The following is a 72,089-nucleotide window of genomic DNA, read 5'->3' on the forward strand; positions in this document are numbered from 1 at the left end:
TATTTGAGTAGAATGTATTTCTCTGCCAAACTATGTGTGTTTTTTGTATTATATAGGTTTTCTAACCTTCCTCTGACCATTTCATATAGAAAGGAATTTCATAAGACATATGTTCTTTTTATCCCTTCTTGTTTGTGTAGTTTGTATTTATACATTATATAAATGTATTCACACATCATGTATGTAAGATATTAAATTCCTCACCTTTTCCTTCCCTTCACTCTGTCTTTTCATTTTTTAATATTATCAAAATGTACTATGTCTACTTCCAGGTTTTCTGTTCCACTATAAGATTCTGAGGAAACGTATATCTTTTCTTCCATCAAAATAAAAACACGTAATTCTTATACAATTCTATCTGATGATCCACTCCTATATACCTTTTTTTTCAGATTTCTCCATTGTACTCCAAGCTCTCTTTGTCTTTGTGGTGATAGCTATTAAGTCTTATAAGATTCTAAATGTGACTTCTCAGTACTTGAACCTTGTCCAGTACACCATTTCTGGATTACCTGAGCTGAATTTGTCAGTACTCATTATTCTGGAAAATGGTCATAGATCAACACCACATTTAGCTGCAAGTCTCTTCCTTAGTCCACAATTGGGTCCTCAATTCATTTTTGGATCAGAGCAATACAGTCTTTTTAATGGTTCCTGTTCCTGCTCTTTTTATAGTACATAGACTATACTCAGTCCTTACTGGATCTGCAACCACCCTGAAGGCTAGCCCTGCAACTGCAAAGTCTCCTTTCTAGTAGAGTAACAGCCCAACACTGGAATCAGAAGTACACTTGTTGCTTGGCTCCCTCTGTGCACTGCTCTCTGACCTGGAAAAATGATTCTGTGTTTACTTCTTTATTTTCTCACTCAAAATTCAGTTTTGTGTTCCTCAGATATTTATTGAATAGTTTTGGGGGAAATATGAACTGTGCTGCTTCCTCCTATTTATCATCTTGCCTAATCTTCTCTAAGGGTGGAAGTTAAGTATTCTTCAGTTTAAATTTGCCCCTTTCAACAAAAAAAAAAAAAGAACAACATTAGTGAGTAAACAGAGCTCTCTAAACAAAACATCAAGCAGAATTTGGAGACTTTTTTATGATTAAAATATACCATAAGAATAATTGATTTCTTTTCCTGGAAGTGAGATAGCAGAATCCTACAGGTTAGGAAATGGAGATTGACTCCAGAAATCTACTCTCAGTAGTCTCTAATATTGCAAGCCTTGTGGGGTTATATAATTTGATGGGGTGAGTATATATACATACATACATATATATATATATATATATATATATATATATATGTATTTAAGTCTCTGAAAGCTCTCTCTAGCTTGCCATTCAAAAGTATCTGAGTTCCACTCCAGATATATTTTCCATGTGTCCCCCATATCTATTCCTATAGTAATTTTGGATACAAACTCAATAAGTACCTTACATAAATATGTAAGGTATTCGCATTGTATTCCTTTCAGCCAATCATAGGTTGCATATTCCTGTTTATAAGCAATGCTCAGTATGGGTCTCTCCCAGACAAAAACTGTCCCAAGCAGAAGCAGAATTATATGAAAAACAACTGGTTGAAATGAATAAATGCTGAGGTGAAGGTTCTAAATCTAAGATTTATCTATGGACAAATTTCAGAGGTATCCATGAATATAATTACATCTTTATTTTAATATAGTTTATAATGTTATATAATATTCTTTTTTAAATTTATTTTTATTAAAGATATTATTTGAGTTTTACAATTTTCCCCCAAATCTTGCTTCCCTCCCCCCACCCCCCACCCCCCACGGAAAGCACTCTGTCAGTCTTTATTTTGTTTCCATGTTGTACATTGATTCAAATTGGGTGTGATGAGTGTTATGTAATATTCTAAGGAGGGCTCTACACAGTCATTATCAGATTGCCAAAAAGACCTCTTCTGGTTCTATATCTCCAGAAGTCCTAAAGGGTTTACATAATTAACCCAAAGTTTCATAATTGATAATAGCAGAGTAGGACCCAAGGGTCCTCTGAATCTACCTTGAGTCCTCATTAATTTAATTCCCCCATTAGGTTTTTGGCCACTTTTTAAAAAATTCTGTAGATACTAAGAGTAGCAGTCAGATCATCAATCTTTAATGTGAAGGACTTTGAATAAAATGAGCTATTTTGGGGAGAGAGGTTAGAAAGAGAAGGTATGACTGAGAGAAGAAGGATATTTGTTAGAAAATGTATAATTAGGTTATAGGCTAACTCACAAGTGCTATTAGGGAAATATAATTTGACAAGGAATCAGAAAGTCAAGTTTCCCATGATGGCCTACATTTTATATTTTTTTGGGCAAGTCATAACTCCTCTAATTTTGTTTTATTACTAGTAAAGCTGGCATAATAATACAATTCGATTTACCTCACTACACTGTTGTGAGACTCCAAAGAAATAAAGAATATAAAAACATATGGCAAAGGGCCATATTTCAGTTATTGAGGTAGTAGGAAAGCTAATAAAATTTTTGCATAAGTGGATTTTCTAAAACTATTGGCCAAAGTTTTATAGGGTAGCAGAGAACATATTAATATCTCCCCTGAACCTAATAAAGTTGACCAGGCTTCTTCCAAAGTGGCAGCTCCAAAGTTGTGGTTCATTGTTAATAACTATCAGTCAGGTCATATTTGTACAAAGTTAGGGAGGAGTCATTTGCTCTAGAAGTGGTGTAACACAACATTATACCATGTCACTGTTTCATTAGACCTCAATAACCTGTTTTGTCAGAAAGCTCATTTTTGTAGAGACCCAAAATGCTTAGCTAAATTGTCATATACACAGGTAGTCCAGTTTGTTTTTTAAAATCTGATAACCATAAAAAATCTTTATAGCAGGTATCTCTGATAAAGATATTCACTCTAAAGACATGCAAAAATTGTTTTAAATTTCTAAATATAAGAGAAAGGTCCTAATGATAAATGATCAAATGATTTCTTTGAGAGAAAAAAATGAATAGTTATTTTTTCAAGGCAAGAAATTCAAGAGATTTGTAGTCATATGAAAAGAAATGTTACAAATGATTATTTAAAGGTAATTGTATTGAAAAGTAAATTCAAGCATTTCATGAGTTTCAATTTATTTACATCTGATTGGCATGAAATTGTCAAAATAGAAAATGACAAATGTTAGAAATACTATAGAAAAACAGGTGCACTTTTGCATTGTTGGTGGAGTTTTGAACTAATACACTTCTTTTAGAAAGCAATTTGGAGGTCACTAAACTGTATATACTTTTTATCTCAGAGATAATAATACTTATCCTATATCCCAAAGAAATCAAAGAAAAATGGAAAAAGTCCTCCATATGGTGGTAAAAAACTGGAAAATAAGGGGATATTCTTCATCTGGAAATGGGCAGTTATATATCACAGAGGAGGATAGAGCACTGTGCTTGGAATCAGGAATATACATTTTCATGATTTCAAACCAGAATCAGATATTTACAAGTTACTTGTGTGATGCTGGTCGAGTCACTTAGTCCTGTTTGTCTCAGTTCATCATCTGTGAAATAAACTGGAAGAAGAAAAGGCAAGTATTTGCTAATTCTAGTATTTTTGTCAAAAATCTCTAAATGAAGTCTTGAAGAGTTGCATATGACTAAAATGACTAAAGCACAGCAACAAATCAGTTGGAAGAATGCTGAAGAAATAAGGGTATATGAATGTAGGAGAATTATATTTTGCTTTAAAAATTATTGTATGAATGATATCAGAGAATCCTGGGAAGATTTAAATGAACTGATGAGTCCAGCAATCTGTGCTATAGTAACAATATTTTGAAAGGCTTGAGAACTTTAACCAAAATGCAGTGATTAACTATGTTTACAAAAGAATGTTGACAAAGACTGCTTTCCACCTCTTGAAAGAAAGGTGATATGCAGAATAAAATACCCATTTTTGGACATGACTAAAATAAAGTTGTGCTTGGTTGTATTTATGATAAAGTTTTTTTTATCTCTTTCCAGTTTGGGGTAGAAGAAGAGAAAATAAAGGCTTGTGACTGCAAAATGCTAATGAAGAAAACCATTTCAGTGCCCGTTCCTGAACAAACTATTCTTTTGTAAAAATGTTACATATAATAGTCTAAGAAAGTATCAATATCATAAACTATATGATCTACAATATAATATTTATTGATTAATGTATGTGGAATAGTATTCTAATTGTTGGGGGAGATAGAAAGTTTAGAAAAAAAGAGCCTTAACCTCAAAGAATTTACAGTCTACATTGAAGCCTTACCTTCATGTAGTTAGGACCTAAGAAGACTACACTTCTCTTTATCATTATTTTCTACTGTCTGGCAAGTATTTGAAAACATCAATTTGATAAATTAATTGAAAACAATCATCCAAGCACATTGGAAAAGAAATCATGAGATCTGGACATTGGGGAAAACTTTCTGGCCCTTGCAGAAGGTGATTACTTACTAGATTAAGGAAGACTTGAAATTAAAGACTGCTTCTTTCCTACCATTCCAATATATGATGGTATACAAATTTGGTAAGTAATTCTAAGCTCCATGGATTTGACATAAACTGTGCATTTATTTATTCTATTTTTTTTTATTATAGCTATTTCCATCCTGAATCTTTTCTTGTAATTAATGTAGGCTCTCCTGGTACCCCTTCCATGGGTGGATGTGATGGTTCCCTCAGGAGAGAGGGTTGATAATTATGGGGGATCCAAGGGGTAAGAGATAATATCTTGTGGCTAATAGAGGTATTAGGGAACACTAATGGGTGATGGGTGGAGAAAGAACGACTCTGCATAGCCATAGTCATCAATTCTGTCTCTTTAAAGGAAGCTTGCAGAAAGGGTTCTGAAAAGGAAACTTTTAAGGAGAAATAGCAGAAAAAAAGGCAGTGTATAACACCATTCATATGCATGTTTTTCAACATCTCTGTTTAGAGGGAGGAAAGATATCTCATTTCTTATTCTCTATAACCAAGATTGGTGATTGCCAAGTTTGGCTGCCTTTAAGAGTTGGTTTCTTTCACATTATCATAGCCATTTTTTACATTATTCTGCTTTCTTTGCTCTGTATTTATTTATACAAGTTTTCCTACATTTTTCTAATTCATTGTTTTTTTACAATGCAATAGTATTCCTTATATTAATATAATACATTCTGTCTAACCATTCTCTAGGAGATGAATAACTCCTTTGTTTCAAGCTTTTATCATCACAATAATTACTGCTATGAATATCCATATGCAAACACAAAAGCAACATATGTGAATTTACTTTCCTTGACTTCTTTGGGCTTATTTTTCATAAGAGAATTTTAATTGCCTAAATGGAAATATTTTACATGATTACACATGTATAACATATATCAAATTGTTTATCTCAGAAAAGGGAAAAGGTAGATAAATATAGAATTTGAAAGTCAAAACTTAAAATACAACGAATATTGGAAATTGTTTTTACATGTAATTTGGGGGAAAATTAAATATTATTTGAGAAAAATGAGGGGATTTTAATACTTATATCTATACATTAATCCAAAGATTATTATTGGCAAGTAAATTAAAACAAAAAGGAAAAAATATCAGAATAGTTGTTGGGATTGCATAACTCAATTATCCAATTTAGTTGAAATAAGCTATCATTTGACAACTGACTATTGTAATAAGCAGACAAAGAAAAAAAGGGAATTTCCTTGGATGGTAATGTGAAAAAAAAATAGAAACAACTGGGGAGAGAGAACATGATCCCTTGTTCTAATCTAGATATCCATCACTGGTTTTATAACAAGTATTAACTTGACATTTGGTATTTCTACTCATGGGTTTCCAGAATGCCTTCCAACAACAACAAAGCATTGACTAACAAATTCCACCACCTTCAATGAACAGACTGAGAAACTGAAATACAGATAAGTGATTTGACTTAGTTGATATTTCCATTAGCTGTTATTTGGGTATTCATTTTGTATTATATTTTATATGCCGAAAAATGGCATGAATTTATTTTTGTTAGCTTTGTCAAAGAGAGCCCGTTGTTCTTTAGCAAATACATGACTCTATTCCCTTTCTAGTTCCAGTCAGTTATCATAATCACATAGGCATAATAAATTTGCTATTTTGAGAAAAAATGTTAGATATTAGATAGGAAACTATATGGTCTTGGATAAATGATGCAAATCAGTCTGTAAATTAAATGAATTTTTCATTAAAGGCATCTTCCAAAACTTCCAAAGACACATGCATTTGATAAACTTTTTACCATGGTTAGAAATTAGGAATGAATTGCTCTTATAAACTTTTAAAAGCTTAGCTCTTTCTATTTAGATTTAAGGTAACTAGTCTATTTTATGGAAAACAGTAGTGTAATCCTCTAAGGGTTTGAGGATTAGAGTACAAGTGCCATAGCTCCAACTGACTTTGGAAATAGTTTCAGGAAACCCTTAACCCTATTCATTATGTATGTAGTAGTTCATTATTACTTAGTAACAATTCACATTTAAATAGCACTATAAAGTGCTGTGAAGTAGGTGGAGCAAATATTACTCAATTTTAAAGAAGTGGAAACTGAGGTTTCAAAGGATTCCCATTATCATGTTCCCATGATCACACAGAGAAAGTCTGAGGGAGGATATGAACTCACATTTACTGTGATGCATATTAGAATTCCCAAATTACTATATCACAGTTAATTCTTTTAAAAAATTCTCTTAAAGTTAGTCCTTCACTTGATATCTCTGGGAATACTGCTACATATGATTATTACTTTCATTTTTATCACCAAACAAAAAAAATGAGGAAATTGTTTACTGTTGTCATCTTTACTTAATGTTAGAGAGAAGTTAGAGATACCAGTATTATATCTTAAATTGTCACAATGTAAGTACTTCACATAGTGTTTTCTCTTTGATCATCTCATTCAGTTCTGAGAACCATATATAAATATAGGGAAGGTTTGGATTATTAATCTTATTTTATAGATGATGCCTTTGTTAAGTGTTTATGCAAGATCATTTAATCAGAGAGAGAGAGAGATACTTTGAATGAGTGCTTCTGGCTCACAAGCTGTTTTATTCATTAACCATATAATTTATAGTTCTGATAATTCCCTTTAGCAAACTATATTGAACCAGTAAGAACTTGTATGTCTTTTCAAGAAATTATATTGCAAAGAAAAAAAGAACAATTTCTAGAGCTATTGAATTTGTTTGATTATTGAGGGTACAGATTGAAACTTTACCTAATAGCAAAGGGAGAAAACTGACAAAATGATATATTACTTACTTATTTTGTAACTTATGTTCTTACTGCCTGCATTTCATAGGCCCACATGATGGAATAATGACATTTTAGGTTCTTATTTAGGGTTCCTTCACTCATCTAGTAAAGCTTAAATACTATTGTTGCTGGGTTATAAGACCAAGTTTCAACTCTCAGTCTTGCAATTTACTCTTTTTTTTTTAGTTTTTATTTTTTTGCAAGGCAAAGAGGGTTAAGTGGCTTGCTCAAGGCCACACAGCTAGGTAATTATTAAGTGTCTGAGACCGGATTTGAATGCAGGTACTCCTGACTCCAGGGCCGATGCTTTATCCACTACGCCACCTAGCCGCCCCTTTTGCAATTTACTCTTGATGGGAACTTGGTCAAATCATTTGCTTTCTCTGCATGTCAATTTCCTTTAAGGGCAAAATAAGGAATTTTATATTATCTCCAAGGGTTCCTTCCTTCTCTAACATTTATGATTTTGCCTCCCATCTCAAAACAAGAATGGTTAGTGACATTAGTGACATTACCAAAAAGATGTTCTCAAAATTAAAAAAAAAGTACCTCCTGAAAAAACTCAGAGGAGAGTTTGTCTTATGGTTAAATTTACTTTTTAAAAAAGACATTAAAATTCAAACCAAGTCAGCAAACATTTGAGTGGAATCCACCCCCTGAATGTTGCATGCCTAGATATTCAATTATTTAAAACCTAAAGTACCTTATAAATCATGTTTACTATTGCCAAACATGAAGGAATTAAGATTTAAAGAGAAGTTATTGAGCAATATTTTTTAGCTAATAAGTAGCAGAGATATGATCTAAACTTGGATTCTTGGATTCAGAGCCAGTGAACAATTGACATGGCTTCTGAGGAACTGAGTTATGACCTAGTAAGGTTATGAACTTTCCTGGACTTATAAGAACAGTCTATGATAGAGGGCCAGGTTCAATTATTCTCACAAACATTAATGAAGAGATAAAATAAAAATAAATGAACATTTTAAGGCATTCAGATAATGGAAACTGAGGAGCATTTTAAAAATAAATTATAGCTCTGGTTAGGAAATAAATTATATGGGTGAAAATTTTAACAAAGAAGACAGGGAAGGGATAGAATTCAAAGAGCTGATCTTGATATATCAAGAGCAAGAAAATTATGAAGCAAGTGGTCCTCTGGTCCTCTGACTCTAGTCAAGGATCTTTCCATATTAAAAAGAAAAAGTCATAGAATGATATAGTGGTTTTGAAACTGAGACTACAAGAATGTTAAAGAGGAAAAGATTACTGTTCAAACATGCCCCTAGGAAAGAGAGCAGAGAGGTAGTTGTTGAATTTGGATAAGAGGATGTCCTTTGATGATTCAGTGAAAAATATTTTGGTCAAATAATGATGAAGGTAATTAATTAATGAATTAAAGTAATTTATGAAGTTCATAAAAGAATCTAGTGGCAAGGAAATAGAGTAGGCATGGGTAAGACTGGATATAGATTAGGTGTTCAAAAACTTTAGCCTTCAAAAAGGAAAGGAGAAAGAATTGAAATGTAAGTTTCAGAACCAATGAACTTTTGTCTTTGTATTTCTAGTATTAGTATAATGCTTTATGCATAGAGTCTAATAAATGCATGTTGCATGGAATTGAATTGAGATAGTAGAAATCAGAAAGGACAGTGAAAGAAGATTGTGCTTTCTTCAGAACTGGTAATACTTGGTTTCACTAGTCAAGAAACTTGGATTCATTGCTACTATCTTGAAAAGTAATATGAGTTTATATTAATATAATGCTTTGCATAAATTATCCTATATGAGTAACATAACCCTATATTATTGGTATTGTTATCTTTATTTTGTAGAAGTATTAGAAATTCTGAGAGATGAATTGCCTTAGCTGTGACCTATGCTAGAGAAAGAATTTAAGATGAGGTTCCTTTGATTTCATATCTAGTCACTCTCTCCACTAAACCAGGATTGTCTAACCTTACTTTTAAAAGTTTTTATTGAAACAATAGATGCTATATTTTGATTTCTCATTTTAGTGAGAACTCTGCAGTTTACTAAAGCATTTAGTAAACCCACAGACAGGCTGCACAAAATTGCCCTGTGGGGCATTTTGAATAGCCCTGCACCAAACCATATGGCCTCTCTATTCATGCATCAGTTTAGTTCCCTTAGGTGTAAAATACGGATAAAAGGTCTCTAATCCAATTCTTCATGTTACAATTATTAGTTAAATATTACTCTTAAAGTGTCAAGAATTCCGCATGTAGTAAGAAGCGCTATGTTATTTTAAAATAAATCTTCCTGAATCATCAACATTTCTAATGAAATCCAGTAAGATGAATTGGTAGAATACTCTAATAAATTATAAATGCTACACTATATTTGGTACGTGTCTACCAAGATATATCAAGAGGTTAAGTATAAAACATAGTTAAAACTACATAGTTTTTAACTATTACCTGCAGTTTTAGCTATATAAAGCACAATATAAATTAAAACATACTAAATAATTGGAGAAACATGAATTATTCATGCATATATTGAAGAAATAGAATAAATATGACAATGCTGCATAAATCAGTTATTTTCTGTTGTATCAAAATTCCTCAAAGTATATTTTTATGTAACTAGAAAAAAAGGGTTCTAAAAATTAATTTGGAAGACAAAAAGTTCAAGATATTCAAGAGTAATGATGAAAAAATATGGCAAGGATGGGAGTTTATCAATACTGTTTATCAAATTATATTGCAAAACAGGAATCATTCCAGGGACAGAGTCAGGATGGAAATATTCCCAATATTCCCCCTCCAAAAACTTTAAAATAATACCCTGAAATGAATTCTAAAATGGAAGAGCCAACAAAAACTTGAGGTGAAATATTTACTAGACAAGATGACTAAGAGTATCAGAAGTCTATGACACTACAATTAGGACTGTTCCAGAGCATAAGTGATGGTCATAGTAGTTATGGGTCTTGGAGTTGAAAGCAGTAACAGCAGGAACAGGAACTTCAGTATCTCTCAAGCCTGAGCTGGCAAGGAGATCTGTCAGCTTAGTCAGTAAGAGATAACAGGGAGTCCCTGCACAGAGGGAATTGTTTGGCAACTCCATTGTCACTTCTAGTTTCCAGTTCCAAGGCAGAGAGGAACATTTCAGTCACTAGAAAGCAGGGCCCCAGAAGATCAGTGACCCCAGATCAAACCATCTTAAAAGCATGCAAATTCCAAACCCCCCAGAACTGGCTTTGAAAACAATAGTACAAAAACACCTAAAATTTAGGACAGTCCCTCCATTCTCCCAACTCCAATCTTGACCCTGGGAATAGAGTTCAAATTTAACAAAGTTTAAAGTCAAGAAATAAGTTGGAAAAATGAGCAAATAACTAAGAAAGAACCTGAGTATAGTGACAGGTAAAACAAAAACTATTTCACTTCAACTTTTACATGTAAAGCTGCATAGATCCTCTGCCTCCAAGTCCTGTCCTCTTTCTACTTCTCAAGCACAAAACCATACCAAAATAGAGACCATTTAGTATAGTAGGTAGGAAAGATGAATTTGGAGCCATGATAAACGAATTCTGCCTTATTTAGAGATGTGTGGCAGAATTCAAAGGCAATTTATAGCATAAATTATATTTAGAAGAATTACTATAATACTGATTGAGGAGGAGGATTTATGTGACACCAAGGATTCAGAAATAGTTGAGACTTCCTCTGGCTCTTATCTAAGGATTGTTTAAAGCTCTAAATAAAATTTTACATCCCAGGGGTAGGTTTTGATCAGGTGAAGTTAATAATTAAGTTAATAATTAATTTTTGAGCTAATATTAACCATAAAATAAGATATAATCTCTAAAATGAAGAAATTGGATTAAATCATTTATAAAATCCTTTCTAGTTATTTGCTATATTTGACATAATTTGAAGTTATTTCTTTGGGGTTCCCTAAAGCTTACTAAGTGTTTAACTACTATGAATACATATAAGTGCACTTTGGTAGTGTCCTGAAGGGGGTCACGTATTGAGGCATCTAATTTGCTTTTAAGTAGTGACTTTTGCTCTGAAGAGGTCCAAAAGTCAAGTTGATTATTGTTGTTACATTACATTCTGGTCAGAGGCAGAAATTCTCCAATGAATACCTTTGTAACCTGGAAAGTTAATGTTACATTTTCAGACATTTTGTTTTTCTTGACTGTACTTATTTGTTACAAAGAGAGAGTTTTTTTTTTTTTTTGGTGGTGGTGGTGGTGGTGGGGTGTGGATGACCATTGGAAAGTAACAGTAATGAAATAAAAGGTCAGTATTTAAATATTTAAAATGAAAAAAGTTAATTTTTGTATGGGTAAAAGCATCCTCTAGGGGCAAATCAGTAAAATTTGAGATGGAGATTCATTCAGTAATTAATGAAAGAGAAAAATTTTAATATAAGTAAACTTTTCTTTATTAAAAAGTTGTTACTTTCATGAGCATTATATGAATTTAATTGGCAGAACAGTGTCCAGAGCTTACAAGTGGAGTTATTAAAACATCTGACTTAAATTGTGGAGAAATGATGTAAATAGAGGATCCCAGAATTTGTGTTAATGAGAATGACAGAAAACAAAGTACACTTTATCTTTTTTTCTGAAAAGAATAGTATATTATTAAGTTGTTAGAAGAAGTAGTAACTATTAATTAAGATTTCTCCTTGGTTTGACCAAATATTGTCCAAGTACATTTTAGAATTTAAAATTTTTACATACCCACATTTGGAGTAGACAAAACTATTTGTTTTTCACTATGCAGTGTTCAGACTATGTTGAAGGCCTTGATAGAAGGGAAGAACTAAGATTTGGTTATTTTATATTTGTGTTTATATCCTAGTATAAAATGGTTGTACCAATTCTGCATATTGTATATTACAAACTATTCAAAATATCAGTACTTTATAGTTTAATAAAATTTTTAATTTTGTTATTTTTGTACTTGTTTAATAATGTCATATCCTCTAGATGCTTCATATAGTGAGATATATAGAAATACAGGAAAGAAAAATAAGAGAATATAATGTGGCCAGAAATGCCATTTACAAAGTCCACTCAATTTTCCTATAATAAATTTATGTAAGTTTTAATTTGTTGCTTTAAAAATGGCTTTGAAAAAAAAGGTGAGTTAACTTTTCCATAGTATATACTTATAATTTACTATTTATGGGTAAAAAAGATTATATCTATTTCTTCATCTGATCCTGCCAACATCTCACTGGAAAGAAATTATATCTGGAAAACGAAGGCCCCTCAGAATCAGAAGTTCAGATTCTAGTTCTGCTACAAGAGCAACTAGGTACTGAGTAGAGCATTGGCCCTGAAGTCAGGAGGACCTGAGTTCAAATTTGATTTTTAGATACTTACTAGCAGTGTAACCTTAGACAAGTCACTTTAACCCTGATTGCCTTGCATCTAGGGTCATCTGCCAGTCATCCTGATCCCTCTCTCAGCACAGGACCCAGATGACTTAGAGAGAAGGTAAGGCTGTGACAACAGCACCCCTCACTCAAATCCAATTCACATGCATGTATGTCATGGTATCCCCTCCCTGATATCATGATCTTCTTCGAGAATAAAGGAAAACTATTATGATCAACTCTGCTAAATACTATCTGAAAAGTCCTTGGATGCATTTCAAGAGTTCCATGAACTTGCTTTTATTTTGCAACTTTATTCCAATATAATTGGATTTCTTTGTAATTCTATATATTTTATTTTATGCATTTTAAAACATTCTGAAAAGGGATCTATAGACTTCACCAGATTGTCAAAGATACAGAAAAGGTTAAGACCTCTTTACTTCCTTCCCTCAATCCCTGCCCTAATGATTTGATATTCCTCAAAAGTGAATTTTACACTTGAGGTTGTTAGAGAATCAAATTCTTATTTTGTGGTGAGCATTTTATGTTCCTTGATCCTATATAGAACTCTATCAGTAAGAACTTGGGGCTTTTTATGCTTGGAGAAAGTCAACTCTTTGTTACATCCACCCAATCTGTTTATCTCATGACAATAGAAAAACTTTATCTAGGTTTGTTATCTCATTTTATCTCTCACCTTTGCTGCTTCTCTTTCCAGTGGACTGAGTCTAGAAATGCTCACATTCTTCCAGTAAGCTGATTACAGGAGTTCTGGCTACTCCTCCAGAAGGTGGGATCTAAGGTATATCCAAAATTCCCTTTTCCTGGGCCATAGGATTCCCTCTCCTGGAATTCATTACATAATTCAGAGGTATCAAAATCATTATCAATGGGCTGCAAGTGGCTCCAATCATTCTCAATGCAACCCTAAACAGATTAAAATGAAGTTGATGGAATTTTTAAAAATTTATTTAAGTGACAATGCGATAAGTGACTTGCCCAAGGTCACACAGTTAGGTAGTTATTAAGTCTGAGACCAGATTTGAACTCAAGTCCTCCTGACTCCAGGGTCAGTGCTCTATCCACTGCACCCTCTAGCTGCAGTAAAATTGATAGAATTTTTTAACAAAAAAGTAAAAATATAATACAATATAGATTTTGTTAATTTGTGGTTTTCTAAGATGGCTTTCAATGTGGACTAAGGCAATAGCCCTCAAGTGAGTCTGTCTGCTTCAAATCTCTCCCCATTCCAATCCTTTACTCCATTCAGCAACCAAAGTGATTTTCCTAAAGCACTGGTTCCTATGCTACTCCTCTATTCAATAAACTCCAGTGGCTCCCTTTTGCCTTCAGGATCAAATGTAAAATATGTGGTCCTTTATAAAGTAGGGAAACCTATCAAAGAGCTATGGATATCTAGGAATCAGGTGATAAAGGGCCTGTTCCAGGGTGATGGTAGTATTGAAGAAGAAAAGATAACAATATACTAGAAATGTAACAAAGGTAATATTGATAGGAATTGATATTGATAGCAATAGATGTGACATGGGAGAGAGAGAGAGAGAGAGAGAGAGAGAGTGAAGAGGTAGTGTATGATACCTAGATTGTGAATTTAGAAGATTGGGAGGTTGGTGGTACCCTTATAAGGAAGTTTAGAAGAGGGGATGAAAGGATGAGATAATAAGTTCCATTTTGGTCATGTGTTTAAGATATTTATAGGATTACTATTCTGGGATGTCCAGTGGGCAATTGTAGATTTGAGATTGGAGGTCAGGGTAGAGATTAGGGCTTAAATATAAATCTGGAAATCATCTGTATAGAAATGATGATTGAATAAATGGGAGCTGATGAGATCATCAAGTAAAATAGTATCTATTAAAAAATGGGTGCAGGAGAGAGCCCTGGGGATTTTGCTTAACACACACAATATGAATGAAGATTAGCAAAGGAGATTGAAGGGAAGTCAGTCAAGAGGAAAACCAGGAGAGAATGGTTTCACAAAAAAACCCAGAGATAAAGGGTATCAAGAAGAGAGTGATTGGGGTGGCTAGGTGGTGCAGTGGATAAAGCACTGGCCCTTGAGTCAGGAGTACCTGGGTTCAAATCTGGTCTCAGACACTTAATAATTACCTACTGTGTGGCCTTGGGAAAGCCACTTAACCCCATTTGCCTTGCAAAAACCTAAAAAAAAGAAGAAAGTGATTGATATTGTCAAAGACTATAGAGGGTTTATTAAAAAAAATGAGAATTAAGAAAGGATCATTAGACATAGTAGCTAAGAGATCACTGGTAACTTTGGAGAGTGCACTTTCAGTTTAACAATGAAAATGGGATTAAGATTGCAATAATTTAAGAAAATAGAAAGAGAAAGAATTGGAGGTTTTCTTAAGAAGTTTAGCCACAGAAAAGAGGAGAGATATAGGATAATAGCTAGAAGGGATGTTTGGCTAAAGTGAAAGCAGAGAAATCAAGGAGAGAATGAAGATTAGAGGAAGAGTAAAGATAATATAGGAAGCAATCTGCTGGAGAAGACAGGATGGAATGGGATCCAATGGTGCTTATAGATTTATTTATTTTGGCAAAGAGAAGAGACTATTTTCCTTTAAGCAGGGATGAAGGAGAAGATAGTGGGGAGGAGCCAAATGAAAGATACAAGATAAGAAGGAAGAAAAAATAGGGAACTCTTGGCAAATGACCTTATTTTTTCAATTAAACATATGGTAAGATTCTTAATTCTTAAGGGAAGAAAGGGGGAATCATAAAATCATTTCTAGAGAGATGAAAAAGGTTTGAAAATTTGCTGTTGTGAATGGAATTAATTTGGGGGATGTAAAAGAATTGTCTTGCACCAGTGAGGACCCAGTAGCAATTATATATAATAAATTTATAGTGAACCTGGGCAGTATAGTTTGGTGATTTTTCTCTTCATTTAGCAGCATGTGAGTACAGACAGCAAATGAGTAATTGAGATTTGGGAGCGAAGATTGGTGGTAGAATAAGTGAGGTTTATTAGTATTGTATAGGTACTTTACATTCCTGATTATGGGAAAGGCATCTTGGATTTTATGTTTTATGTTTGAGAGTCCAACTTGATAAGAATCCTTTTACTCTATGAGTCCATCTTCAATGGCATTTGAAATTTTAGTATTTCAAATAAAAAGGTAATACCTTTCTAAAAAGAAGTCACATCTCTATTCTTTTTAGATTCAGAAAAACATGGTTTCTTATTAGTTTGTATTAATAAATACAGATTGTGCTACATATATTATACTTATCATACTCACTTGAGTATTAGATTGAGGAGAAAAATATTGGAGTATGTAAGAATTAGGAATAGGAACGCAAGAAATATCTACATTCATTTTTTCCTAGATTTATTCATTTGTTTTGCTCTGTTTGTAAAAAAATGCTAATGTCTCAATCTTTTTTTATATTTTTTATTTCTTGATTCCTGATGAGTTCAGAAAATATTTCCCATACTTTGGGAAAAAAACGATTTTTCTCAAAGATTCTGAAAAACCTCACAAATCAGTTTGCAAACAAATGAATAAATTAGTGTTTGTAGAAACAGTTTGAGACTGGGAAATACAAAGAACTAATAAATTGGAAACAATATTTTTTTCTGAATGAATGGAACAAACTTCCCATGACAAAAACAACTTCCTTAATAGGCAGAAAATAATAATGTACTGATCACAACAAAACCTCACTATTGATTCATGAGTTGTTCCAGAGGAATAGGTTTTCTAGTTAAGTGAATTGTCTTACCTAGTGTATCATGTATAGTCTGGCTCAACTTTCTCATAGTCAGACCAGCAACATCTGACTGGCTGGATCTTGGGGTGTTCGTGTGTATTTTTTTCTCTGCCATTTACTTGATTCCCCACAAGTTATATTCCCTCCAGTTTTAGGAGTCTAGTGACTAATGTTATAGTTCCATTTTACTATTTAACATTGAATAGCTTTTTAAAAGAATATTTATTTTGAAGATATAGCTAGAACAATGTAACAACATTTCCTCAACAACTTGGGAGCATAATCACCCCGATACCATCTTTGTCAGAGCAGGAGGCAGGCAGTAAACAGAATCTAGCTTCTATTTAGCACTGACTCCATCAGCTTTATGGAGAGTTAAGTGGCACAATTAATGGAGTACTGGATTTAGTGACAGGAAGACCTGAGTACAAATTTGGTCTCAGATGTTAAACAAGCTGTCTGAGCCTGGCCAAGTTACTTAATCTCTGAATGACAAAACTTCCTCAAGTGTAAAACAGTAAAAATAATAGTAACTACATCTTAGGGTTACTATGAGGAGAAATGAGAGATAGAATTTCAAAGTATTGGCACAATGCTTTTTCCTCTCCCCTTTCTCCATTTCCGTCCCTCTTCCTGCTCTTCCACCAGGTGCACCATGATTCTTGAAGGTCACTTTCCAAAGATGCTTCTTGTTCCTTAGGACATCAATGCTGGTTGGATTCAAAACCTGGACTCTAAAATGAGGATGCTGAGGAGCCTTCTAAACTTTCAAACTAAAAAGTCTATATGCTTTAATCCCTTTACAAGTTGCCAAATTCCTATAAGGGAGCTGAGGCAGTAGCTGAAGTTGTTGGACTGTTTTGAATGCCTCTGTAATGAATCAGAACCTATTCTTCAAGTTTTTAGTTCTTCTGAATTAGTTATGAAATGTCTACTCATTCTTCACTATCTGTCTCTCCAAAACAGTTTCCTTATGGAAAATCACAATTCTTCCAGAAGCATTTATTTATGTGTTCTTTTCTCTAGTTTCCTTTAACTGGAAATGCTGTTTGGGGTGCTATGGGCATCCACCAGACTGCTAATACAGTAGTACATAAACTTTTATTGAACATTTCTATGGCACTTCTGTTAGACACTTTTTAGCTTCCTCATTGAATAAAATGATTATATCTTAGCTGTTTTTATTTCCTTGAAGAATACGCTAATCTAAAAGCATTTAGTAATTACCTACTATAAACCAAGTTCTATATTAGTCACTCAAGATATAAAGACAAAAGGGAAACAATCCCTACCATAAAGGAGGCAGTACATATAGAAGAGTGATAACTAGAGAAGGGTTGACAAGAAGTCAGGGGAATAATAATGATAAGTAAGCATAATCATAATCATGGGACAGTTAATTATTATCATGACTTTTCCAGAAGCAGTGCTAGTATTGAGGTGATTGTTATTCTTAGAGCATGAGGAGGAAATATGGGAGGTGGTAAAGAAGAAACCATTATATGAATGGTGGCAAGGAAGATGGAAAATGCCTAAGGTGGATAGAGGCAGAACCAAGATGGTTAAATAATAGGAGGAGGAAGAAGTAGAGCTTAGGTGTTCTAACACAATTCCTTTAGAAAGATCCAGAAATAAATTTTGGACCAAGTCTTGATTGGGCAAACCAAAAAAAAAATAAAGTCAACATTTTTTTTTTCAGTCTGGGTTGGTATAGGGAGATAGATGGTTGGTCAGTGGACATGGGGGATGAACGCTAGTCAAGAGCCATAATGTTCAGGACCCTAAGAGTGTATCAGAACAAAAAGAGGTCTCATGGGATCCTAATCTTGTGCAGGTTGTGGAAACAAATGCTAATTGGTAGCTTTGTCACTCACTATCAAGTTTCAGGGCAGACTAAGGAAGGGACCTATATCTAGGGGTGGTGTTCCAGGGTGAGGCATGGCCATGGCTATTAGAATATACTCTGATCAAATTCAGAAACAAAGTAGTTGGATGGCTCTGATCCCAGGAGTCAAGGTGATTTTCATTTTTGGTCTCCATTGCAATCTGAAGCTTTCAAAGAAATGATCAGGGCAGGAATCCCAGACTAAAGAACCTGTATTTTTATTTATGATCTAGAAGAATTTTCTAACTAGCTAACAGAAGTTAAGCCCAGCAGCACATTTTACTGGAGCTTTTAATCAGGGACAAGTCAACAAGTATGAAGACCCAAACTTGGCTTCGGAACTTACATAGCCCAAATGTACTGAAAGTCTACAGTCCCTAGCCTGAGATGTCTCTAAGACCCTAGGACAACACAGTACTCAATACTTTAGGAAAACAGGAGAAAACAGGAGAAAAGTTAAATTTAGGCTTTCCATAAATGTGCAGGGCTCAGTCCTACCAAAATCAAAAGTCAAGAAGTATTCTGGAAGAAGGAGTAACAAACAAACAAACATACCATAAAGAGATCTTGATGAGGAAATTCAAGAAAAATCTAGGAGAAAATGACTCCAAAACATCTACAAACAAAATTTTAAAGAAAAACACAGCTTGTATCAAAGAGAAAATATAATTTTTTTTTTTTTTAGTTTTTGCAAGGCAATGGGGTTAAGTGGCTTGCCCAAGGCCACACAGCTAGGTAATTATTAAATGTCTGAGGCTGGATTTTGAACTCAGGTACTCCTGACTCCAAGGCCAGTGTTTGATCTACTGTACCACCTAGCTGCCCCCTTTTTATTTTTTTTTAATTTTTTAAATTTTAATTTTTTTAGTTTTTTGCAAGGCAATGAGGTTAAGTGGCTTGCCCAAGGCCATACAGCTAGGTAATTATTTAGTGTCTGAGGCCAAATTTGAACTCAGATACTCCTGACTCCAGGGCTGGTGCTCTATCCACTGTGCCACCTAGCCACCCCAGAAAATAGAATTCTTAAAAGAGATGAAACAAAAATTTCAAGAAAAGGTCAAAAATTTTAAATGATTTTAAAAATCAAATGAGAGAAATTTGTATTATGAGATACAGAGAAAAATATGTGCAAAGAAATATGAACTGTTAAAGAAGAATTAGAAAGGGGATTAGCATTTTGGAACAAGAGATACAGCATCTTACCCAAAGGGGAAAAAAATTCCTTAAAAAATTAAATGAACCAAATAGAAGCTAATGATTACACAAGTCAATGAGAAATATTGAAACATTTTCAATAAATATTAAAACAGATTTAATTAAAGCGATAATCAGGATAAGTACATTTTAATAAAAGGTGCCATAAACAATGAATCAATATTAATACTGAACCTATATGCACCAAATGGAGTAGTATCTACATTTTTAAAAGAAGTTAAAGGAATTATAGGAAATAGATAGGAGTGCTGTAACAGTAGGGGACTTTAATAATTCTCTCTCACAACTAGAGAAATCTAACCAAAAAAATAAATGAGAAGTCAAGGAGGTGAATAGAATTTTAGATAAGCTGTATATGATAGATCTCTGGAAAGAACTGAATGGAAATTTCTGTTTACTGCCTCAATTTCCTTCTCTGTAAAATTGACTGGAGAAGGAAATGGCCAATTATTCCAGTGTCATTGCCAAGAAAACTCCAAATGGGCTCTCCAAAAGGAGAGTTGGAAATGACTGAAAGTACAGCAAGCCCATCTAGTGAAGTATCTCATGAATCAGGACTGATGAGTGGAAAAGATAGAGATCATATAAGATTGGGGATTAGGCAAGGCCTCATTATACAAAATTAATATTTAAAAGGGTGAATATACAACCAGGAAGGTGAAATTAAAACAGTTATAAGGAGCTATTTTGTCCAACTTTATGCCAATAAATTTGACAATTTAAGTGAAATGGAAAAATGTTTGCAAAAATACAAATTGCCTATATTAGCTGAAGAGGAAACAAATTTTCTGAATAGGTTTATTTTAGAAAAAAGAAATTGAACAGATTTTTTTAATGTTTTTTTGCAAGGCAAATAGGGTTAAGTGGCTTGCCCAAGGCCACACGGCTAGGTGATTGTTAAGTGTCTGAGACCGGATTTGAACCCAGGTACTCCTGACTCCAGGGCTGGTGCTTTATCCACAGTGCCACCTAGCCACCCCTGAACAAATTAAAAATCAGTTTTCTTTGGAAAAAACATTAGGTCCAGACAGAATTAGAAGTGAATTCTATCAAACATCTAAAGATCAACTAATTCCAATCTTAAAAACATTATTTGGATTATAACCTAGGAAAGGATCCTACTAAATTCTATTTATGAGACATTTTATAAAAATAAAATCTGATTTAAATAATTGAAGAAATATTGTTTACAAGAAAGCAAGACCAGTATAAGAAAAACAACAATTTTACCTAAACTAATGTATATATATTCAGACCTATCTCAATTAAAATTTTAAAAACTCTGAATTAAAAATAATTTAAAAAATCATTTGGAACAATAAAAATTCAAGAATTTCAAAGGAACTAATAAAAAATGTAAAGGAAGGAAATTCAGTAGTACCAGATCTTAAACTATATTATAAGGCAGCATTTTTTATATTTTAATATTTTTTATATTTTTATATTTTTTCATTTTTGCAGGGCAAAGGGGTTAAGTGACTTGCCCAGGGTCACATAGAAAGCAAGTATCAAGTATCAGAGGGCAGTTTTGTACTCAGGTCTTCCTGACTCCAGGGTCAGTGCCACCTAGCTACCACATAAGGTAGTAATTATCAAAACTATGTAGTACTGGTTAAGAAATAGAAAGGTACATCAATGGAACAGGTACAATCTACAGCATCAAATAAATATAGTAACTTTGTATTTGTCAGTGTAAAGACTTAAGATTTTGAGATAAGAATTTATGCTTTGGTAAAAATTTTTGGTTAAACTAGAAAGCCATAGGGTAAAATTGGTCATAGATCATTATTTAACATAATTTACCTCAAGACAGATACATGAGTTCAATAATTAGAGAGATATTACAAGAAAATTTGAAGAACATGGAGCATATTATCAGATTTGTGGATAAGTGAATAATTTATGAATAAACAAGAAATAGAGAGAAGTAAAGGTGTAAAATGGAAAATTTTGACTACATGAAAATAAGATTTTTTTTACCAATAAAAGAAATGTAACCAAGAAAGCAGAAAATTTTGAAAACAAATTTGTAAAGATCACACATCTCATATATGTCAAGAACTGTGTCAACTCAAAAGAATATGGGTCATTCCTCAATTGCTAAATAGACAAAGTAATGAATGGATCAATTAAAAAATCATAAAACTTGTTTTCAAATGTTCTAAATCATTATTGATTAGAGAAATGCAAATTAAAACAACTTTGTCATATCATTTTACATTTATTAGGCTGACTAAAATGATTAAAGGTGAAAGCATGGTGCTGGTGTGTGGAAAATTAGAGACTAATTCATTGTTAGTAGAATTGTGAATTGATCCAAATTTTGGAGAGCAATCTGGAATTTTATCCAAAGAGTTATTAAACTTCCTATACCCTTTAACCTGAGTTTATCACTACAAGGCTCATTCTCAAAGATGATTAGTATAAAAGGAAAAGAATCCTTATTATCTAAAATATTCATGGTATCTCTTTGCCATGGCAAAGAACTGGAAATTGTGGGGATGCCCATTAATTGGGGAATGGCTGAACAAGTTTTGATATATTATCTAATGAAATACTACTATAATATAGGTAATATTGCTCTGCTTGTTTTTTTAGAAAACATATAGTTATTTGCATGAAATAATGACAAGTAAAATGAGCAGAGAATCAAGAGAACATTGTTTACAGTAACAATGTTTTTTCAAGAACAAATTTGAGTGGTATTAAGTAGAAATTGAAAGAATACACCAATCACCTCCTCAAAGAGATCCCCAAATGAAAACTCCCAATAGTATTTTAGTCAAATTCCAGAGTTCTCAATTTAAAGAGAAAAATTCTTCAAGTAGATAAAAAGAAACAATTCAAATAACACGGAGTCACAATCAAGATCACCCAAACATTTAGTAGTTTCCACATTAAAAGAGCAGAGATTTATAATATGATATTCCAGAAAGTTCCAAAAGGAACTAGTTTTACAATAACACATATACAAAAATCTATCCAGTAAAGCTTAATATAATCCTTCAGGGGGAAAAAGGAATATTTAATGAAATAGAGGACTTTAAAGTATTCCTAATGAAAAGACCACAGTTTAATAGAAAATTTGACTTTCACATCTAAGATTCAAGAAAAGTATAAAAAGATAAACACAAGGGTCTAAACAATGTTAAATTGTTTACATTTCTATTTGGGAAGTTGATTCATGCAATTCTTAAAAATTTTACCATTGTTACACAGTTAAAAGGAATTCAAATGGAGATCAAGGGCATGAGTCAATAAGGTGGAAAGATATATAAAAAATGAAAGAATGAGGAAAAAAGGAATGTCCTGGGAGGAGGAGGAGGAAGGAAGAGGTATAATGTGGAAATGTTTCTCAGGTAAAAGAGTGCAAAGAAATGCTTTTACAATGAAGTGGTAAATGAAAGAAAGTAGTGGGTAATGCTTTACTCTCACTAGAATCTGATTTTGTTCAAAGAAGGAAGAATATATAAACATACTTAGTTGTCTATGAAATATAACTTACTCATTAGGAAACAGAGAGGGAGAGGATTAGAAAAAGAGTAGGTAATGATAAAGGGAAGATGAACTAAGTGAGGTAGTGATTAGAAGCAAAATAGACTTTTGAGGAGGAACATAGGAAAACAGAGAGGAAGAAACAGAAGAAATAAAAGATGGGGGGAATTACATAGGAATAATAACTGTGAACAAGAATAGGATTAGCTAACCCATAAACAGAAGTTAATTTTAGAATTAATTTGAAACCAGAAACCAAAAGATATGCTGTATATAAGAGACATAAAACAGGAAGACACATACAGAATTACAATAAAGGGCTGGAGAAGCAGCTAGGTGGTATAGTGGATAGAGCATGAGTCCTGCAGTCAAGAAAAACTGCGTTTCAAATCCTGCCTCAGATGCTTAATGCATACTTAACTGCGTAACCTTGGGAAAGTCACTTAAACCCATTGCCTTGCAATAAATAAAAATGGAAAAAAATAGAATAAAGGACTGGAGTAGAATGTAATATGCCTCATTTGAATATTTAAAGGCAGGGGTAGCAATTATAATCTTAGACAAAGAAAAAGGAAAAATAAATTTAAAGAGATAATCATAGAAACTACACTATGCTAAAAGGTACCATTGACAATGAAATATCAAGTCTCATTTTTCAAATATTGAGTATAGAATTGAGTCAAATTTATAAGCATAAGAACAATTCCTTAATTGATAAATGGGCAAAGGAAATCAGAAGATATCAAAGCTATATGATCACATAAAAAATGCTCTAAATCATTATTAGAGAAAGACAAATTAAAACAATTCTCACACCTTTCAGAAGTGACAAATGCTAGAAAGGATGAGGGAAAAATAGGTGCACTAATGAAATGGTGGGAAATAATGTGCTGTGGGAAATGATGGCGAGGTTACAGAAAAGCATGGTGAGACCCTTATGAACTGATACAAAGTAAAGAACCAAGAGATTACTATGAATAGTAATAACAATAGTGTAATGTTGATCAACTGTGAAAGATTTGGCTGCTTTGATCAATACAATGATCCAAGAAAATTCCAAAGGATTCATGATGAAAAAATGCTAGCTACTTCCTTTTTTTCTATATTTAATATTTATTTATTCTCATTTTGTACAAATAATGTTTTTATACATTAATAAAATATTCTCGTTTAAGAGTAAACAAAATACCCCCTCCCCCCAAAAAACATAGACTCACTTGAGCAATAAAGTAAAGGGGAGAGAAAAAAATTAAAATTAAAAAAATAATAGTAATAATTGTAGGTATGGCCAGGTGGTGCAATGGACAGAGCACCAGCCCTGGAGCCAGGAGCACCCGAGTCCATATCCAAATCACCCAGCTGTGTGACATGCAAGCCACCCCAACCCCTCTACCCTGCAAAAACCAAAAAAAGAAAAAAAAGACCCAAAATAAAATAAAATAGTAATAATAGTAGGGGTGGCTTGGTGGCAGACAGAGCATTGGCCCTGGAGCCAGGAGCACCTGGGTCCAAATCTGGCCTCAGACACCCAATGATCACCCTGCTATGCGGCCCCAGGTGGGCCACCCAGCCCTATTTGTCCTTCACTCCCCACCCCCAAATAATAATAATAGAAAATGTGCTTGAGTCTTTGTTCCAACACCAACAACTGTGTCATGGGTGGATCACATTCTTTATGATAAATCCATCACAAAAATTACTTCCATATTTTTCCACTGTTGCCACTGTTGATCGCAACTCCCTCCTTTCATATTTCTCCACTACCATGTACTATATTTTCTCTCTCCTTTCACTCTGACTCTGCTGTAGGGTAGCTGAGTGGCGCAGCAGACAGATCCCTGGTCCTGGGGCCAAGAAGCCCTGAGCCCTCATACCACCCCTTAGGCCCAGCATCCACCTGGCCTTATGGTCCTGGACAGGCCATCCAATCCCAGCCCCTTGCAAGAAGTAAAAAAGAAAATGTGTTATATCGGATCACTCTTCCCCCATGGTCCATCCTCACCTCCATCACTCACATCTCCCCCTTCCCCCTGTCCCCCTCCCTTACTCCAGATGCCTATACCCCATCAAGTATATATGCTGTTTCCTCTCCTAGCCACCTCTGATGAGAGAAAAGATTCCCTCATTCCCCCTTGTCTTCCCCCCTTCCATATCATTGCAATAGCTCATTGTAATAAAGAAAAATCTTATTATATGAAATATCTTGGCCTATTCCCCCTCTCCTTTTTCTTTCTCTCATTACATTTCCCTAAAAATGCTAGCTACTTCCAAAGAGAACTGATGAGCTCTGAGTACAAACTGAAGTTTACTTTTCTTGATTTTTTAAAAAATGAAACTAATATAAAAATCTGTTACCCATGATTTCACATGTATAATTGATATCATTATTTCTTATCTTCTCAGTGACTAGCTGAATGGGTGGAAATGAGGGAGAGAATTTATAACTCAAAATGTAAAAAAGATAAGAATGTTAAAAAATAAATAATATTTTTAAAAAACCCACCAAATGGTAATTTGTTAGAAAAGGAACTAAGATCTACTTTCAAAAACTTCAGTAATTGGGAAGCGAGGGTGGAAGGAAATTTAGTAATTTAGAAATATACATGTGCATATGGATGAAAAATAAATGAATGAATGGATGAATAAATAGATAAATAAATAAATAAAAGTAAAAAACCCAAAATCTCAGTAAAGTTCTAAAAATGTTCCGAACAGAGCAATGATAAAAAAGAGAACAAAGTACTATAAGCTTCTCCTTCAAGATTACACACAAAAAAAAGACACCTGAACTTCTCAGTAGAAGTAAATCATGAAAGCAATTGTGCAATCATCCTAATCCTACAACAGAAGGTAGGGTTAGATTAGACCTCAATTCAGGGACTGCCCCCAAGTCACTACAGAGGAATATTCTTTTCTGAATATAAGGTTGAAGTACTTTTTCCCCTTTAAGACATAGTAACAAGGAAAGCAGATTCATTCTAAGAACTCTAGAGTTACAATGCTTAGAGGGAAAAGAGGCTGTAAAGCTAATCTGGTACACTCTACATGAGGTGAGCAGAGTAGCAAGTCTTGTGGTCTCTTCTCCAGTTTCCATCCAAGGACTTTCTACTTAGAAAGAAGTTTGTCTTGGAGAGGAATGTTCAAGATTTCTGACAAGTCTATTAAAGAATCCACATAAGTTGCCTTTAAATAAATCCATGGGCATATTATATCAGAGGTGTCAAACATACTGCCCAGTTGGTCTATATGTTATATCAGAACACTCCCAAGTGCAACCTAAAACATAATTCTGAAATATTTAGCAAAATAAACAAAAATAAAATAAACTATAAATAGTAGTGATTTGTGGTTTTCTGTCATTATTTGCCCATAGGATTTCATTTCTATTTGTTTGACATCACTATGCTACATGTTTATAATATAGAAGAAAGGTAATCTCAGAGAAGGCATTTGGGGTAAGAGAGGGGTGACAAGGAAGGACAGTCAGTAAAAGTTGGGATTTGTGCTGAGGGAAGCTAAGAAGTAGAAGAAAACAGAGGAAAAATATTTGAGGCATGACGGTCTATTACAAGAACAGGGAGTTTGAAAATAGAGTCAAGTGTGTGAGAAACAGGAAGGAAACCAGGGACATACTCTTGCATTAATTTTCTTAAGTCTATCCTTTTATCTTTGATGCTTGTTTTTCAAAGATTTAAATGTTTTGCTGAGGTTCCTGTGCATTCTCACTAGTCTTTTATATAAATTCTCCCTTTTTCTTCTCATCATAATTATTTTCCTTTGTCTCTTCAGAATTCCTTCTTGAGAACTTCCTACTCTCCTCAGTTGACTTAAGAATTTTAGTCTATGGGATCATATCTATCCTTCTCTTAGCACTAATTAATTGTTGCATCTGTTCTCCATCACTTCCTTGGACACATGGCACCATGATAGAGAGCTCTTCCCTTTTATCATGGATGCCTCCTGCACTGGAAGCTTCTTATGGGGTTTCTAGGTTTCAGGGTAATTCCTGTTTTTGAAGTGACAGTTTTCATAATAGTATTCTTCACAGGGCTTCTGTGAAAACAAATAAATAATAGGTATGAAAAGTTCACTTAGATCTTCTGAAGAAAAGTGCCCTATTAATTCAAGGTATTATTATCATTACTAATAAAAACAATCCAAAGCATTCATTTTCCTTGTCTCCAGACCAATAAATGGTCAGATCTCTACATCTCCCAAGAGAAAATTTGTTTATTGGATGAGAAATTGTGTTTGTTCTCATTGGACCCTGGGATTTCAGACTAATTTTAGACTTCTTTGTAAGCTTCATTCTTTAAGATAAAGCTATGCTTCTTATTTAGGGGATATATGACTTTGGAAGTTTGACTTGTGAAACCAACAATTTTTTTATAGTTTTGTTCTTTTGGGACCATCATTATTATTATTTATTAAGCTCAAAAACCATGCAGCAGTTTTATAGCCCCAAGTATTCATTACACTTTATATTAATATTTTACAATGACATCTGTCAGATTAGCTGCAGATTAATTTTTATTTTGCCAGATACAACATGAGAAAGTAATCAGAGCAGCTTATCCAAATACTAATAATAATTCAAAGCTTTTGCCTCTCACATTATAAAGGTAGTGATCATTATACCTCAAAAAATGTAAAAAAAAGTATTTGCTCCAAATTTTATGCTATTCAAATGAATTGGTAATCTTGTTTGGAGTCAATTTTAAAGTTATTAGACAGAAACATTATGTTTATAAGTAGATATATATGCATTTATATATGCACATCTGAGGCTGTCCTTAAATATACATGTATATATATATATATATATAAAATAGATATATGTTTATATACATGGAATAGATACATAAAAAAGTGTGCATGTGTCCACATATATGTACATGGGTTACATATACTATATATGCATATATTCAGTAGATCACAGCCACTCCTAGTTTTTATAATTGACTTGAAGAAGAAGTCCACAAGTCACCAATTCATTTGAATAATATTAAATTTGTAGAAAATACACATTGATATGCACCTAGTAATTATATACTTCTCTTTTTCACATTGCAACTTTTCCCATTACAGTTTTGCTGTATCACAGGTTGGCATAAGAAATTAAATGGAAATATTTTGAAGTTTTGTGGAAGTTACAAATGACATAGGAAAGTCAATAAATAACACAGAAAAGGTTTAAAAACTTAGAAATGCGTAATATATGCATAATATTGTATAGTATCAACACATTTTATCTTTTAATACCATAATTCTTCAGATTTCTTCTCTGGTATGAAGTGTCAACAAATTTTATGTTGATTTTCAGGATTATAGGAGGAACCATAACCATAAACCCCCAGGATGTGGAAAAGATAACTAATAGGTGAAGCTATCATATCCTAGGAGTATGTGCTGAATCAGCAGAAGTCTTCTAGGTATTTTTGTCAGGGCCCTTTGATTCTATGATATGTAAATTCCAAGAAAATTCCAAACAAGACCAGCAAATCACTAAATGGAATTTATAATTTTGCAATGAAATGGATATGTTAACTTTAGATTTTAAGTGACAACTTTGAAATCATTTGGTTTATGCTGATGAACTAAGTCTAAGTGGCATAGATAAGAATTAGTTTGCTCTCTCTCTCCAACCCTACAAAAGTGAGAACACAAACTCCTTTCCCTCAGCACTCTTCCATTTATATCTGCTCTTTGTTGCCTAATCTCACAACTCTAATCCATGGTAATATGAATAATATTCTCTGCTTCTCCCTCTCCCCATGCTCTTCCCCACTCTGCCTGGCTTCCTTTACCATTCAGCCTCTTTCACCATTTATCTCTGCTTTGTTTTGATTTGTCCCCAAACTTTCTTGCCTGATTAAGGTAGGACTACAGCCCCATTTCCCACTGCTATCATGGCTTTTCCCAGTGAGTATCCAAAGAACCAAGCCCTCATTTCATAATTCAATGGAGGAAGACCACTCCATTCTAATAATAGAGAGAAATAGTGCTTATATAAGAGAAGCTAGAACTATCAAGTAGTTTAGATGACTTAGTTCTCTCAAAGTAAGGTGAGAATTCACCTATTAGACCTGGGGGGACCAAAGGGTGGAGTACAAATTTTTGTTTTGGACTGGGTGGGAGCAAGATGGTTGGAAAGGGAGACAGATGGGGAGAAGGACTGAGATCTGGCATGGTGAGGATTCTTCCTCTGAAAAATAAGGAGATCTGGTTGAGTATTGTTTTAGGTACCTTCCAACTCTAAATATTATGGTCTTATAAGTCCCAATTTGAACAAATCAAGCAATCTTCCATTGGCAGATTTAGATTTAGGAGCTATTCTGTCTCTATGGCATTCAATTGACAGCATAAGATCAATAAATCAAATCAATAAACACATATTAAATATGTGCCTGGCATGTAGGAAGTTAGGTGATACAGTAGATAGAACTCTGGATCTGGAGTCAGGAAGAATATGAGTTCAAATCCTGATTCAGACACTTACTAGTCATGTGATTCTAGGCAGGTTACAACCTCTTTTTGCCTTGGTTATCTCGTCTATTAAATGGGTATAGTACTATCAACTAACTCAGAGTTATTGTGAGGATTAAATAAATTACCATGAGTGAAACACTTTTAGGAGGCAGCTGGGTAGTATAATGGATAGAGCCTTGGATCTGGAGTCAGAAAGGCTCCGAGTTAAAATCCTACCTCAGATACATATGTCTTTGTGACCCTGGGCAAGTCACTTAACCTCTTACTCTTCTGGAGAAGGAAATGGTAAAGCACTTCAGTATCTTTGCCAAGAAAACTCCATGGGCAGGATTATGCATGGGATTATGAATAGTTGGACATTATTGAATAACCAAACAAAAATAACCTGTGCTTAGCACTGTGTTAAATTGTGGGAATACAAAAATAAACTAAAGACAGTCTTGTCCTTAAAGAATTTATAATCTAATGGGAGGAAATTACTTAGAAAGAAATATACACAAAGCAAATTATATATAGGATAACTAGGAAAGAATAACAAAGGGAAGGCACGAGAATTAAGAAACATTGAGAAAGATTTCCTATAAAAGATGAGATTTCAGTTGACCTAAAAAGAAAAACAAGAAAATCATTAGGCAGAGTTGAGGAAGGTGAACATTCCAGAGAAAATGTCCAGATAAGAGATGCAAAATTTTGTTCTTGGAAGAGTCAAAAGATTAGTCACTGAATCTATGAGTAGGTAGTATGGAGTGAAGTCTAAGAACAATGGAAAGGCAGGAGGTGGCTAGGTCATGAAGAACTTTAAATGCTAAATGGAGGAGGAGAGAGCCTATGAAATTTAGGGTAGTGACATGATTGGATCTGCACTTTCAGAAAATTACTTTGATGAGTGAATGGAGGATAAGAGTGGAGTGAGGGGTGGCTAGGTGGCGCAGTGGATAGAACACTGGCCCTGGAGTCAGGAGCATCTGAGTTCAAATCTGACCTCAGACACTTAATATTTACCTAGCTGTGTAGCTTTGGGTAAGCCACTTAACCCTATTTGCCTTGCAAAAAAACCTAAAAAAAAAGAGTGGAGTGAGAACCCACCAGTTGATTGTTTCAGTAATGTAGGTATAAGGTAGTGAGGGCCTCTACCAGAGTAATGGCAATGACAGAAGAAAGAAGGGAGTGTATTTGATAGATGTTGCAAAGGACTTGAGGAAGAGATTGGATATGAGGGGTGTAAAAGAGTGAGGAGTTGAAGATGACTCCTAGGTTGTGAACCTGAGAACCTGGGATGATTATGTTGTCCTCCACTTAACTCATCATGTTGTATTTCTGGAGTAATATCAGCTAATGTTTTATTTCACAAACAAAATCTTCCTCTAGTGTTTGTTTTTTTCCCCTCAGAAAATTTGTATTGGCTTTTTTAAAATACATATTTTATTTTTAGGTTTTTGCAAGGCAAATGGGGTTAAGTGGCTTGCTCAAGGCCACACAGCTAGGCTGAGGTGGGATTTGAACTCAGGTACTCCTGACTTCAGGGCCAGTACTCTATCCACTGGCCCTGAATTTTAAGCAGTAATTCAACAAGCAGAAATTCTATTGGACACTTTTTGGAGATGTAATATATAGTAAAAAAAAGAATTGGATTAGGAAGACAGATATTAGTTCTGACTTTGCAAATATAGGTATATGTACAACTATATATATGAACTTGTCTATTTATGCATTTATGCATCTATTCTAAACTTTTGTTTCAAAACTGATATATTAGTCCATGCTTTTTTCCAGACTTTCTTCTATTTTCTTCCTCATCTTTGTTAATTTCTCTGTCATTTTCAACATTGTCAATAAACATTTTCTCCTAGATACTCTTCTTTCTCTAGGTTTTCACAACACTGCTTTCAGGACCACATCTATGGTATGTAGGGACTGGTACTATGATTGTTGTGCAAGGTCCTTGCCTATAAATCAGATCACTCTGGATGAGGAAAGATAGAATGATGAGAAGCTGGGAATCATAAAGACAATATTAAAATGGCAACATCGGGAGTAGTAGTATATCAGTGACCAGGAATGCATGATGGGGAATGATGACCTTTAGTCTATGAAGGAAAATATATACAAAACAAAGATTCTTTTATTTTATATTTTCATTTTTAAATTTTTAATTTTTATAGTATTTTATTTTTCTAATTAAATAAAAAGAAAAGTTTTAAGGTTCATTTAAGAATTTTGAGTTTCAAATTTTTTCTCTCTTCCTCACCTCTCCCCTCCCTAAGCAATCACGTAAAATAGATTTTCATATTAGTCATGTTGTGAAAGAAGAAACAGACAAAAAGAAAAAAAAATAAAGAGAAAATAGAACACTTCATTATGAATTTAGATTGCATCAATTCTTTCTCTGAATATAAACAGCATTTTTCCTTATAAATTCATTGTATTTCTAGGAATAGCCAAGTCATTTATAGTTGATCATCTTGCAATATTGTTATTATTTTGTACAGAGTTCTTCTACTTTTGCTCATTTAACAGTTCATATAAGTCCTTCTAGGGTTTTCTGATATCTGCTTGTCATTTTTTAATATGTGAAAGATTTTATTTATTTTGAATTTTATAATATTCTCCTAAATCTTGGTTCCCTCCCCCCCAAAGGCATTCTGTTAGTCTTTACATTGTTTCCATGCTATACATTGATTCAAATTGAATGTGTTGAGAGAGAAATCATATCCTTAAGAAGAAAAAAAAATAAAATATAAGAGGTTTCTCTTAGGACTTGATATTGGAGATCAAATTTTTCATTCAATTCTGATATATACATATACACATATATATTTATATATATATATATATGTATATATACCAGCTCCTAGTTTAATATACTACTTTTTTCAATTTTATTAATCTTACCTTTGGTTTTCAGGATTTCCTACTTGGCATTTAATTGAGGATTTTAAATTTATGCTTTTTCTAATTTTTTTTAACTGTCTGCTCAATTCGTTGATCTGCCCTTTCTCTTTTATTGATGGAAGTATTTAGAGATATAAAATTTCTCCCAAGTACTGCTTTGGGTTGCATCCCACAAATAATGGTATGTTGTTTCAATATTTTTGGGATGAAATTATTGATCTGTTCTTTGACCCACGCATTCTTTAGGATTATATTGTTTTTTTCCAGTTAATATTTAATCTATCTTTCCACTGACTTTTATAATATTATGATCTGAAAAGAATGCTAATATTTCTGCTTTTCTACATTATATTATGATGTTTTTATGCCTTAATACATATTCAATTTTTGTGTCACTGTGGTATAGTATAGGGCATCCTTTCAATTTTCTCCAGATGTATATCATAACTAATTTTTCTAAAAATCTATTTACCTCCTTATTTCTTGTTTATTTTTGGTTAGATTTATTTAGTTCTGAAAACAGAAAGTTGAGGTTCCTCACTACCATAAATTTTACCTTCTTTCTACCTTCTCCTTTAAGAATTAGTATTGATATTACTTCATTGGCTATGGTACCTTTTAACAAGATAATAGTTATCCTCCATTCCTCTTTTAATTAGATCTATTTTTTGCTTTTGCTTTGTCTGAGATTGTGATTGCTATCTTTTTTCCCCTTTAGCTGAAGTATACTAGATTCTGCTCCATCTTCTTAGCTTTACTCTTTGTGTGTGTCTCTGCTTTACATTTTTCTTGATCCTAATATATTACAGGATTCTGCTCTTTTCATTTTATCGATAAGTTCATCCCCTTAACATTCAAGTGTTACCACTACTAATTGTGCATTTCCATTTATTCTATTTTTACTTCTGTTTATACTTCTCTTTTTCCTTTTACCCTTTCCTTTCTCACCAATGTTTTGCTTCTGACTCCCATTTCTCCCAATCTGCCCTTCCTTCTGTCAGTCTCCTTCCCTTTTCTTAACTTCCTCTCTTTCTACTTTCCTATAGGGTAAAATAGATTTCTATACCCAACTGATTTCTATTCCCAACTGCTTGCTATTCCATCTTTGAGCCAATTCCCACCTTCTATCTCTCCCTCCTCTGTAATAGTTCTATTACACCTTATTATGTGAAATAATTTATCCCATTTTACCTCCTCTTTCCTTCTACTCCAAGTACAATCCTCTTTCTCACTCAATTTTTTTATACCCTACATCAAAGTCACTTTATAACGGTATACTCCTCCTAACTACATTAATAGTGATACAGTTTTTTTTGCATGATACAGTTTTTAAGAGTGATAAGTATTATCTTCCTGTGTAGAGAGGCACAATTTAATCTTATTGAATCTCTAGTGCTTTCTCTTTTTACATTTTTATGCTTCTCTTGAGTATTTGTATTCAATTTGTATTTGAAGATAATTTTCTTTTTGTTCAGCCCTGATCTCTTCATCAAGAAAATTTAAAAAATATATGATGTCAGCCTCTAGTCACATGTATACACACCATTCTATTTCCCCCACCCCCAGTTGCTGAGTTCAATGAGGGTAAACTAACAACAGCAACATTTTTTTGCCTCCACAGCATCTCTCACATCTATCCCAGCCTCTCATATTTTCCACTCACAATGCAACCAAACTAATCTCATCTCTTTTACCTGAACTATTTCAATAACATCTTAATCGATCTCCTTTGATTCATTCTCATCTTTATCTAAAAATCATACTCAATTTCATTGATTGACTATTCCCCCCCCCCCTTGCATTATTTGCCCCGCTTCATTAGAAGACGATCCTTGGTTGTAGTCCTGGTTCCTTTGCTTTCTAGAATATCATATTATATGTTCTTTGAAATGTAGAAGCTACTAAATTCTGTTTAATCCTTACATTGACTCCATAATATTTGAATTGTTTCTTTCTGACTGCTTGCAATATTTTTGCCTTGACCTGAGAGTTCTTGAATTTGGCTATAGTGTTCTAGGATTTTCATTTTGGGCAATTTTCTTTAATAATTTCACGAAGTATGATGTCCAAAGCCTTTTTTTGATCATGCTTTTTACATAATTCAATAATTCTTAAATTATACTTCCTAATCCATTTTCCAGATCAATCATTTTTCTAATGAAATATTTTATATTTTTTCCCATTTTCATTCTTTTTAAATTGATTTTTAATATTTTATGGAGTCATAAACTTCCTCTAGCTCCATCCAAATTTTTAAGGAATTATTGTATGGTTAGATTTTTTTTGACCTTTTTTTTTAAGGAGTTGTTTTCTTCAGTAGATTTTTTTGTATACCTTTCCCCATTTTTGTTTTTCTTTCAGGAAATTTTTGATCTTTTCATGATTCTCTTACATCATTCTCATTTCTTTTCTCAATTTTTCTTCTGTCTCTCTTTCTCATATGATTTTTAAAGTCACTTTTAGTTATTCCAGGAGTTTTATTGGGTCTGAGACTAATTTTAATTTTCTTTGAGTTTTTGATAGTAGGAGGTGTTTTTGGTGCACTGTTTTCCTTGTCTGAGTTTATGTTTTGATCTCCCCTATAACCATAATAACTTTCAATGGTCAGATTCTTTTTCTCTTGCTTATTCTTTTTTCCAGCCTATTTCATTACTTTTAAAGTTAAGCTCTGTTTCTGAGATTGAGGGGGCACCCTACCAAGCTTTTTGTTCTGGGAACTGGAACTCCTGGTTGCTAATCTGGTATTATGCTTTGACTTCAGGGGACATGGCCATTTGTTCAACATTATGCTTAGGCTCAATGAAGATCTGCCCATTCACTTGATGCTGTGCTGGTGTCCTATGGCTAGGATGTGGGGAGGGGAGACCTGGCCACTTAACTGCTGTTGCACCACATCTGGGGCCTCAGTCATTGACCTGTCTTGGAATTGAGGACCTCTTACTGGATTACAGAGGTAGGATCTATTGGCATACTGCCTGCCCTGTACTGTACTTCCCTTTGACCCTAGGGAGATATATCTTTTCTGCTTATCTTACAAATTGCCTTAGACTAGAAGAGTGTTTTATGCCTTCCTTTTCAGAATTCATTTTGAAGTTTAACTTTATAGTTGTTGGAGGTGAATAGGAAGAGTTCAGGCAATTTCTTGCTTACTTCACCATCTTGACTCCAGGAAATCCCAGAAGCAAAATTCTTAAAATTTTCATGTAATATCTTGAGAAATATAATACCCATAGGCAATCTCTAGAACTTAATGAGTTTCTAAAATTCAAAATGGTAGCAAAAGAAAATATGATCAAAAAGGAAGAATAGTATCAGAAAGAAAGAGTAACATGACTTTTGGACCACAAAAGATAATTCAGTTTTTGATAAAGTATTTCATATAGTTTATAATCAAACTCAGAGATCTTACTGAATTTGGACAACCTGTTGATCTCTGGAAAAAAGTTCAGGAACAGATACTTCTTTAAGCATAAATAGTAAAAAAAATGTGTAAGTACAACAAATAAAAGTGCAACAAAGTTTTAAGACATTGCTATTCGTGCAAAACACCAGGAACTTTTTTATTTCTTTCTCCCACCCACCTCACTCATCTTTCTTTACCTACTAACATAAAATTCACTCTTTTGATTTTCTAAACTAAATATAAACAGCTCTCCTTTTTCTTATTTTCTTTTGTGACTTTTCCCTTACTGTCCTTTTCATATGATTTTTTTCAAAAGTTTCCTGTTACTTAAAAACTAATCTCTTATTTTTCCACATCTTTTCTTTTGCATTTTCTTTTTATGACAACCTATTTGGTTATGATTATGAGATTTTAATCATACTTTTAATATCTACTCCTGACACAGCTTCACAATTCTTTTAGGGAGGGGCATCAACTCCTTACAATTTCCAAGTTTTTTTCCTATTCAATTTTTAAAAAGTCATCACATAATAAATAGCAAATGATTCTTCTTCAGGTACTAGAATAAATTTCAATCCTCTTCTGATTGAGAGTCAACCAGAAAGCTCTAACATAGTCCAAAGTTGAAGTGATGAAGACCTGCACCAGGATGTCATGTCTGGATAGAGAAGGGGAAGATAACAAAGGATATTGTAAAGGTATAAATGACAGGACTTGGCAACACATTGGGTATGGGGATGAGTAGAAGGAGTTGATGACACAATAGTTGTGAGTCTGAAAGACTGGGATGCGAGTGACACCTTCAACAATGTTGAAAGTAAGGAAGAGGGAAGGACTTCAGTGAGAAAATAATGAATTCAGCTTAGGGCAATATTAAATTTAAGATATCGTCAGGACCTACAGATTGAGATATTCAGTAGTCATTTTCTTTTCTTTTTTTATTGGTTTTTTTTTCTTTTTTAAATTTTTATTAAAGATATTATTTGAGTTTTACAGTTTTCCTTCAATCTTGCTTCCCTCCCCCCACCTCCACCCCACAAATAGCACTCTGTCAGTCTTTACTTTGTTTCAATGACGTACCTCGATCCAAATTGGGTGTGATGAGAGAGAAATCATATCCTTAAAGAGAACAGAATTCTCAGAGGTAACCAGATCAAACAATAAGACATCTGGGTTTTTTTTCCGAATTAAAGGGAATAGTCCTTGTACGTTGTTCAAACTCCACAGCTCCTTATCTGGATACAGATGGTACTCTCCTTTGCAGACAGCCAAAAATTGTTCCCAATTGTTGTGCTGATGGAATGAGCAAGTCCTTCAAGGTTGAACATCACTCCCATGTTGCTGTTAGGGTGTACAGTGTTTTTCTGGTTCTGCTCATCTCACTCAGCATCAGTTCATGCAAATCCCTCCAGGTTTCCCTGAAATCCCATCCCTCCAATAGTATTCCATGACATACATACATATACCACAGTTTGCTAAACCATTCCCCAATTGAAGGACATTTACTGGATTTCCAATTCTTTGCCACCACAAACAGGGCTGCTATAAATATTTTTGTACAAGTAATGTTTTTACCCTTTATCCTCATCTCTTCAGGGTATAGACCCAGTAGTGGTATTGCTGGGACAAAGGGTATGCACATTTTTGTTGCCCTTTGGGCATATTTCCAAATAGCTCTCCAGAAGGGTTGGATGAGTTCATAGCTCCACCAACAGTGTAATAGTGTCCCACATTTCCCACATCCCTTCCAACAATGATCATTATCCTTCCTGGTCATACTGGCCAATCTGAGAGGTGTGAGGTGGTACCTCAGTGAAGCTTTAATTTGCATTTCTCTAATAATTAATGATTTAGAGCATTTTTTCATATGGCTATGATTGCTTTGATTTCCTCATCTGTAAATTGCCTTTGCATATCCTTTGACCATTTATCAATTGGGGAATGGCTTTTTGTTTTAAAAATCTGACTCAGTTCTCTGTATATTTTAGAAATGAGTCCTTTGTCAGAATCATTAATTGTAAAGATTGTTTCCCAATTTACTACTTTTCTTTTGATTTTTATTAGATTGGTTTTACCTGTGCAAAAACTTTTTAATTTAATGTAATCGAAATCATCTCATTGGTTTTTAGTGATGATCTCCAATTCTTCCTTAGTCATAAACTGTTCCCCTTTCCATAGATCTGACAGGTAGACTAGTCCTTGATCTTCTAATTTGCTTATAGTATTGTTTTTTATGTCTATGTCCTGTAAACATTTGGATCTTATCTTGGTAAAGGGTGTGAGGTGTTGGTCTAATTGAAGTTTCTTCCATACTAACTTCCAATTATCCCAGCAGTTTTTATCAAAGAGGGAGTTTTTATCCCGGTGGCCTGACTCTTTGGGTATATCAAACAGCAGATTACTATAATCCTCTCCTGCTTTTACACCTAGTCTATTCCACTTGTCCACCACTCTATTTCTTAGCCAATACCAAACAGTTTTGATAACTGATGCTTTATAATATAATTTTAGATCTGGTAGTGCTAAGCCACCTTCGTTTGCATTTTTTTTCATTAAGCTCCTGCCAATTCTTGACTTTTTATTTATCCATATGAATTTACTTACAATTTTTTCTAGCTCATTAAAGTCATTTTTTTGGAATTTTGATTGGTAGGGCACTAAACGGATAGTTTAGTTTTGGTAGAATTGTCATTTTTATTATATTAGCTCGACCTATCCATGAGCAGTTGATATTTGCCCAGTTATTTAAATCTGATTTAAATTGTGTGAGAAGTGTTTTATAATTGTTTTCAAAAAGATTCTGAGTCTGTCTTGGCAAATAGACTCCCAAGTATTTTACACTGTCTGAGGTTACTTTGAATGGGATTTCTCTTTCTAGCTCTTCCTGCTCTTTCTTGCTAGACATATATAGAAAAGTTGAGGATTTATGAGGGTTAGTTTTATAACCTGCAACTTTCCTAAAATTGCTAATTGTTTCCATTAGTTTTTTAGATGATTTCTTGGGATTCTCTAGGTAGACCATCATGTCATCTGTGAATAGTGAGAGTTTTGTCTCTTCTTTCCCAATTCTAATTCCTTTAATTTCTTTTTCTTCTTTAATTGCTGATGCTAACATTTCTAATACAATATTGAATAGTAGTGGTGATAATGGGCACCCTTGTTTAACCCCTGATCTTATTGGGAATGCCTCTAGCCTCTCCCCATTGAGTATAATGCTTGTTGATGGTTTCAGATAGATACTGCTCATTATTTTAAGGAACAGTCCATTTATTCCTACACTCTCTAGTGTTTTTAATAGGAATGGATGCTGTATTTTGTCAAAAGCTTTTTCAGCATCTATTGATATGATCATATGGTTTCTGATTGGTTTGTTATTGATATAATTGAGTATACTAACAGTTTTCCTAATATTGAACCAACCCTGCATTCCTCGAATAAATCCTACTTGATCATAATTTATTATCCTAGTGATGACTTGTTGTAGTCATTTTGCTAAGATTTTATTTAGGATTTTTGCATCTATATTCCTGAGGGAAATAGGTCTATAATTTTCTTTTTCTGTTTTAACTCTTCCTGGTTTAGGTAGCAGTACCATATTGGTTTCATAGAAAGAGTTAGGCAGAGTTCCATCTTTCCCTATTTTTCCAAAGAGTTTATACAGGATTGGAACCAATTGTTCCTTAAATGTTTGGTAGAATTCACTTGTGAATCCATCAGGCCCTGGAGATTTTTTTTAGGGAGTTCACTAATGGCTTGTTGAATTTCTTTTTCTGAGATAGGGTTGTTCAGGTATTTAATCTCTTCTTCATTTAACCTGGGAAACTTATATTTTTGTAAATATTAATCCATTTCACTTAGATTATCAAATTTATTGGCATGAAGTTGGGCAAAATAATTTTTTAATTATTACTTTAATTTCTTCCTCATTGGTGATGAGTTCACCTTTTTCATTTATAATACTAGCAATTTGGTTTTCTTCTTTCTTTTTTTTAATCAAATTGACCAGAGGTTTATCAATTTTATTGGTTTTTTCATAATACCAACTTTTGGTTTTATTATTAATTCAATAGTTTTTTTGCTTTCAATTTTATTAATTTCTCCTTTGATTTTTAAAATTTCTAATTTGGTATTTGATTGGGGATTGTTGATTTGTTCTTTCTCTAATTTTTTTAGTTGCATGTTTAGTTCATTGATTTTCTCTTTCTCCAATTTATTCATATAAGCATTTAGAACTATAATATATCCCCTGAGAGTTGCTTTGAATGAATCCCATAGGTTTTGGTATGTTGTTTCATTATTATCATTATCTAGGATAAAATGGTTAATTCTTTCTACAATTTGTTTTTTGGTCCACTCATTCTTTAAGATGAGGTTATTCAGTTTCCAATTTGCTCTGGGTCTATATCTCCTTGGCCTAGTATTGCATATGACTTTTATTGCATTGTGATCTGAGGAAGATGTATTCACTATTTCTGCCTTTCTGCAGTTGATCATTAGGTTTTTATGTCCTAGTACATGGTCAATTTTTGTATAAGTTCCATGTACTGCAGAGAAAAAGGTATATTCCTTCCTATCCCCATTCAGTTTCCTCCATAAGTCTACGGTATCTAATTTTTCTAACAATCTATTTACCTCCCTAATTTCTTTCTTGTTTGTTTTATGATTTGATTTATCTAGATCTGATAATGGGAGGTTGAGGTCTCCTACTAGTAGAGTTTTGCTGTCTATGTCTTCCTGTAATTTTTTCAGCTTCTCCTCTAAGAATTTGGGTGCTGTCCCACTGGGTGCATATATATTCAATAATGAAATGACTTTTTTGTCTATAGTACCTTTTAGGAGGATAAAGTTTCCTTCCTTATCTCTTTTAAAGCTATCTATTTTTGCTGCTGCTTTGTCTGAGATAAGGATTGCTACCCCTGCTTTTTTTACTTCAGCTGAAACAAAATATATTTTGCTCCAACCTTTTACCTTTACTCTATATGTATCTCTCTGCTTCAAATGAGTTTCTTGTAAGCAGCATATTGTAGGATTCTGGTTTTTAATCTACTCTGCTATTTGCTTACATTTTAAGGGAGAGTTCATCACATTCACATTTAAGGTTATGATTACTAATTCTTTATTGCCCTCTGTGCTATCTTCCCTCTGTATTTTTCCCCCTTTCCCACCCTTTTATCCATATTCCCCAGTATTTTGTTTTTGAATACTACCCCCTTCAGTGTGTTTGCCCTCCTATATCGCTCCCTCCCCTTTCTTTCCCCTTTCCCTGTTCCCTTCCCTTCCTTTTGTTATTTCCCCTTATTTCCTCCACTCCCCTTCCCTTTCTCCATCCTCCCCTCCCCTTTTCCCCTTTTACTTCTTGAAAGGTTAGATGTTTTATAAGTTAACTGAGTATGCGTAGGTCGACTTTAGGCCAAGTCTGATGAGAAGAAGATTCTGGTGTTTCTCCTCTACTCCCTTCTTCCCCTCTATTACCATAGGTTTTTTGTACCTCTTAGTGTAATGAGATTTGTCCCATTCAATCCCTTCCCTCCTCCCGTCTCTTTCCTGTCCCCCTTTTTAGGGAGGTAGTGTATTTTTTTTTTAGATCATTCTATCTAAGTCATAGAAAATTCTGAGTGTCTGTCCCTTCTAGTTCAGTATATTCTGTTGAATAGAGTCCAAATTCCTGAGAATTATTAGTCTTTCTCCCCAGTGGACTTAAAGCCAGTTACATCCCATTAGATATCAGTCTCATGGATAGGTCATGGATGTCCAGCATTTCTGGCTAGGTATATTCTCTCTGTTAGAGTTACATTTCTCAGGATTCTCAGGATTTATGAGAGTCTCTACCCCCCCCCCCCCCCATGCTGGGCTATAGCCAGTTTCAACTTGCTGGATTGCATTTTTTTCCTTTTACCGCCCCCCCCTTTTTTTTACCTTTTCATGTGTCTCTTGAACCACCTGTTTGATATCCAAATTTTCTGTTTAGCTCTGGTCTTTTCATCAGAAATTTTTGGAATTCTTCCATTTTGTTAAATGTCCATCTTTTTCCCTGGAAGAGAAGGCTCAGCTTTGCAGGGAAGTAGATTCTTGGCTGCATTCCAAGCTCCCGTGCCCTTCGAAATATCTCCTTCCAGGCCCTTCATTCCCTTAAAGTTGATGCAGCCAGGTCCTGCGTGATCCTTACTGTGGCTCTTTGATATTTAAATTGTTTTTTTCTGGCTGCTTGCAGGATTTTCTCTTTTATCTGATAGTTCTGGAGTTTGGCCACAACATTCCTTGGCGTTTTCCTTTTAGGATCTTTTTCTGGTGGGGATCGATGCACTCTTTCAATAACTACTTTGCCCTCCGATTCCATGATGTCAGGGCAGTTTTCCATCACTTAGATCCTGTAATATTAAGTCCAGGCTTTTTTTCTCTTCAATGTTTTCAGGAAGTCCTATAATTTTCAGGTTTCCCCTTCTCAATCTATTCTCGAGGTCAGTGGTTTTGTTGATGAGGTATTTCACATTTGCTTCTATTTTTTTCTATTTTTTGATTTTGTTTAACTGACTCTTTCTGTCTCATGGAGTCATTAGTTTCTGTAGACTCCATTATTTTTTTGGGGGGAAGAGTTTTCCTCATTAACCTTTTCCAATTGGTCGATTCTACTTTTGAAAGAGCTTTCTATTTGACCAATTGAGGTTTTGAGAGAATTAATTTCTTTTTGCATTTGCTCATTTGAGGATCTGAGAGAATTATTCTCATTTTGCAAGGTATTAATTGTCTCCCCCAAATTTTCCAGTTGATTTTTAAACTCCTTCCTTATTTCTTCAAGGAAGTCTTTCTGTGCTGGAGACCAGATTGTATTCTCCTCAGGGGTTCCAGGTCTCTCTGGGTTGGGGTCTTTCCCTTCCAGGAATTTTTCTATGGATCCACCTTTCAGCTGACCCTTCTTCATTATGCTAAGACCTTGAGTTGGGTGGGGCTGGTTCACCTGGGCTTGGGATCTCTAAAGGCTTTACTGAGTGCAGTTTCTCTGGCTGGCCAGTAGGAGGTGCTGGTTGCCCTCTCCGGAGTGTCTGTGACCTTGGTTGGGAGGCCTTCTCCCTTTGCTTGAGGGAGGGAATTGGAGCTATTGAATTCTTTTGCCTTCAATCAATAGTGGGCTTTACCCTGGCCTGAGGTCATTTCTCAGCTGGGCTGGTTCTTTTTCTCACACACCTGGGCCTGAGGCAAAAATAATTTGCATTTGTTTGAGAAGAGGCCTCAGTGCAATGGAAGCCTGGGCTCAGAGTTTCTCAGACCTGAGGAGCCCAAGGATAGTGTCCACAGCTCTCCTGCACCAGACCTCTCCCCACAGCCCCTTTCCCAAGCTCCAGGGGGACAGCACCAACACCAGCACCTCTGCTTCCCCGCGGACCCAAGCCCCCTTTGTCCAGCCCCATGGCTGATCCAGCAGGTCCGGCTCTCGGGCCCTCAGACTCCCGGTTCCGATTCAGCTGATCTTCCCTGGGAGCTCAGATTAACCTACTGGTACTCAGCCAAGGCTGCTGCGGGAGACAAATCCTGAGCTAGATTTTCCTCTCCTGGCTTTTCTTTCTGGGTTTCCTGGTTCGGATTTCTTTTAAGAGGTTTGTTTCATGTGATAGATGGGGAAGAGATCAGGAGACTTTAGAACTGTGCCTGTCTTCTCTCCGCCATCTTGGCCCCCATTTCCAGTAGTCATTTTCAAATAGGAATCTGGAGTTTAGGACAGACATGAGAACTGAATGAATTGATATGAGAATCATTTGGAAAAAGATAACAATTGCATCCATGGGAGCTGGTGAGATAGTAGAGAGGGAGAAGTGAAGAATGTCAAGGAGAAGGGAGTGATTAGCTATGTCAAAGGTGGAAAAGAAGTGAAAAAAAAGGATAAGGACTGAGAGAAGACCATAAAGATTGGTAACTTTGGAACTGAATCGTGAAATAAGAAATGAGATTGCAGTTAAGAAGAAAATGAGAGGACAACAAGTGGAGGCATTCATTGTATATGGCCTTTCAAGGACTTCAGACACAAAAAGGGAAGAGATATAGAACAATATGTATCAGTGACAGATCAAATGACTTTTTAAAGGAAGTTTTTCTGAAGCTGTTAATTGACAAATAATAGTTTTTTTCAAAACTATATGGAATGTCATATAGAATGTCATATATGTCAAAACATATAGAATGTCAATAAGTTATAAGTGCTGAAGAAGATAGAAACAGAAGATAGAAGACAGAAAAGTTCTCAAGTTTCCAGAGCCACAAAACCTTTGCAATCTAATAACTTCTTTACTTTGTCAGTTATCACAGATTCATTAAGATTTATGTTTTTGAACTATGGAGTATGAATACAAACCAAAGTATACTACTTTCCATTTTGCAAAATTTTTTTTATGTTTTTTCCATTGCTCTGATTCTTCTTTCACAACATGACCAATATGAATGTATCTTTAACATAGTTATACATGTATAATGTATGTTATCCTGCATACAGATGCCAGCCCAGAGGGCTTAGAAGAACCAAAAAAAAGCAATGGCTATGGAAAAACATTTGTATTTACTTGAAAAAGACTTAGTGATTGAAAGATTTGCTGTCTTGATTGTTCCATACTTATGCATTATTTCTATAACATGTTTCTTATAAATTTTATATGGTCACTGAAGTGGTATATCAAATGATGATTGCATTTACAAAGTCCATTTTATTTATTTCCATGCACATTTTCTGTGAATGATAATGTGAGAAATATTAGTATTTATTGTGCTGCTTGTATTGTATTGTGGAAATAAGCTTAAGATGGCTGATTTCTCATGATACTGGCAAACTTCCTTGGGAAGAAATGTAGCCCATCATTCAGGATCGAGGTCAACACTTTTATAAGATTTCTTTATCTCATCCTCTCCTGCCTTCTTCAGTTGGTTGTTCAAACTTTCTATAATGGGGGTGGCTAGGTGGCACAGTGGATAGAATACCAACCTTGGAGTCAGGAGCACCTGAGTTCAAATCCAGCCCCAGACACTTAGTAATTGCCTAGCTGTGTGGCCTTGGGCAAGTCACTTAACCCTATTGCCTTGCCTTGCAAAAACCTACCCCCCCCCAAAAAAAATTCTCTATAATGTCTGGGTTCTCCTAAGTTTACTGTTTCATTTCCTAGTCCCTATAAAACAAGTTCCTTTCATACTTAAAAATCTCCCATTATCTACTTAAATTACCTTCCTATTTCTCTCTCTCCTCTTTCTCATCCAAAATCCTATAAAATTATTTATAATTGCTACCTCCATTTTGTTTCCTCTCTCTCATTGCTCAACCACTGGTGATGTTAATTTTAACAAGTCTGATGACTTTTTTCTTTTTTCTTTTTTGCAAGGCAATGGGGTTAAGTGACTTGCCCAAGGTCACATAGCTATGATGACTTTTTTTTCAATCTTCATCTTTTTTGACCTCCCTTAGGATTTGACATTGTTGATTCTACCCACTCCTGTCCACATTTTTATTGATGTGCTCTCTTTCTGGACTTTTTCCGACACTTCTCTGTCTTGGTTCTTTATCTCTCTATTTGACTACTCTTCTCAGTATCCTTTATTGGATCATTCTCCATGTCTACTAGCTGTGGCTATATTATAGCTTTGCTTTTTCTCTCTATTATTTTTCATTTAATGACTCCACTAATTAGAATGGTACAGTAAAATCTTTATCCATCCTACTCTGTTCAGCTCTTGGAATCAGAGACATCCATTATTTGCTTGTAAATTTGTTCCTTCTTCAGCCATTGTTTACCATGGAATGACACCTTTATTTGCAGGTCCCTCCTTCATTCCTTCTCACTGTATCCATAATTCAAAACTGCTAATTTGTGCCTGTCCCTATATGTTGTATGAAGTTAGAGCTTCTCTGCACTGGACTGAGACCTCTTCTTGTCCCAGTACACAGCCTTCTTATTTCTGCTTCTGTGCACTGGAATTCTCTGAGAAGAGTACACCCATGGTTAGCCCCTATCTTCATTGTCTTCATAGATCTCTCTGTCAAACTTCTTATGCTGACTTGGCCTGGAAATATGATTCAATGTGATTTTTCTTCCCCTTGGATATCCCTAACAGGACTCAGTTTGGTGCATTTTCTGGCTCTTTGTGGAGTAATGATGTCAAGAGAAACTCAAATGTACTTGACCTTGCTTCCTCCCAAAATCTGACTGTGTTGCTTCCTTGCTCAATGAATGTCACAGACTTTCTATTACTTCTAGGATTAAATATAAAATTCTCTGTCATTTAAGGTTCTTCATTATTTGATTCTAATCTATCTAATTACAACAATTATTTCCCTTTACAAATGCTATGGTTAGACCATTATTCTTTATAAATGACTCTTCATCACCAAAGACTGATTGATTTTCAGTGACCATTCCTGATGCCTGAAATGTACTTTACTTCCACTTCTTAGAATCCCTTCAAAACTCAGTTCAAGTACTACCTTCTAAATAAAACCTTATTTAGATTATTCCAAATGCTTGTGTCTTCCCTTTGTGGAAGTATCTTGAAACCTTTTCAGTCTCTCTCAAGAAATACTAATAAATACATTATTCCCAAGGTTAAAGGGCTTTCCAGAACTGTCTCCAAAAGAAGATTAGATAGGTCAGAAAACACTAGACTAAGAGTAGAAACAAAACTTTTTGTCCTAACAAAACAATTTTGTGCTTTGCTTTAAAATCATTGACTTCCCCATCCTGTGAAGTATTTGACCTGGGAACCACCTAAGAGAAGTACCCTCTTTTCTTCTCAAGAGGGAAATACCCTCTTTTTTCATTCAGAAAGGATTAAAGCATTTATCTTTTGATAAATTTAATTTAATTTAATAGTTCTAGTTGAAGATTAAGTGACTTCTGCTCTACAATCTTAACCTAGCTTCATGTTTTGAAATATTGTGATCTTTTTCTTGATCAAGATTCTTATAAATATCACGTGAGTTTTCTTGAAATAGAAATAGATGTTTGAAGGCATGGAAAGACATGCCAGTTTGGACATCTCTGTAAACTGAATCATGGTGGTGAAACTGGGGAGAGTCAGAAGCACAGTTGGGAGGGCAGTAATAGAAGTAAGGACAATAATAATAATAATAATAATAATAATAATAATAATAATAATAGCTGATTGATACCAATGCTAGATCTATATCTAAAAAAATCATAAAAATGGGGAAAGTCCCACTTGTTCAAAAATATAGCAGCTCTTTTTTGTAGTGGCAAAGAATTGGAAATTGAGGGAATGTCCATCAGTTGGAGAATGACTCTTCAGTTATGATATATGAATGTTGTAGAATGTTTCTATAAGAAACCATGAATTCTCAAACTTTAGAGAAACATGTAAAGAATTACACAAATTTATACTGAGCAAAGGGAATAGAACCAAGAGAACATTGTACACATTAACAACAACATTGTGAATTGATCAGTTATGATGGATATAGCTCCTCTTAGCAATTCAGTGATCTAGGGCAACTCTGGAAGACCTATTATGGACAATGCTATCCACACCCAGAGTGAAAAAAAAGAAAAATTTTTTATGTGATTGAACATGTATAAAACATATTTAAACTATATCAGATATAACTATATTAGAGTGTACAAACAAAGATTGTTTACTGTGTCAAGGAGAGGGAAAGAAGAAGAGATGAAGGAAGGGATAGAAGTTGAAACTCAAAAACTTTTAAAAATGTTAAAAAAGATGAGGATGCAATTGGAGAACAACAAATATTATATTAAATAAAGAATAATAATTAAAGAGCTGAGATTTCCATAGTGTTTTAGTTTGAAAATATTTCATATATATTATTTCCTATTATGGAAAGACACTAAAAACATCACAAAGATAAGGATTTAGTTAGAAAATGTGGAAAAAAGTAAAGGAATTAATGGAAGGGAAATATTTAGTATGAAAAAAATGAAAATATTTAATTACTTCTTTAGAACTGCTATTAATTTGTTTCTGAAAAAACCCTGCTAATAAACTATGATAAGAAAACTTTGAGTTCCCTGCAATAAAAAAAATTGCATAAACTGAAGGCACTGACTAGCACATGGTGGTGATTTTATATAAAAATTCAAAGAAAAAGGTGTTATCATAATTGAAATGAAGAATGTGATATTTTCAGCCTTTCATTTATTCAATAGAAACAAAGAAATCTATTTGCATAACCATTCTTCCAGGCACCCAAAGTCACAGAGTTATCCCCAATTCTCACTCCTACTTCTACCCACATATCTATTAAATTGCTAAATCATTTGTATTTTTTTGCCTCCACAGCATCTCTCACATCTATCCCAGCCTCTCATATTTTCCACTCACAATGCAACCAAACTAATCTCATCTCTTTTACCTGAACTATTTCAATAACATCTTAATTGATCTCCTTTGATTCATTCTCATCTTTATCTAATCCATCAGCAATGTGGTCGACAAATTGATATTCCCAGAACTTCCCTGCTCTAAAAAGCTTCAAAGTTTCTTGATTGCCTCTAGGACAAAATACAAACTCCACTGTTTGACCTTTAATGTCCTCCACAATTTGTCTCCAACTTGTCTTAACAGGAAGATTGGGGTGTGGGGGCATTTAAGGAAGACTAGATTTCTGTTGCAAGGGCTTGCTGAGCCTTTTTTATGGCTGCTCTTCCATCTTTGGTGTCTGCTTAGCATTCAGTTCTCACCTGTGGTTTCAAGAAGCTGTAGAATGAACAGTGGCCACACCCCTGTAGAACTATCTGGGGAAACAGGCTAAACCAGGTTAAGAGTAACCTACAGACTGCAAACTTGTTGGTGAGTTGGGGGGTGTCTACCCCAAGCATGTGAAAATTTTTTCCAGCAGAATGGGTGAATGAAAACAATTTGTTACCAGGGTCATGAAGAAGGGTGAAGCAGGCACTATGGAATACTTAGAGCTTGGTCACACATCAAAGATGCATTGAAGATGCATCCTGGGTCACCCACCACCAGTCATCCTGACTTTTGACTTGCCACTGAACTTTAAAGACTAGAGGAGAGAGTATGGTGTATAGCTTTATGCAGATATGCCTCTTAAATCCAATTTATGCAGTCAAGACATCACTTGATGATGTCATTGATCCTCTTCAATATGAAGGGTAAACTAACAACAATAGACTGATTGTACTTTTCTGTCTCTCACCCACTTGATGTAACAAAACTGGTCCTTTTATTCTTCCTTTTTTAGATGACATTCCATTTTTCTATCTCTGTGTCTTTTGCCCAAGTAATCCACCAAATTTTAAATGTTCTCTTTTTCACCTTGCCTCTTAGAATCTCTAATTCCTTTCAACATTTAAGTACTTTGTCCAAGAAATTCCCTAAGTTGTTCCCACACTCCTTCCTTATCTTGTATATATTTGACATTTACTATTTTTGTGTAAGTTCAGCTCTACACTCCATTAGTGTAGGACTCTCTTCTCATTGAGACAAATATCCCATCTGCATAAAGTTTGGGACAGAATTGATGAAAGGGTTTCTTCTAGCTTCTGGCTTTTAGAGAGATAATGTATGATGTCAGCCTCTAGTCACATGTATATATGCCATTCTATTTCCCCCACCCCCAATTGATGAGTTCAATGAGGGCAAGTATTACTTTATTTTTGACATATCCCTAGAGCCTAGAGTGGTGCCTGTCTCACAGCAAATGCTTGATACTTACTGAGTTGAATTGATTGTAGCCTAAATTGATGGAAAGAGGTAGAGGTATTTACAAAATGTTCCATTAAGCTTTCAATTGTTTTATATGAGTTGGGGAACTCAGCATTTAAGGGAGGATAATGAACACATTTGTGGAAAAGGAAAGGCTTACTAACATATTTCAGCTTATTTTCAGGAATGTTTTGATGTCAAAAAATATCTGCATCTTTCCAGAATTTGGGAACAGGAAAAAAAAAATTACCATCTAGATAAGAGGCATCCAATTGACTGGCCCTGAACTGCAAAATCATCTGGATATCCTTGAGATGGAGACTTCCCAGATTGAGCCCATTAGTAACATAATCTGGGATCTCTGTCTCAAGGAGACTGTAGTGGGGGGTGGGGCACAACAAGCTGCATGTTTTGGTAAATTGAAAGCAGCTTTTCAAGGCATACCACACAAGTTATTTTAAAGTGGGGGAAAATGTAGTCTTTAGGTTATACTAAAACAAAAGAATTTTTGATTTGTTAAAAGGCAGTTTTACTTAAAAATTAGAATTATAGGTTACCTGTCTCTTTGGTATAATGAATCTAATTTAATTTTTTTTTTTAAATTAGAAGAGATTCTCTGCAAATCAAATTTTGTGGAGCTCTGGAGCTTTGCAGTCCAGGGTGACCCTTCTCTTAAAAAAGTAAAGCATCAAATTCTATTAGAATAATTCTTTTTAGGACACAATTGTATCAAACAATCAACAAATAAATCATGAGAGAAACATGTACATTTACAAATATGTACAGAATATAAATACTCATATTTGAGGAGAAAACAAAAGCACCTGGTAAGATGAAGGTATTTTTGCTAGGCAGTAGAATTTTTACCTGAAGTTTTAAGAAACCCAAGGTTTCAAAGAGCAGAAATGATGAGTAAATGCATTATAGATTTTTCAGGAAAGCTAGTGCAATGATTGCAATGATTTTGGAAGATAAGAGATGAAGTGTTGTGCTTGAACAATAGCACAGAGACTGATATGACTAGACTATAGAGTGGGTGGAAAAGAGCAATAAATAAGATGAAAAGGTAAAGAAAGAAGCCAGATGAAGAGCTTGAAATATCAAAACAGGAGTTAAATTGGATCATATAGTTAGTTGGAAATTATTATGGTGAATTGATTTGGGGAGTTGGTTAATTGACATAGTCAGATCTTAACTAGCAAAATTCCTTTAGCAGCTGTATGGAGGGTTAATTGATGTGGGGAAAGGTGATTTAGGGAGTACCAAAAGTAAATTATTTTATTAATTCAGACAGTATAAGTGAGGAGAACCTGAATTAGGCTGTGTGCTGTGTAAACAGAGTATTTATGAGAAAATAAGTAGGATAGTATGGAAATAGGAAGGTACAGTGTTGACAATTGATTGGATGTGGAGTGAGGGGAAGAAGTAATGTTGTTGTGACTAGAAAGGTGCTTTTGGTAATAATATAGAACTTCAGGAGGACAGATACAAAATGATGGTACATAGATGGCAACTCAGTTGAACATTTCTAACCTTCTGCTCCAAAAATCTTTAAAATAAATTGAATTCTGGAGTAGCAGAGCCAACAAAATGTCAGTGAAAAGATGTGAAAAAATTGGGACATAACTGTTGGTGAAGTTGTAAACTGCTTCAACTGTTCTGGAGAACAATTTAAAGCTATGACCAAACAGTGCCTACCCTTTGACCCAGTTATACAACTACAAGATCTGTATTCCAAAGAGTTCAAAGAAAAAGGAAAAAAAATCTATTTGTACAAAAATATTTATATCAGCTATTTTTGTGGTGGTAAAGAATTGGAAATTGAGGGGGATATCCATCAATTGAGGGATGAATGAACACTTAAATTGTGGTATATGATTGTCCTGAAATACTATTATACTATAAGAAATGACAATCAGATTAAAAAGATGGTGGATTAAGGAATGTACTGGGAGAAAGGGAAAGGGGAGATAGAATAGGATATTTCACATAAAAGAGGTAAGAAAAAGCTTTTACAGTGGAGTGAAAGGGAGGAAGGTGAGGGAGAGTGAGTGAGCCTTACTCTCATCAGAAGTGGTTTGGAGGAGGAGTAGTGAGCACACTCACTTGGGTATAGAAATATATCTTACCCTAAAGGAAAGTAGGAGACAAAAGGGATGGGAAAAAGGGGACAGGGGGAGGGAGGAGTGTAGATAATAGAAGAATGGGAGAGGGTAGTCAGATACAACACATTTTTGAGGAGAAGAGAGAATAGAATAAATGGGAGTGGGGGATAGTATGGAGGTAAATACAGCTAGTAAAAGCAACTGTAGGAAAACATATTAGCAATTTCTCTGATGAACTTAAGATAAGAGTGCTATCCATTTCAAAGACAAAGCTGATGATATCTGATTACAGACTGTAGCATACTTTTGTCCCCTCACTTTATTTTTCTTGAGGTTTCTCTTTCTTTATGGGCTGGGGTTGTGTTTACTTTTACAATATGACTATGGTAGTAATGTTTTTCATGAATACGTATTTTTTTACCTACACCAAGCAATTTGCTTTCTCAATGGAGTGGGGTGGGAGGAAGGGATAGAATTTTAAACTCAATGTTTTGGAAGTAAATGTTAAAATGTTACTTTTGCATGGAGTCTGGGGGGAAAATTTTTAAAAAAATTAAAAATTGAATTAAATTTAAAAAAAAGAAATTACAATCAGGATTGTTTCAGAAAAATCTGTGAAGACTTATACCAATCCATATAAAGTGAAGTGAGCAGAACCAGAACATTATATATAGTAGTAGCAATACTGTAAAGTGATCAGCTATGAACAATATTTAGCCATTCTGTTCAATACAATTATCCAAGATAATTATGAATGATTTATGATGAAAAAATGCCAGAGAAAGAATTGTTGGAGTTTGAATTTAGATTGAAGCACATTTTTTTTCAATTTCAATTATACATTAGAATTAGACATTATTTGTAGGAAAGATAGTCCATGGGAGCTGATGATTTCACTAAGAAAAAGATCTTGAGGAGAGAAAAACAGAGGGAAGGGAGGCTTATAACAGTGGCTGTGATGAGTGGTTAGAGAATTGATTAGAAAGTTGTTAAATGATTGTCTCACTTCAGTGAAGGATCTACTGCGCATAAAACGTATAAATTTCTACTGGACTCAGTCAGCACTGTTAAGAGATTTCCTCCAGTTTCTTTCAGCATTATATGAAAGGAATAGAGGAAAACAATAAGGCGAGCAATCCATGGTTTGAGTTTGGCAAGGTATGAAAGGGTGATAGGACAAGGAATTTGAGAATGGAAAATAATGTAGAATTGAACTGGTTCACAAATAGGTAGAGATCAAAGAGACTGTAATCATATTAGGGATTATTTTAGAATATTCTGTGAATTAATTAGCAGAATCTATTTCCCCTCTTTACCAATAAACATAATGATATCTAATGACTCTCACACAATCTTTTAGAACCTTTTTTCTGAGTCATATCAGGGTGGGAATTTGTTATAAATTACTCTGGTCAAAAAAAAGAAATATAGAAGAATCTTATTTTTATTTACATGTTTCTGAAAAGTTTAATAAGTTTAAGAACTTCCATACACTATGAGCTCATGAAATTAGCTTTGAAATTGATTGTGGAAGGGGAGAAGACTGGATGGATATAAAATTGCAATCAAATTTTATTATCACATGGAAATTGGGAAAATCAGTAGTTCAGAGAAATTCTTTCAGTGGATGTTGTCCTGTAGCCAGGGATCAGAAGTTTGATTTTTGACTTCAGTGACTAAACCATGTACTTGGAATTGTATCTTTTGCTTATTCTTAATGCTATTTGCAGCCTGTTTTTGAGAGACATGCTATTGATAGCTGGTGACTCTTTACAGTCTTTTGGATTATTAATTTTTCACAAAGAAGAAACAGACTTTTCTATGACTCAACCTCCTAGACAATAAATATATAATGCAAAATGAAAAGAGAAGTCTGCAACCCTCAAAGTCTTAATTTTGACAGATCAAATCAGTAAGTGACTGAATCAGCAGCAGTGGCTGCTTGTCAGTAACTTTGGTAGATGTTGGGGATTACAAAGAAAGCTAAAAAAGAGCCCTTGCCTTCAAGTTGCTCACAGAACAAAAGGGGAGACAATATACAAATTATTTCCTTACAAGATATACAGCAAATTGGTGACAATTTCAGGGGGGGAAATGCTCACATTGAGAGGAACTAAAAAAGATCTCTTGCAGAAGGTAAGATTTGATCTGAAACTTGAAGTAAGCCAGGAGAAAGAGATGAGAATTAGCTACAAAGAGATGGGGAGATGGAGTCCCTTGTTTGAGAAATAGCAAAGTGTTCAACCCAGTGTCTTAAATATAAGAAGAAAGGAAATGTAGGAAGGGGACAGGTTGTGAAGGGGCTTAAAACCCAAACATTTGATTTAATATTTGATTCTAAAAGTACTGGGGAGCTCCTGTAACTAAATGATGTGGAAAATGACATGGTCAGACCTGTTCTATAGGGAAATTACATTGATATCTGCATGGAATATGTATTGGAGCAGGGAGAGATGTGAGACAGGAAGATAAACTAGAAGGCTATAGCAATAGTTTAGACATGATGAGGGTTTGCACAAGAGTGGCAAAAGTGTCAGAGGAGAGAAGAAAATATGTATGGGATACATGGCAAAGGCAACATTATTAAATTTGGCAAAAGATTAGATATATGGGGAAATGAAACTGAGGACTTGAGAATGATACATAGGGTGGGCTCTGTTTGACTGGGAGGCTGTGTCCTTGACAATAATAGGAACATTCAAAAGAGGATATGGGAAAAGATAATGAATTTAATTTTAGACTTTACAATGTCTAAAGTCATTCAATTTGAGATTTTGAATAAGCAGTTGAAATTTCAACATTGGAGGTTGGGAGGGGATTCAATAAATTTATCTGAGATCCATTTACATAGAGATAATAATTGAATCCAATAGAGCTGATAAGATTACTGAATGAGAGAAAGTATAGGTCAGTGGAGTTAAACTCAGATAGACACAGGGGCCACTAAATCACACATAAGAATCCCTATGACTATTTATTGACCCAGAAAACCATATATTACCATAATCTCTGTTTCTATTGCATTTTTAGATATTTCTAAAAATATTTTCCATTTATATTTTAGTTTGGTTCCAGAATAATGCAGGCCACATTTAGCCCGTAGACCATGTGCTTGACAAGTCTGGTATAGAAAATCACTTCTCAAAGTGTAGTCTGATGACCCAAGGAAGTTCACAAAGTCAAAATAATTTTTATAATAATACTGAGAAGTTTAATTTCTAATGCTAAAAATGTTAGTAGACACAACCCACATAAGCAAAAGCTCCTTGTGGTTCTTCAGTAATTTTTAAGAGGGTAAGAGAGCTCTTTTCCATCATGTTTTGGCTGTATTCCTTTCTGCAACTCCTATCTGCTATTATCAGCATGTATGCCATGAACTAAACTTGTGAGAGAGGAAGAAATATCCTTTCCTTACTGCCCTTCATTTAGCCCAACAACAAGAAAGGATCTAAGATTATTCTTTCTATTTGTTTCAGATGCTTATGGTAATCCTCACTGGACCTAAGAGTTTGAGTCCTAGAAAGCTTAGTCAGAATTGCTCCAGGAATGACCCAGGTCTCAGAAGCAAAGGTGCCTGGAATTCTAGCTAGAGAAGATTTTTTGGTTTTTGTTCTTAACTTGGAACTGGGATTGTGTTGTATGGGAATTGAGCCAAGTTATGAACTTAATCTTTTACCTCTCCCTGGAGAGGTGAAGGGAAATAGAAGAGAATGATTCCTCCCCTCTTCTGGGAGAGAGTAAGTTTGTATGGTTGTGATTACAACATCTGAAATAAATATTCTTTTATAAAAGTTCCTGTTTTATATCTAGAACTTTGTCTTGGATAAAATTATGTTCTTTGCTTTTAGCAGAGACCCCTAGAGAAAAATCTCTGCTGGGGACTTTCGCTTTTTGAGATACCCTTGACTATGAGATCCTAGAGAAAATTTTTTTAAAATGTTTTTAATTGTTTTATTTATTGGTTGCTTGACTATATAAGTAAGAATATTTTTTGTATTTGTACACAGATTGGTATATTTGTATGTACTATATTACTGAGTCCTGTATAAATACTGATGTTAAGTTTGCAGTGAGAAATTTGGAATCACTGGATTGATTATTACTTAATGGAAATGTTTGCATTGTTGTTTTTGCATTAAAACAAGCATATATTGTTTTTAATCATTTTCATTCTTACCTAACTCTCCATGACCCCATTTGGGGTTTTGTGGCAAAGATACTGGAGTGGAAGATGGCAGAGAAAAGATAGGGATTCACCTGAGTTCTCCCCCAAAACCCATCTAAATAATGGTCTAAAACAAATTCTGAAGTGGGAGAACTCACAAACAGATGAGGTTGAAATAGTATTCCAACTTTGAAGGTCAGCAGGAAAGATCTGTCATACCAGGGTGAATAGTGAAGAACACAGTCCAGTGAAGGTTGCACCTGGGCAGAACCAATCCTAACAAACCAGGATAGTTCTCAGGAGTGATTAAAACTGCAGCAGTGGCTACTTTGAGAACTCTTAGCCCACAGATGGTAACAGAGTTGAACAACTGGTCACAGGGAGATTACAGGGGTCTCTTTGCTCATGAGTCACAGTCCTTGAAGCTGTATGGGATCAGGGACTAGGGTAGAAAAGAGTGATTGTTATCACTCCAGAACAGAGCACAAGCCAAGAGAGAAGAAAACACATCTCTGCTTAGATCATTCCACCTTGGAAGAAATGAAAATTTATAGGTCCCTAGAAAGAATCTCTGAAAACAGTTAAACAAAATTCCTGAAGTTTTGGATAGTGTACTCTCCATCCTGGAAGAGAGCCTCACTTTAGCAAAGAGTAAAATGTCAAAATATAGACTGGAAAGTGAGCAAAAAATAGAAAAAAGTTCTGATTATAGAAAGTTACTATGGTGACAAGGAAGTTCAAAATACATACTCAGAAGATAGCAAAGTCAAAACTCCCATATCCCAAGTCTCAAAAGAAAAATATTAATTGACCCTAGGTCACTAAAGAAATTATCAGGAAAACTGCTTTGATATTCTAGAATCAGGATAAAATAGAAATTGAAAGAACCATCCAATTACCTCCTGAAAGAGAATCCATAATTATAACTCCCAGTAATATTTTAGCCAAATTATGGAGCTCTCAGTTGAAGGAGAATATATTGCAAGCAGTCAGAAAGAAACAATTCAATATCATTTAGCCACAATTAGGATAGCACAAGATTTAGCATTACAGATTCTTCATTAAAAGATTGGAGGTATGGAATAAGATAATTCTAATGGGCGGATGAATTGATGATGACTTTTGTTCTTCATTCTTGATAAAGACCATGGTGATGCCATGACAAGCACATGAATTGGATTTGAGTGAGGGGAGTGTTGTGCTAAGTCAACAGACTCATTTCCTCCTCTAGAACCATCTGGATCCAATGAGCAGATATGAATTAGGACGACTGGAGATGGCCCAGGATGCAAGCTAATCAGGATTAAGTGACTTTTCCAAGGTCACACAGCTAATAAGTATAAAGTGTCTGAGACTGGATTTAAACTCCAGTTCTCTTGACTCCAAGGCTGGTGCTCTATCTACTGTACTACCTATCTTCTTTGGGCAAAGAAATTGGGATTACAAACAAGAATTATTTAACCAACCAAATTGAGTATAATCTTCTAGGAGAAAATAGAAATTCAGTGAAATAGAGGACTTTCAGTAATTCCTGATGAAAAGACCAGAGTTACACAGAAAATTTGATTTTCAAATACAAGAATCAAGAGAAGCATAAAAAGATACAGAAGAATAAGAATAAGGAAATCATAAGGGACTTAATATGATTAAACTGTTTATATTCCTACATGAGAAGATAATATTTGTAACTCTTAAGAACTTTCTTCTTATTAAGGCAGTTAAAAGTATATATAGACAGAGGGTACCAGTGTGAGTTCAATATGATGGGAATGATATCTGAAAAAAATTAAATGAGAAAGAGGAAATACACTGTGGAAAAGGGAAGAGAGAGAGATAGAATGGGGTAACTTATCTCACGTAAAGAAGATAAGAAACAGGTTTTTACAGTGAAGGGGAAGATGGAAGAAGTAGGCAATTCTTGAACCTTATTCTCATTGAAATTGACTCAAAGAGGGAAAAACATATAAACACTTAATTGGATACAGGAATCTATCTTATCCTCCAAAAATGTATGAAAGGGATTTATGAGGTAGAAAGTGTGCTTCTGGAAGGGAAGGTGGATTGGGGGAGGCAGTAGTCAGAAGCAAAACACTTTTGAGGGACAGGGTAAAAGGAGAGAGAATGAAAAAAAGTCATAACTTGAATGAAGATTCAGCAAAGGTGTATGAAAAGGAGCAGTAATAAGTTGGAAGAGAACCAGAAGTAAACAGTATCATAAAAACTTGAAAAGGAAAGACTATCAAGAAGAGAATGATAGACAATACCAAAGACTCCAGAGAAGTCAAGAAGAATGAGTATAAAGAAAAGACCATTGAATTTGGCAATTAAGAAATTGTTAATATCTTTAGAGAGAGCAGCTTCAATTGAGTGAAGAGGTCAGAAATGAGACTGTGGAGAGTTAAGGAGAGAGAAAGGATAGTGGAAAGATTGATTGTAGGTGGGTTTCTAGGAGAATTTAACAAAAAAAAAGGAGAGGAGGGGAGACTAGGTGGTGTAGTGGATAAAGCACCAGTCCTGGAGTCAGGAGTACCTGGGTTCAAATCTGGTCTCAGACACTTAATAATTACCTAGCTGTGTGGCCTTGGGCAAGCCACTTAACCCCATTTGCCTTGCAAAAACCTAAAAAAAAGGGGGGTGAGGTTTATAGCAAATGTGGATGATGTGGATCAAGTTCAGGTATTTTTTAAGGATAGGGAGACATGGGCATATTTGCAGGTATCAAGAAGAGAGAAAACTGAAATTGGTAATGTATTCAATAAAGAAATAAGACATTTTCAGACATAATCAACACTGCATTTGTTATGAGAGGACTTTTCTTTTTTTATTAGAAGAGAAAATGTGGAGAGTGGTGTGAGAAATAATTCATTTGTATTACTATTTATTTCAATCAGTATCAATCAATTTGATATGATTCCTTAGGGGTAATGATTATAGGTTCTGTGTATTAGACCCAGATACTTTAAATTGACTTGTTTAATCATAGGAAGGTCCTTCACCTCATTTTTCCTTGTCATGGCGACCAAGCACAGTTTGGTAGAGGTGACTCTTCATGGACTAGCTTATGACTGTATTTAGCCCAATCTGTGAGTCCTCATCCCACTCACTGATAGGTCATTTTTGACCCTCAAGAGCAGGGTCTAACAAGCAATGGGCTTCTGTATTTTACCATAGCTCTTTTGTATATGCAAATCCTATAAAAACAAGGTCCTAGAAGAGGAGTGCATCTCAGATCATGAGGAAGATTTGAGATTCACTTTATTAGAGGAGACCATTTAATAAAATGCAATTGACTCAGAACTCTGCCATAGTAGCAGATTTCTTGTAGATTGGGCAATTATAATCCCCATAATAGGGAGGGGAGTGATAATATCACAAAAAAAGAAAAATAAACAGAAGCAAGCAAAAGGAAGTTCACAAAAGGACACAGATAAGTAGGACAGTGCTGGAACTATTAGAGTTGAGCTTAAATTATACAAAAACAAAATAAGATATATGTAGGGGGAAGTAAATAACAAATACTCAGCTTCATATACAATTTTCTTTTTATTTTTCTTTGTCAATTAAAATGTTTGTTTTACTTACTTTAATTAGTCCATAATAAAAAATAGAATAAGAATATATGTTATAGGAAAGTTTGGTTAGTAAACAGAGAATGTGATTCTACCATTGTCATTCTCCCCAATTAGAAGGTAATATAGTAGAAAAAATTATAATCTTTTAATCATTAAATCTATTATTTGCCTTAAGTAATCTCAGACAAGTTCTATGTTTGATGTTAGATAGAATTAATTATAAGTTTAGTTTCTAATAACTGTATTGGCTAGTATCATGTATGTTTTATATATATAGATATATACATATCTATATATATATATGTATGTATGAAAGGATCATTTACATTACTTAGTTGTTTATGGGTCAGCTTGCCCAAGATCTCACTCTCTGAGTATAGGCATAATTCATTATTTCCTGTATATAAGTTTAGAAATCCTGGAGTTAGGCAAGATTTATGAATATGAATATGTATATATTTGTCCATATGTGTAGTTTCACTCAATTTCTTACAATCACAACTGAAAATAGAAGGTTCACTTGAGCTCAACTTTGCAACATGATAGAATATGAGTCTAATCCTAAATTTACTATCATGCTTTCAGAAGAAAAGAAATAGTGCAAAAAATTTCAAGAGTTGAATGATTGAATTCACTACTCCATCTTGGCTTACCATAAGTAAATTACTTCACTGCTCTGGGCTTCAATATCTCTTCTTAGTCTTAGATTCTTCTAGATTTAATTATATCCCATCAAAAAAGGTCTTAGGTTCTGGTATAATATAGTGTAAGATTAGGATGGAATAGAATGATGCAAATTTTTTTTTCAAACTTATTTCATTTGTGTTGGAAACTTCTGGTGAGGAAACTCAGTAGATAAGCATCAGCAACTATTCTCCAACTTATAATTGAGAGTGATATCTGGCTTACTGTGAGGTTAACTGGCTTGAGAAGGGTTACATAGGCAGTATATGTTATGGATGGGACTTGAATCAAGATCTTCCTGACTGAGCTGTCTTTCTATCCACTGGCCTTACTATTGAATAGAATTCATGTTAAGGCTATTGTAAGAAGGAGGTCTAACTCAGATGGATTATTACCTTGTTAGGTCAGGTTCAATGTTGAACTGAAATGAAGCACTAATAGGCCATTTTACAGAAAGCCAAGGATTAACTTAACTAGCACACAGAGAAGATATTCAACAAGGAAATTCTAAGAATTAACTTGGGTAGACCTGCTCTTCCCTCATCTCCTTATGGAAACACATCTGGTCAGCAAGGCATGGTGCGATTATTCCCATGGTCTTAGGACATCTGCCAAGTCTGCAAGGCTCCATTTCCACATGGGTGGGCCTTTTTATGCCCTTTAAGTGACCAGGAAGTCACATCAGTACTGCCATGTGTTAAAGGAGAAACAGTTTTAGACTTGACCCCCCTGGGCAGAATAAAACTTTATCACTTTTCAGAGGAAAATTAGCCCAATTTATTTTATGGGTATAGGAGTGGTAAATATAATAGCTGTCCAGTTAAATTTCTTTGATCATTGCATTGTATTTGAATTTTCTGTTTATCAAGCTTATTTTTGAGAGATTTTAATCACTGTATAAGAATATATTTTGTTAGTTCAGTGTTTTAGAGTTTCAAAGCCCCTTTTATAGACATTTTCTCTCGTTTTCATTCTCACAGTTCTTTGAGGTAGATCATATATATTATTGTCCTTGAAAGAAATGGAGGCTCTGAAAACACTACATGACTTGCCCATAGTCACACAGATTATAATTGAAACTAGGGTTTAGCCTCTCCTGACACCAGATCTGTGTCCTTTTTAGACTAATGATGATACATTTCTTGATTTTTAATGTGTACTTTAATAAAAATCCATTGCTGTATAATTATACTTCCCAATTCCTTTTAATTCTGGATACTCTTGCAAATTTACAAAAGTTAGTGAAATGCATTGAACATCTGCAAACTCCAAACCTTGAAGGGAACATATTATTAATCAATTTTAAGACATGCTGGTGAGAGAAGTTAGGGAGAAGCATATGTTAAGAAACCTGAGAAAGGCAGGAACTTTTCAGCATGAGCTGTCAGGAGAAGGGGAACATAATGAGTCCCCTTACAATGCTTTGTTCACAGCGTGCTGCTGATGATCCAGAGGCTGAGGAAATTATCCCTTGAGTCTCTAAGCCAAAAATACATGTATTATACTTGCTGGTGATTAAGTAATATAAAATAAAACAGGAAGCTGAAAATATAAACAATCACTCTCTAGAAAACAAAGGAAGTTTAAAATTTCCCAACTTAACTGCTTCTGGTTAAAGTAGGGGTTTTTTTATGACAGTTGTTTTTTTGGGTGGGGGAGGGTGATGGTGTGGGTGATTATGGCCAGGCACTTTGAACATCAGTCTTCTATTTATTCAAAAACAGGATAATATAAATCAAAAACAAAAAACCAAATAACAAAAACAAACACCTACCTGCAATTATAAGTGGGGTTTTCAGGAAATTTAAAAAAAGTTGGGGGTGGCTAGGTGATGCAGTGGGTAGAGCACCAGCCCTGGAGTCAGGAGTACCTGAGTTCAAATCTGGCCTCAGACACTTAATAATTACCTAGTTGTGTGGCTTTGGGCAAGCCACTTAACCTTGTTTGCCTTGCAAAAAAAAAAAAACACCTAAAAAAAGTTGACAATTTTAGAAAAGAGAAGAGGAGGGAAAAGAACTGAATAAAATTTAGGACTAACAAATAAGCACTAATGCAAGAGATTTGTTTATAAAACAGTTTGGAGACAAAATATTAGTATTTTAAAAATGAACTCTACATATATTGCAGTTGAAAGCCAAATAAGAACCTTTATTTCTGAGAAGTGTACAATGTACAGTGAAAGTTCATTGTGGTCTTTCTGCCCGTTGTCAAAACAGAGATAAAAACTCTGTCAGAGGGTTTTTGCAAGTCTCAAGGGATGGAAAGGAAATCATTTCCACCTCTTTTCTCTCTAAAACTATGGTCCAACAAGGCATCATTTTCATATACATTAGACTGGTATTTTTAAAAAAGCATGTTTGAGTTCTAAGTCTGGATCTTTCTTAGAAATAGATTGCTTTGTTTTCTATTTCATTGACCAGTGGGGAAGGTACTGGGGATTGGGCTTTCTATGTACTCAGTTTCTTTCTGGGTAGATTGTAACTTCAATTATCCCCCCTTTCTCATATCTTCAACCTGGTTTAACCATTGATTTCTTCTCTATTGTCTTCAAACATAACCTCACTATCCTTAAAAGTCACTAAATCTTATCATGCCTTCAAGCTATCATTCTTTATCTCTGCTTCCTTGCCAAATTTCTTGAGAAAGTTATTTACATTCAATTGCCCCCACTTTTCTCTCTCAATCATTCATCAGTTCTTTGCAATCTGTGTTCTGATCTCATCACTCAATTGAAATTACTTTCTCCAAAGTTACTAGTATTTTTTTAACTGCTAAATCTGATAGTTAGGAGGCCCAGGAAGTCCTTGATGTTGTTATTGCATTCCACATTGTTCTCCAACTTTTCCTCCTGGATACTCTTCAGTTTTCCTGAATCTACTCTCTTCTAGTTATTTACTACTGGTCTTATCCTTCTCAGTCTCTATTTATGGTTCATTATTCCAATCATGTCCCTTAATTATCAGGACAGTTAATTCTTTCCTGAATCCTCTTCTCTTTTTCCTCTTTGTTCTCTCAGTAATCTCATTAACTTCAATGAATTTAACTATCATCTCTATGCAGATGACCCAGAGATGTAGATTTCTAGCTCATCTCTTCCTTGAGCTTCTGCCTTGCATCATCAATTGACCATTTGGATGTCCAAAAGATACTTTTAAGCACAATAAATCTAACACTGAACTCATTATCTTTTTTCCTAAATCCTCCCCTCTTCCAAACTTCCTTATTTCTGTCAAAGGCACTATCATTCTTTCAGCACTTCAAGTTCATAATTTTGGGATTATGTCAGATTCCTTTACCATTTCTTCCTTCACTACATCTCTTGCATTTGACTCATTCTCTCAACTCAAGCAGCTACCACCTTTTTTCCAAGCCCTCAGCTTTTTGCCTTTATCATTGCAGCAGCCCTGCTTCAAGTTTTTTTTTACTCCAAGCCATTCTACACATTGTTGCTCAAAGTAATTTATTTTATTTAAAGACAAGTCTGATTATATGATTCTTCTATTCAATCATCTCTAGAGGCCTCTAGGATAAAATATAAATTGTTTAGCTTTTAACCCCCCAAATAACCCCGTCCCAAATTATCTTTTTAGTTTCACTGAACATCTCTGCTGCAATCACTTTATGATCCTGTCAAACTGACCAGCTTCACTATCCCCTCACTCACAAAACTCCCATCTACTGTCTATCTGCCTCTTGCACAAGTCATGGAGAAAGGAGTAGAGGAATGGATATCCCACGAACTTCACTTCTATCTGAACTGGATAAGGACACACACAAGCCCACATAGATTTTGTATAGAAATAGAAGAAACTCAAAAAAGGCAGTAAGAAGGGAGAGAGAACAAGTGAGAGAAAGAAAATTCTAGAAATTCTAAAATTCACAGTAACAGCTAATCAAAATTGCAGGTTATAAAATAAATCCACAAAAATTATCAGCATTCCTATATGTTACCAAAAAGCAATCCCAATATAAAAACCTATAACGAGAAATGTCATTCAAAATAATGACAGAAGCTATAAAATGTCTAGAAATATATTATACAACAGTCACCCAGGCACTATATAAATAAAACTCCAAATGCTCATTGCAAAAATAATAACAGCTCTAAATAATTAGAGATATATTGCTTGTTCATGGGTAGGTAAAAGAAATATAATAAAAATGACAATACTACCTAGGTTAATTTACTTATTTATTGCCTATCAATCAAACCAAAAGAGGAATACTGCATAGAGGTAGGGGAAATAATAAAACATATCAAGGTCAAAATCAAAGGTAATAATGAAGAAAATTGGGAAGGAAGGAGTATAGCAGTACCAGATCTAAAATTGTGGTAGAAGATAATAATTGTCATTTGGAAATGGTTAATAGAGAGCTTGAACAGTGAATTTTGTAGCCTAACATATAGAAGCAAAAACAGCAGTATCTGATAAACTTAAATACCCTAGCTCCTGAAGGAAATTTTCACTATTTGACAAACGTTTTTTTTAGGTTGTTGCAAGGCAATGGGGTTAAATGGCTTGCCCAAGGCCACACAGCTAGGTAATTATTAAGTGTCTGAGACCGGATTTGAACCCAGGTACTCCTGATTCCAGGGTGGGTGCTTTATCCACTACACCACATAGCTGCCCCTTATTTGACAAACTTTTGAGAAAACTGAACTGCAGAAAACTAGACTGCATGCTGACAGAAATTAGGTTAAGATCAATATATATCACACTGTTCACCAAGATAAACTTCAAATTGACACATGACCTAGATATAAAAGGTCATATCGTAAACAAATTAGAGAAGCAAGGAAGAAATTAATTTCTGATTGGAGATTATGGGAAGAAATCACAACTAGATAAACAATAGAAAAGATTGCTTCAATTTTGATTGTGTAAAATTAAAAAGATTTTGTACAAAGATCTTCTATTTAAAATTTATAAGAAATTGATGACATTTACAAAATTAGAAGCTATTCCCTAATAAATAAATGGACGAAGAATATGAATAAGTACTTTTCAAACTAAGAAATTCAAGCTAGCAACCAAAATATCCTAAATCACTATGAAGAGAAACAAATTGAAGAAATGTTGATGTTCTACCTCATGCTTATAAAATTAGCAAAGATGACAACATTGGAAGAAAAAATATTGAAAATGCATCTATTAATTCATTATTAGTGAAGTTTTGAATTGGTTCAAACAGAATTCAATTTGTTACTATGTTTTAATAGTTACAAACTGTGAATACCCTTTTGACTCAACCACTAGTCTTATACCTTAAAGATATTAAAGAAAGGAAAAAAAAGACTCCCATGTACAAAAATATTCATAGTAGATCCTTTCATAAATGCTCATTCCCCCCCCCCCAAAAAAAATAAAAGGAACATAAGGAAGCTATTCTCCTATTGGGAAATAAACAAATTATGGAATAGGAATGAAATGGGATATATTTAAATTAATTTAAAAGCAATTTAAAACAAATTATCCATAAATGATTCTTAATTTCAGAAACAAAACTTGGAAGACATCTATGAATTGATGCAAAATGAACAAAACTAAGAAAACTATTTATGCAGTCACAACAACATTGCAGAAAAAAAACTTTAGTCAAGGGTTAGTCTTAAGACCAATAAGATGGAGAACTAGATGTTTTCTCTGATATTCCTCAGCTCTCAAAACTACTCAATATAAAATTATGCTTAAACTAATTACAACTGTCTCTACAAGGAAAGTCACCAAGTACTCTAAGGGGCAACAATTTTATGAATAATATCAAGAGTAGGTTAATCCCTAACATGCTCACTCAATGACCCTTCCCCTTTAAGTCTGTATAGACTTTTCTGGACTGTAGAATGGGATCAAAGGGCTTATACTTAGAATTCACTCAGCAATTCCTTCTTGCTCTGGTAGTCAATGACAACAAACACTACCCCTGTCTTCATCCCACTATCATGTGTGAACGAGTAATATAACTAGACTCCTCACTCCAATTTATGTGAATGAGTTAGGAGTACAGGAAATCAGGAAGCTTCCTCTGTGTGGGGCAGCCACATCCCTGAATCTGTTCAGCAATTTATAGCCAGAGAATTTAAAACAAAGTCACCTGAATCTAGTAGACTCTAGCTTATGAATTGAACTCTATCAGTCCTGAAGGAAAAGAAACTGGCATACAAATGTAGACAGTTTTGTTCCTCAAAGGGGCATTTGGAGGAAGGACTGAGGCTGGTGAAAATGGAATTACCCATTGTGGGAAGAATCTGAGACAGTTTTGAGGCCTAGAAAATGGATGATTTGTGATAAAAGGAAAAGGAAAACTTGAAAGACAGTGGTAGTGGAACAAAAGTACGAGACAGGGGTAGAGAAGAGACTGAAATTGTCAAAGATCTCAGGAAAAAGAAAATTGGATGAAAAATCTTAAGTATATATATTCAAGACATTAGGAAAGAAGCCCTGGTTAAACATCACATCTCTGAATAAATATTGCCAGGCAAAGAAAAATGAATCAATCTGTGATGAAGTAGACAGCCCTGTGGAGTCCCAAGAGAGCAGGGAAAAACAGCAAATTCTTCCAAAATGGTTCAAAAAAAAATATGAAACATTAAGCAGAATATTTGATCTGCAAAGCAGAAATAATTGGCAGGATAGAAAAACTTGCATCCGCTAAGGTCAATCACTTTTTTCTCCTTTTGGTTTTTGCAAGGAATGGGGTTAAGTGATTTGCCCAAGGTCACTCAGGTAGGTAATTGTTAAGTGTCTGAGGCCAGATTTGAAATTAGGTCCTCCTGACTTCATGGTTAGTGCTCTATCTACTGTGCCATATAGCTACCCCAGGTGAATCTCTTCTAAAAGAGAAAGCAACTGATTAAGAATGTTAATATATAAACATAAAGGACAATAGAAGAAGAGAAGCAGGGGGCTAAAGTATTAGAAGATAATCAGATTTCTCTGCAAACAAAACAGTGATCTGGAGGACAGCATGCAGAGAAACAATTTGAACATCATAAATCTCCCAGAAGAAAATTCTAGTTTTAAAAAATGAACACCCTAATGCAAGACAAAATATAGAAAAATTGCTCAGAACTTATGAGCATAAAAATAGCTTCCAATCAAATGAATCTACCATGAACCTCCAAAAAAAATCCTATGATGCAAACTCTAAAACATATGGGAAAATTCCAATGACAAATACATTATGTAAAAGACCAGAAGAAAGAATTTCAAATATAAGGGAAAGGAATTTGAACAACACAAGGCTATCCTTCACCCACCATATCCTATAGGTAGTAATAGAATAATGCCTTCCAAAGATCAAGGAGATCCAGATGCAATTTTAAGTAACATTCCCTGTGAAACTGTACCTAAAAGTCCATAAAAAGAGATAGATTTTTCAGGAAAAGAGAAGAATTTGAAACATTTCTCAAAATAAAACCAGACATGAGCAGATTATGTGCTTTTCAAACTTTCCAGATACCAGATATATAAGAATGATATTTAAGAAACTAGCAGAGCAACTAAGAAAGGCATAAATAATATAAGGAAAATGCCCCATGGTAGGAGGACAAATGATAAGATGGCAAAGGGAGGAATTGAAAGCGGGGGGAAGGGAAAATTCTAGATTTGTTGATGGGAGAAGGTACCACTGAAGAACACTACTATGGAGGAGGGAGAGAAATTCTGTAATGAGAGATGAGTGACTTTAAATTGGCATAATCTATAGGGAATTACTAAATCCCTATATGATAAACATTTTTTTTTGAGAAAGTGCTATACCTTCATGGATAGTACCGTACATCACACAAGAGAGAATCAGAGCTTTTAGGGGGCCCAAAAGACTAGGAGGGCATGGGTTCAGAAAAGGTATTTCATTAAAAAAGATTGGAGTAAGCCTGGAGGTAATAATGAACTAAAAAAATCAGGGAGGAGGAAGGGAGCTTGAGAGTAAAATGAAGAGAGTCTGTGGGAATAAAACTAATTTACAGTAGATTAAGCAAAAAGTATCTGAAGGGACAACATGTTTTGTTTTTTTACAAGGAAACAAAAAAATTACAAATTCCCAAAAAGTATTACATAAGATTATCAAAAGACCCAAGAAATTTTGATTATAATGTAAGAGGGGAAGCCAAAAGCAGCTTGGGGGCTTGCAAAAAGCTTTCAAAAAAAGACTGAATTTGAATTTAGTTTTGAAAAAAAGACCTTTTATAATTTAGGCCTTAATACCATACTCCCCATTACATACTCATTGATTCAGTGACATTGGCCTTCTGACTGTTTTATGATGAAAACATTCCATCTCTTGGCTCTAGTTTTCTCTGGCTATTCCCTGTGTCTGGAATGCTCTCCTTCTTTTGCTTTGCCTATTGACATCCCTGACTTCCATTAAGTTCCAACTAAAACTACATCTTTTGCTGGAAGTTTCCCCAATTCACCTTAATTTCAATACTCTTCCTCTGTTAATTATTTCCTATTTATCTTTTATATAGGTTGCTATTTGTTTGCATGCTGTCTTCCTTTGATTATAAGCTCCCCTCTATTTTTATATTCAGTGCACTTCACAACATTTATTGATTGATTTTTTAAAGGATATCTACCACCTGGTAAGGTTTTCTACCTTCTTTCCTAAACTAATAATTCTCTAAGTTATCTAAAATAATTTTTTATCTTTTGTTTCATTTCATCCTTCATTTCTTCCATTAAGAATTGGAGTTCATTTTTTCCTTTCCTAAATTCTATCTGTAACTATTGTAGAGTTATTTCCTTCCCCTGGGATTTAATCTTGAAATTATTTTAATTCATATAATTTCTACATTATAATAAGAACTTTCTTATGTTTAATCAGTTCTTCTGACTCACTCTTGCATTGAGACTTTTTGCCTAGACTCTGCCTTCAGGTGGCTAGACCCTAGGGATATCACATGTAATAGACCTTGAATGGGACACTATTTCAGAAAAGGTTATTTTCTGCCCTTTCTGATATTTAAATGTTGGTTGAAGTAATTGAGTTCCAGTTGTTCTATCTCTCCTGTGGTAATCCCTGAATGTGAGGTGTCTATGTTCAAACTGCCTCTGCAGTATTAGCCTGGAACTAGAATCTTGAGTTAGATCTGAGGCCAAGACCTTGCCACTGTTGTGGCCTGCTTCTTTGGTTCATCTCCTGGGACATCCCTCAACCCAGGTTCAATTGGCTTTAGGCTTGTTTCCTTGTTCTTACTTAATGGCAAGTACTTCACTTTAGGCCTCATTCCCTCAAATGGCCTTGACCCAAGTTTATTTTGGCTTTGGAGCCTATTTCCCAGTTCATTCCTTTGTGGGATAGAGAAGTTCAGTGGTGTTTCGTTTTGGTTTTGTTTATAGTCTTTAAAAAAAAATAGATGTCTCTCAGAAGAGGTGGACTTGTACAGAACTTTTCCTATAGTCAACTTTGTCATGTTTATCTTATTGACTTAAAGAGTAGGTGGCTGTTAGACTGTTAGAATGAAGTATATTAAATTTCCATGCTTGTAAAAATTTTGAAATAAACACAAGTTGTCTTAAGGCTATTAAGTATTTGATACAGAAAAAAATACACCCTAGTGTTTAATTCAGAATAATAAGTATCTTCACATATTGTTAGTCTGCAAGCTTGTTAAAATTGAATATAATTTTCTTTTTTCTGTTGTTTAAAAAATTTTACTTACATGAACTGATGCTGTATGAAATGAGCAGAATAGAACATTGTATACCTTAACAGCAGCATTGTGTAATAATCCACTATGATAGACTTAACTCTTCTCAGCTGTAATACAGCAATCAAAAAATCTGCGATAGAAAAATGCATCCATATCCAGAGAAAGAATTATGGAATATGAATACAGACTAAAGCATGCTATTTTCACCTTTTAAAATTTGTTTTTTTTTTGTTTTTTTCCTTCTTATGATTCTTCCTTTTTTGTTTCTATTCTTTTTTTTCACAGCATGACTAATGTGGAAATATGTGCAAAACAATTTTAAATATGATCTATATCAGAATATTTGCTATCCTTGAGTGGGGAGAGAGTTTAGAATGATGAATGCTGAAAAATTATATTTATATATAATTTTAAAAATGAATAATAAAAAATAAAATGTACCCAAAAATGTTTATTTTTAAAAATAGGTTAACATTTACAACTTTTCTGTACATATAGTTAGATATATGCATTTTATCCTTGTTTATAATAATTCATCAATAAAAACACTTTCTATAGCATTTTCACAAATACAAGTTAGTCTATTCTCCAGGTATGATTTTTTTTTTGCGATATCACTTTGGGAAGATCTATTGAAATACATAAATATTCTTTTTATCAGAACACTTTTAAGAAAGTATTATTTCTAGTACTTTTTATATTAACATTTTAAATTTCTTATTTTTCATAAAATTTTATTTAAAAATAGTTGATATATATATACACTTCAAAGCACAAATATGAGCATTAGTATTTGGAGAAGATTATATGCTTTAGATTTTCAATTTCATTCTCTGTATTAGATTTCTTTAGTTGTATATTTTAAGGGCGTATTTACTTAATCAAGCCACTCTCCAAAAAAAATCTTTTTCTACTTGTCTGACATTGAAAATAAGAATTGGATTTAGATAGATTGAAGAAACTTGGTTGTTCCCCAAAAGTCATCATTATCAATTTAGAGTTGGAGTCATTCCAGAAACATGGCATTCCTGTAAAACTTTTGAGATGGAATTGTCTAAGGTGGAAGGATATCTTTTCTTTCTCTCCTCCTTGCCCTTCTCCCCACCACCACTTCGCTCCCAGCAATTTTTTGGTCAGAGGAGAACCTTGGGAACTTCTAAGATTCTGAAGGAAGTTGGACTTCTCATTTTCCCATTGGTGTCCTAGAAACATTCTCAGATCATTTAAAAGCACTGTCTACAATGGGAGTGAAGGACAGTTTGAATATTCTTTTGTGACTCCACAAAGCATTCTAGCAAAGAAACTACATAATAGCTGGGGGGTGGGGGCGCTTCTTGAGAATTCCATAAAGGAGAGAAAAGGGCTTCTTTTAGGTAGGATCTGTGATTTTCTTAGTTTCTAAGTTTTAGCTCACTTCTCCTCGTACTCTCTATGTCCATGTGGCAATGTTTCACTTTTGGTGGAGATGGTTAGGAATATGAAAGGATATTTTGCGTTGTTTTTACTGTATCACTTTTGCAAATATTCCTTTGTAGAAGCCACTTATGTTTGACTGACTTGATTCTCAACTAACATTTTGGAAGGAAGTAGTCCATCAGTGGATTGAGGCAATGGCATTGGAACATATTCATTCAAACTTGAGAGGAAGATGAAGTCCTAGGTGATGGGATCTGAGTCTTTTGTGAAAATGGGAGTTTGGTGAAAGTTCTACATAGCTTAGATAGGTTATTGTACCACCATGCTAGGTGCTGTCTAGAGGAACTATGGAACTTAAAGAGCTGGAAATCTCCTGGAGGGATATGATTTATATATTCACATGCAACAATCTAAAAATAGTAAATTACAGAATACATAATAATATTCTATATTTTGACTGTGATGTTCAAATCTATATATACTGTATTTTAGCAAAGACGTTGGTAAGCTGCAGTGTGTCAGATAAAGGTGACTAGGATGATGAAGGGTCTTGAGTTTATTGTATATGAGAATGAACTGAAGGAATTAGGGGTTATTTAGCTTTGAGAAAGGGGGTATATGCTAGCTGGCTTCAAGTTTTTAAAAGGTTATCATGTATTCTGTTTTACTCTAAAAGTGAAACTAGGATATGTAAGTGGAAATTGCAAAAGGGCAAAAGTGGAGTATAGACTCTGCCCTAAAAGAAAGTCTTTATGAAAAAGACTAGTTCGTAAATTATTGTGTATATGATAAAGGGGTTTCTTGCTCAGGTATGAATAGTTGACCTCTTGAGGACCCTTTTACCTTTATATCTGTTTTCTTTAAGCTACACTCCTTTGAAGTACTTTCCATCTCTCAGTGACCTCTGTAGGGAAAGGAATTGAAAGATGGATATGAGTTTGTAGGGAGTAAAGTAGTTCCTGCACACTTTTGTGAGTAGTGGTGGACAGGAATCTTGGAAGGAATAACATTTTCCATTCTTTCCCTCAGTATCAGTGATGGTAA

The sequence above is a fragment of the Macrotis lagotis genome, chromosome X (genome assembly GCF_037893015.1).
Source record: "Macrotis lagotis isolate mMagLag1 chromosome X, bilby.v1.9.chrom.fasta, whole genome shotgun sequence".
NCBI lineage: Eukaryota > Metazoa > Chordata > Mammalia > Peramelemorphia > Peramelidae > Macrotis > Macrotis lagotis.